The following is a 72,089-nucleotide window of genomic DNA, read 5'->3' as shown; positions in this document are numbered from 1 at the left end:
GGAAGCCCTGTGGTTAGGCTACTGATGCACAATTCTGTCCTGGTTGCTGTTTTGATCTGTTTTTAACAGCATGAGTCTCTCAGATTGCTGAGGGCAACTCAGTGTTATAGGAACCCAAGAGTCATCACATTCCATTCCCTTTTTAAAAAATGATGGAAATATTACATTAAAATCAGCATTATTTATTTACAATTTATTTGAAACTAATTTGCTTTGGACCATTTCCTTATAGCTTTTGTAATAGATCATGATATATTATGAAGATTACAGACAAAGATGGAGACAGGCCTTATAACTAGGCCTAAGAATCTGTCCTGGATTAAGGGATGATTTGTAGATTGAACGTTTAAAGGGAAAAAAGAGACGATAGCATCTTATTCCTTTTATCTACAGGGGAAAGGAGTAATATCTGAACTGAAATCCAAGAACAAGGCCAAATATGATTTAGGTCATAACTTGGGGTAGATAGGGACAAAGTTTCCATTGGGAAGAGCCAGAAGGAGCTTACTTATGCAAGATACTCTCCAACTTAAGACCATAAGGTATCTGGGAGGTCAACTAATTTCTTCCCTCACTCCCTGCCCACCTTTCCCACAGAGGAGACACCCATGTTACTTAAATATTAGAGGCAGGATTGGAACAAGGCCTGATTCCCCTTGGTTCTCACCAAGAGCTCTTTTCAGGTAGTGTATTATCTCTCCTAGCAGACGCTTGTCCCCATATCCATTAGTGTTATCCAACCCACATTATGGTGACAGCCTGCTGAAACAAGCATCTAAACTGATAATGATAGTTCATTTCGTATGGGCCACAAAGTAGCAATAACTGTCTTTAGCTTCTTGGTTGAAACCAGACCTATAATCTCAAGATAAATAGCTTTGCGTGCTTTTACCAATCTCCAGAGCAAATCCATCTCCCTTGTTCCTCCACTCAGGAACAACATATGCTTAATTTTCAGACTAATGAAATGATTTCAAGGAGCTAAATACATATGATGCATTTAGCAGACTGTTATTAAGTGGATTCTTACAATGCTGATATTGTTATGTATCTGCCTGCTTGTGTTCCCATTTCCTAATTATACATCCTCTTTGAAACACACATGGCCAGTGTGTTTATCTCAGGTTCCATTGCATTCCCCCTTGAATACTGCAACTGCCAAACAAATTATTTTATCAATCTCTGAAACACTTTTAAAAAGTAATTGATATAGAGTTGTACACACCCAATGTTCCTATAGTCACAGGCAGGAAAACCCCAGGAATACTCAGAGTGTTTAAGTAAATCTAATTTTGGATCTATTGTGAAGTACATGTTCATGGGACAATTTTTATCCAATTATTTTTAGATGTAGATTAAAGTTATTTAGTTATGGTTTCTTCAGACATTGTAATCTTCAACCTTATTTTCTCAGTCATTGTTTAGGTAGCTTTGTATTTTTACAAATCCTATGTTGTCTTGAAAATTTCTATATTTGTCCTAATACTTAACTTTTCTACATCATGTTAAACATATTTTTGATCTTTGATGTGAGTTTTGTGATAATATATTTAACATGGTTTTCCTGTGTGTTATAAAAGTAAGCTTTAAAGTATGTACAGAGTTTTAAAGTATGTACAGAGGGTAAGGTACTGTTTTCGCTTACCTTGATCAAAATCCAGCACATGCATAGAATTACTTATTTTTGAAGCCAATCAGCATGAAATACTTAAGAGTAGTAGAACTTCTACAGTTTTCAACTCTGAGTTCTGTGAATTATGTGTTTAAGGAAGAAATTTGAAACAGTTCCTGCTTCAAGAGAATTGACTGTTGAGTTGAAAAGACAAGAGTGACAAAAAATGAAGTTGTTTTTAAAAATATTGCAAGATAATAAATTACAGATGCATGCTTATGTGTGTAGTATATGTAGATCCTTCTGAAGAACATTATAAGTGTTGGTGAGAATTAAAATGGGAAAATTTGATAGCGGGCCTTGAGCTGAGAGTTTCTGGATGAGTAAGATTGGTACAGAGTAGAAGATTGTATTCTGGTTCTCAAATAGTCTCTGCTTACCCCAAGAGGAAGATTGTCTTTTGCTGGGCTTTTTGTGTAGGACTTGAGCATGTGACTTTCTCTGGTCATTTACAAAAAGACACTTTAAGGATCAGTGTATGCATTGATATGATGTCTTATCTTTGCTTGCTACACAAGTGGCAATGGTTCTAAAAGCTTCTTAGTGGAATAGAATCACAGCCAACCTCTAACGGGCTCATCACAAAAAGAGAAATCACCTTTGTTATTGTAAGACATTGAGATCATGCAGGCATTGTTTACTACAATACAAACTAGTCTATCCTGAATGATGCAAACCAGTTGAAGTAGGCTTTCAAAATAAAAGGGAAAATGAGATTTAAGCAGTTAGCATTGTGGGTTTTTTTTTTTTTTTTTGGATATGCCAATTGGTTGTTTTCTTCAAATGGATTTATTTATATTGATTTCTTTGCAGCATTGCCTGTATGCAAGGCAGATTCTTAACCACTGGACACCAAGGAAGTCCAAGCCTTGTGTTCTTTGAGTGAAAGGAAGAGTCCAGGCTAGCTTTAGAGAATTTGTTTCTGCCACACAAAAAAAATGCTTAATAAAATGTAATTCCTAGAGTAGGATTAGAGATAGACTAACTTTGATCTTGAAACCAAGAGTTTAAGTTGCTTAAAGATCGAGTGTACCTTTTTTTTTTCTTTATATTCTCATTTCCTATATATGGTAGCTATTTCTTGTTGAATATACAGACACAACTAAGTTGAAACAGTAAACTGCAATGAAAATTTAGTTTGTAAAGGACCATGAGGGGGAAAAAAAGACAAAGCTATGATCTCTAACTGTGTCCTAAGGAGAAAAGTGGTAACACTTTGTAGAAAGGCAATCATGGGTTATAAATGACAAAATTTTGTAAGTGAATATGCTATTCCCATCTGGAAGACAGTATTTACGTCTTATGGTACTTTGACCATAAATGGTAAAATGTCTAGTGGCAATAAATAAAATAAAATGCTTCTATTTCTGTTAAGTGACTTATTCTGTTATTAATGGAAAAATGGCAAATGTAAGTATAATATAAAGATTTGTCTCTATTACAGAATTTAAATATTATCAAGGGTATTAAGAGATAATCCTAATCAAAATATGACATGTGTTTGAATGACGGTCCCCATCTGGCCAATCTGTCAGTTTTCAGTGCCAAGCCTATTGCCTCTCAGCTGTCATTCCTACTTCCTGTGGTTTATAGGGCTTCCCAGGTGGCGCTAGTGGTAAAGAACCTGCCTGCCAATGCAGGAGACATAAGAGATCTGGATTCAACCCCTGGGTTGGGCATATCCCCTGGAGGAGGGCATAGTAACCTGCTCCAGCATTCATGCCTGGAGAATCTCATGGACAGAGGTGCCTGGCAGGCTGTTGTCCATAGGATCGTACAGAGCTGGGCATGACTGAAGTGATTTGGCTTGCACACACATGGTCACCTCTGCTGGTTGTGAGCATGTGTAGGCATGAGGCAGCCCTTCTTCTAATCTTTTCAGATCTGTAGTCATTTGAACTTACAAATGTGGTTAAAAAAAAAAATTCCTGCCTAATATTTGTATAATCCTAACTCTGTCTCCCTTCAGTCCATCATTGGACTTAATAAACTCTGAAGCTCTAGTTCTGCCCTGCATAAGTTCCAAGCACATACAAATATAATTTTGTTTATGTCCACAGCAACATTCCTGATTATGAAGATATTAGACCCAGGGACTCATAATGTTACACCTAAATTAGCATCTGCTTCATCTTACACTGTGCCGTATTGGCTGTGTCAAGAGTAAATTAATTCAATTCTGAGTTCAATTTGGTAGCCAAGAGCTAAGTTACACTGAATTCCATAAGGAGCAGGAGGAAATGCCCTTTCTAGCTTGCACACTGCTTTGCCACAGGGCCTAATATCATACAGTAGAGCAGATTTCTACTTTTATGCATCTATGTGCTGTTTCTGCACTTGATCCCTTTCTTCCCTGCATCAGTTTTCCTTTCAAAAACAAAGGGGAAACAAATACACTGAGTTCTTCAGAGAAGGGTCCTTTCTTATTAACACTGGATGCTGTACAGATTCAGTATTCTATGTGTACCTACAAGGATGGGGGTGGGGAACACAGACTAGGGTACACAGTGGCCTCAAGCACCAGAAGTGAAATGCAAGCCACTGCTTTCAGCCTGCACCCTGAACATCTGCAGGTTGACTGCTGAGTGTCCCAGTAAAAAGGTCACATGTTTGAGAGTGGAAACCCTGATACTGATTGGCTGGAGAGTGGAGAGAGATGTAGAAATCTTGACTTGGAATTCTCTCTTTAGACTTGAGATGTTATGTGGCCACGTGCTTTCTCAGATTTCTGGCAGCTTGCCTTTTAATAGCAGATTTTTAGCTCTATATGCTTTTCTTTGTGATGACCAGCCCCATGAATGAAATGAGTATAGTATTCATGATTTTCAGGGATGTGCATCTGGGATACCAAAAAGCCCTCCGAAGGCCGGGGTGGTGTGCATTAGCCAGCCTTGGGCTGTGTGCAGGGCTGTGATGGGGGCACCTAAAGAACCCCACCTCCTCCCCTCCTGAATTCACACTCTGTCCCTCTCCTGCCTCTGTTCCAGCAGTAAAATCGTAGCCCCACATGAAAGACTGAGGGCCTGTGACAAGAGAGAGGAGTGGGAGGCATATCTGAGCTGTGCATCCTAGATCTGATACTTGATCCTTCTGTGTTCTGCAGTCATGGATTTATTTGTTTATATGTAGAGACTTAGGTGTAATGTCCAATAGGAAAGGAAAACAAAAAAGCATACTCTTTAGTGGCCTTAATCCTTTGGGAAAAACAGGAGACCTAGACTCAGACAAACCTAAGTGTTATAGTCTCAACATTACCACTCAATAGTAACGTGACCTGGGGTTAGTGGTCTCTGTTGGATTGCTTATTTACTATTAAATAAAAGGTTATTGTGAAGAGTTACTGGCATACTGTGCAGGTCAGACGTGTTGCATGGGTACAGTTCATAAACATGGGAATTTATACCTGTGTGGGAAGACTGTGATGGAAACTCTCCTTTAGCACTAAATGGGACCATTGGTACACTGTTGGTGGAAATGTAAACTGGTGTAGCCACTATGAGGAATAGTATGAAATTCCCTCAAAAAATTGAAGCTAAAAATAGAACTATCAGATAATCCAGCAGTTCCTCTTTGGGGATATGCCTTCAGGCATATGAAAAATGAAAATGAAAACACTAATTTGGAAAGATGTTGCTGTTGTTTAGCCACTAAGTCGTGTCCTACTCTTTTGTGACCCCATGGATTGTAGCCTGCCAAGCTTCTCTGTCCATGGGATTTCCCAGGTAAGAATACTGGAGTGGGTTACCATTTCCTTCTCTGGGGGGGTCTGTCTGAACCAGGCGTGGAATCTGCGTCTCTTGCACTGCAGGCAGATTCTTTACCACTGAGCCACCTGGGAAGCCCCAGTTTGAAAAGATACATGCCCTAATGTTCATAACAGCATTGTTTGCAATGGCCAAGCCATGGAAGCAACCTGTGTCCATCAACAGGTGAATGGATAAAGAAGAGGTGTTAAACATACATATGCACAGGAATATTATTTAGCCATAAAATATTGAAATTTTGCCATTTGCAACAACATGGATGAACCTGGAAAGTATTATGTTTAGGGAGAAAGTCAGAGAAAGGCAATATCATGTATTGTCACTTATATGTGGAATGGCATATTGTCTTTTATATGTGGAATCTAAAAAATAAAAGAATGAATATAGCAAAAAAAAAAAAAAGAAAGAAACAAAGAGAAAAATGAAAGAAAAATGCAGACAGCTGCACCCACAATATAGCAGGCTGGATATTCATGTGAAACCATTTGAAAGTGACTCTTTGCTGTTGGGCACATGATAGCTGCTCAAAAATGTTATTTTTTTTCCCTTTCTTTTTCTTTGATTTTTTTGTAATCTCTCACTACAGCCTTTTTACTTCTTAAAAGCCACTTTGTTTAATCAACATTTTCCTTTCATTCACCCTAAGGAAAATATAGGGCAGTTCACAGTATGATTTTTAACCAAGCAGTATTGCCTTTTTGTATTAAAAAGCTTCTTCCTTTAAAGAGGCCAGTGATGACTGTCCCTTTAATTTTATCTGTCACCAAGCATGATCTTGAAAATCCAATATGGAGCTAAGAACATGCTGGTAAATACATAAAAGATAGGATTTTATTATTAAGATCATGACAAGAGAGTAGGTGGAGAAAGGGGAGATGATAAAACAGTAGATAATTCACTTTTTCAAAAATCCTTCTCCTCTAAGAAGTGAAAACTACAGTATTTGATATCAGTACTTTAAATATTATCTAGTGAGCACTCCATAAAGTCTCTGCATGGTTGAGAGGCAGTATGAGTTTTCACAGTGTGGTCCCCATGCTTGCAGCATCACCTGGAAAGTTGTAAATTCTCTGACATCTCTCCAGATCAACTGAATCAGAAACCTTGGGTGTAAGGTTCAGAATTCTGTGTTTTTACGAGACAGTTTTTTCTTCATGTTTTGCTAGTGTAACCTAACATTTGAGAATCTCTGATATAGAAAAATATGGATTTGGCCCTAACTTATCTTGGTTCAGTCATTTCAAAGGTTTCTTTCCTGAATGGAAAAATAAGAACTTTTGACTCAGTATTTAAGCCATTATCATGTCAGTCCTCTGTGATTCTTTGCATGTGATTGGTTCATAGGCAATAAAGAAGAGATTCTCCTGGGCTCTGGAATGGTTCTTTGAATCTGAAGCTCCACTCCTAGAAAACGTCTGGATTCTTAAAGATCATTACAAGAATCTGTGTGATAGATTAAATTCTATAAATGCCAATGAAATGGATTCAAGTCTTTTCCCCAACTGTATGTTTGACCCCAACAGATGGTCTCTAAATAAAAACCAGTTCAATTATGAATGAATTAGGAACTTTTTGTTTGTTTACCAGCAAGGACATGCATGCATGATTCTAGCTACCAGGAGTGCTAGAGATATATCAGGCAGGGACTTGATCCAGACTCATCCCTTGAGTCAAAAGTCTTTATCAGTTCTTCCAGGGAAGCTCTTTCCATGACCTCTGGAGAGCTGAGAATGGAAATAAAGCTCTATATGTCCTGCAGTTTATGGAACGTTTATGAGGCTGCAACTCGGGAGTATTTTCTCCTCTTTTCAGGAGGAAGAATATTTTTCTGAGTAGGTTGGGTTGAAAGGACAAGTGATGAGGAGAACTCATATGCTTGTAATTTAAAGAAGAGTTAAGTTTAGAAGGGAAGGAATAAAAGGGAAGAACAGCAGAGAACAGCCAGAAAACTGGATGGTTAAAGGTACATAGAACCACAGGATAGGACCTAACCTGAAAATAAGAGGAGTCAAGGAGAGGGGGCCTGGGGTTCACAGCCTCCTCCATGTCTGAGTTTGCACATCAGTCACTGAGTGCACTTCCATGTTTGCAGAGCACTTTCACGTTTGTTCAGCTGAAATGAAGCACTTGCCTTCTCTTATTTGCTTTTGTTTCCTTAATTAGAAAGGCCTCTGGACTTCTCTGGTGGCTCAGACGGTAAAGCCTCTGCCTACAACACTGGAGACCCAGGTTCAGTCCCTGGGTCGGGAAGATCCCCTGGAGAAGGAAATGGCAACCCACTCCAGTGTTCTTTCCTGGAGAATCCCATGGATGGAGGAGCCTGGTGGGCTATAGTCCATGGGGTGCAAAGAGTCGGACACGACTGAGCGACTTCACTTTCACTTTCTGGCTTAAATATAGAATCACTATGAAGAAGCTTGGTTTGATGTAAAAGCAGAACCATATTCTTTTTTTAAATTAATTTTTATTGGAGTATAATTGATTTACATTGTTGTGTTAGTTTCGGGTGTATGGCATAGTGAATTAGTTATATATATGTATATTCACTATTTTTTAGACTCTTTTCCCATATAGATCATTATACAGTATTGAAAAGAGTTCCATGTGCTCTACAGTAGATTCTTATTAGTTGTCTATTTTGTGTATAGTAGTTATTTATGTCAGTCCCAAACTCCTGGTTTATTCCTTTCCTCCTTTTCCTCTTGAGATAAGTTTCATTTCTACATCTGTGAGTCTGTTTCTGTTTTGTAAATAAGTTTATTTGTACCATTTTTTAGGATTTCACATATAAGCAAGTCATATGATACCTGTTTTTCCGTGTCTGACATACTTCACACAGTATGAGAATCTCTAGGTCCATCCATGTTGCCACAAATGGCATTATTTCATTCTTTTTTATGGCTGAGTAATATTTCATTGTATATTGTACCACATCTTCTTTATCTGCTCATCTGTTGATGGACACTAAGGTTGCTTCCATGTCCTGGCTATTGTAAATAGTGCTTCAGTGAACAGTAGGGTGCATGTATCTTTTTAAATTATGATTTCCTCTGGATATATGCCCAAGAGTGGGATTGCTGGATCATAACCTTAAGAAGGATAAGGTAATATGTCTGCCTTTGGTTTGATCCTGTCATCAAGTTGATGATGTTGAGGAGGAGGAAGGAAAGAAGGAGTATGATGATGTGTGTGGTGGTAATCAAGATGTAAATAACACTTATTTGGGGCCCCGATTATGTGGCAGGCCTTGTGCCAACAGTTTTGTGAAGTGGATCATAGTTTCTTCTATCCTTAGATATATAAACTAAGGGTCAAGGAAGTGAAGCCACTGGCCAGTGTCACACAGTGCTAGTGTCTGGACAGGATGTGCCATGGCTAGGTTTCAAACCTGTGTGACTCCATGGCTAAAGATCTGGCTGCTCTAGCAGGCTGCTTCCCTTCAAAAAAAGGTACTTCCTGGATAAAAGTGCCCTAGTGTATACTTGTGTTGTTTTGGTTACAACAGAACATGGGAATAAAAGCAAAGGTAACAAGCATGTGGGTTTCAGCAGAATGAAAGGAACAAAAGTGCAATAGTGCCATTTAGTAACATTTCTAGAAACTTTGTTTCAATGAAAGAGCTCCTTAGTTGGGGCAAATTCAAATCAGCATAGTCATTGTGATACAGTGGTGAGACTATATTAGTCTCTTACATGTAATTACTGCTTTCAGTACTTTTGCCTATCTTTTGCTAAGCAGATACTATTGAAGGAATCTGATCCCACACCAAAGATGTTTATAGCCTCTCCCCTCCCAGCTTTTCCCCTGCAATTCACTCTGCCCTCCATGGAGCCAGAGAAATCCCTCCTGAACATACCATTTAAATAACTAAGTTTCACCAATGCTTAGCATTTATTATGTGCAGGAGACTGGGTCTACTCCTGTGACTTCTTAGTCTACATTGTTCAGAGATGGCGTATATTCCCTCGCAAATGAAAAGTCAACTCTGCTTGGCTAGTAAAACTGCACCCCAACACCCTCCGCCACCCACTTTCCATTGAGTCTGGTTTTCTACAATCCCCAGCGTGTATCCTTCACTCTAGTGACACAGGGTATTTTTTCTGTTTATATTTAAGATGACTGGTGTCTATAGTTCTGTCCTATTTTTGCATAAAAATCATCCTTACACTCCAAAGTGGCAGCATGCTTCTCTCCTTCATCTCTTCTGGATGGAGTTGTAGACACAGTTCCTGTCCTACTTCCTCCCTGATTTTTGGAGGTCATTCTCTTGCCTAAACTCATATCACACTGTTTATACTAATGATACCCCCTTGTTGTCAACTTCATGATTTCAGTGTCAGTGTTATTGCCAAACTGGGCTGTTGTTTGAAGAGTCTCTGTCTCTCTTAAAATGGAGCTCCCCAGTCTTTCGTGTGTGTATGAATCACCTTCAAAAATGCAGACTCTCATTCACTCAGTCTGGATTGGAGCCTGAGATTATACATTCTGAAGAGCTCCCGGGTAGTACCAGGGCAGCTCGCCTACAAACCACACTTTGAGTATCAGCACACTGCTTTGTATCCTTAACACAGCTAACACAAATGGTTTTGAGAATAGTGTTAGTGAAAGTAAAAGTGTTAGTCACTCAGTCATGTCCGACTCTTTGTGATTCCATAGACTATAACCTGTCCTACCGGGCTCCTCATCCATGGAATTTTCCAGGCAAGAGTTCGGGAGCAGGTTGCCATTTCCTTCTCCAGGGGATCTTCCTGACCCAGGGATTTAACCCTGGTCTTCCACTTTGCAGACAGATTCTTTACCATCTGAGTCACCAGGGAAGCCCCTGGTTGAGAATAATAGGTGCTCAATAAATGTTATCAATTAAACAAATGTGAGGGATTTCATCTTAAAAAGTCAAATTGTCAGTAGATGAAAACTAGTAATTTGAATTCTTATTATTATGGTAATTAATGATAAAGAGCTCCATAAAGTTTACTTCTTAGAGTAAATTTGATCACATATGTCAAAAAATGGCAAGGTGATACAGAGATGAAACATCTTAAGTCGATCTTGTGTTTCCTTTCCCCTCCTAATGGTAGCAAGAAGACATTTAAAAACTGACCTTTGGGAACAGCTTGTGACAAACTGGGCTTCCCTGGTGTATCAGATGGTAAAGAATCTGCCTACATTGCAGGAGACCAGAGTTTGATCCCTGGGTTGGGAAAATCTCCTGGAGAAAGAAATGGCAACCCCTTCCAGTATTCTTGCCTGGAGAATTCCAAGGACGGAGGAGCCTGGTGGACTACTGTCCATGGGGTCACAAAGAGTCAGACACAACTGAGCACTAGCACTTTCAATTCCCTACTTTTCTTGTGGCAAACTCAAGGCTGCTCACCATATTGAAATCAGCCTAGTGAGAATTGATGAGGGATGCTTTACCATCTTCACTCCACTCCTTATTCATTCTCTGGTATCACTACTTTTCTGCTGGTCTTTTCCTGCCACTTGCCCTGTGCTTCCCTGGGGTCATTTTCAGCCCTCTGGAGTCATTATGTATAAGGATTAGACATTTCCTCTCTCATCTTTCCACTCACAGTTTCTATGAAACAATGTTTCCTATGATCATATCACCAGTGTAGTGTTTGATGTAGAAATGGAACCCACTATGTGTACAGAGAGCTAACAGCTAGGCAGCAATGTCTTTTCTTCCTTTTCACACCCTCACAGCAACAGAAATGTGTCAAATCAGCGCTACTCTTTTATGGTATCTGCTGTATTCACCTGCTTATTGTAAGGTCAAATTTTTCTTTAAAGATTATCTTTTACTTAATGTATTTTTAATACACATTTTATTACTACCATGAGTAGAAAAACCAGTATAATGTGCTGTAAATAAGAGGAGAATGTTAAAAATAATCAATTTGATGAAAACAAATATTACTGACGTTTGGCTAGACAAAATTTGTCTCAGAAGACTCAGAGCATGAGGGCTGATTTATTTGTTAAAATTGGAGATCGGTGAGTGGAAGTAGTATTAAATACATAAGGGGCTAGAAGGGACTTTCTCTTTGATCAAAACACTGCAAGAAAATATGGTACCCATTATAAGATTCAGTGATATACAAGGCTGTGATACTGTACCATCACCAGTATCTCTCTTCCATGTAGGAATGTATGGTAGGAAACATACTTCTGGATCACAGGGATTGAGGTAATCTGTGAAAATGTTGACTTCACAAGAAAAGAAGGAAAGGTGTTTTTGCTCAAGCCTGACATTAATCATTAAATTCAGAGTGTGCTTCATGTCTCTCTTTGTGTCTTGCAGACAAGCACAGGAAACAGTCTGAATGAATTTTCTTTCTTTCCTTTCTCTTTCCTTTCTTGGGCCTCAAAATTACAAGCATCATGATGAAAAATTTAGTATAAAGTAGAATGAGCAATGAATATACTTATTCAGAATGTATGATCTAGGAAAACGCTTTCTGGTCAACTCAGGTTAAGCCAGGCTGGTGGCTTACCTGGTCCAATAACACAGTAGGTTCAACTACAGTCTATAATTCTATAATTTGAGGCAAAATATCCATTAAAAGTAACATGGTCTAAGTACTACTATAACGTGGAAAAGTGATCCACCTCAGTTACTTTGGGAAATACAATTCAGTCAAAGTAAATAAAGGAGAAAGGTAGCTAGGAGATCAGATCAGTCAGTCCTAATGAAAATAACCATGAATATTCATTGGAAAGACTGAAGCTGAAGCTCCAGCACTTTGGCCACATGATTGAAAGAGCTAACTCATTGGAAAACACCCTGATGCTGGGAAAGATTGAGGGCAGAAGGAGAAGGGGGTGACAGAGCAGAGGCTGAGATGTTTGGATGGCATCATCGACTCTATGGACATAAGTTTGGGCAAACTCTGGGAGGTGGTGAAGGACAGGGAAGCCTGGCATGATGCAGTCTACTGGGTCGCAGAGTCAGACATGACTGAGTAGCTGAACAACAACAAATAAAGGAGAAAAATAGAAAACTAGTTCTGCAGCAAGTTTGTTTTACAATCAGAGTCATAAACTAATATTTTCACAGGGAAAGGAAATCAGAGGCGAGGGGATGAATGGGATTCCAGGCTTCCTTTCCTCATATTCTTGAGGATGATTTCTGTATTTTATTATTGCCCAGTAGAGATAGATAGATTTAGATGTAGGGCATCCCAGGTGGCTCAGTGATAAAGAATCTGTCTGCCAGTACAGGGGATGTGGGTTCAATCCCTGGGTCGGGAAGATCCCCTGGAGGAGGGAACTGCAGCCTATGCCAGTGTTGTTGCCCAAAAAATCCCATAGATAAAGGAGCCTGGCAGACTGTAGTCCATGGGGTTACAGACAGTAGGACATGACTGAGCACTGAGCACGTGTGTAGTTATAGATGGGTGTTTAGCCCTATCAATGTAGATATATTGAATATATGTTTATAGATAGACTTTCAAGGCCCCCCTTCTGCCTCTCCAGCTCTTATCTGTGTCCATGACTTGGTGATTGAGTAAAACAGTTAGGACTGTGTTTCTGTTTGTTTGACCAACTATTTATGGATGACGTTTTTAATGAGTTGGACTTCTTTCATCTTTCTTCTCTTCTCTTCCTTCTCTTTCCCCCTTATAGGCATAGCCAGACAGGTTTTTAAGTACTAATGATGATTAGTTCATTTAAACCAGCACAGACCAACAATGGGTTTGAAATGTTAATCAGATGAAGGCCTTATTGCTAAACAGCCCACAGAATAGCAAATGAACCAGGAAAAGAGAGCAAGGAGAAAAAGAGGCTGAGTAGAGATTTGACAAGCATTTTCAGCTGCTGGGCCTCTTTGATGTGTGAGGGGGACAGATGCACTGCTCTTCTCCTGAGAGAACCCTCCTTGTATACAATAGTGTGCTGATTAACATCACTTCACTCTTCCCCTGAGAGGAGCAAGGCTGGCTCTTCGTCATTCTCGCATTGGGCATCATGGGGCCCCCTTCTCTTTCCTGCTGGTAGGAAACTGTCATTCAGTGTCTCTCGCCTTCATTAAAGCTCAGGTTCACAGAAAACCCATCTTCTTTCTGTCATCACAGCCCTAAGTGTATGTCTTAGGATGAGGTCATTTACATCCTTTATGTAAAGGATAGAGTAGATTAAACCACGAATGCCAAGTGTACACATGAGGATGCTACTTTAGAGGCAGTGGACAAACTGGCTAGGTCAAGGAAACCCCCTTCTGCCCCACCCCCCAGCCTGCCAACCCAACACACACAGTATTGGAGCTATGTTCTAGAGCAGACCTGTCCTGCAATGATGGAAATGTTCTGTTTGTGCTGTCCAGTGTAGTAGCCACTAGCCACATGCTGATGAACACCCAAAATGTGATTAGTGCTACAGGAAAAAAAAAGAATTTTAATTAATTTCAATGTAAATCACTCCATATACGTGACATTGGCTGTCATATTGGAGAATGTGTCCCTATGAGGGCCCAGAGCCTTGCTCCTAAAGAGTGGCCTGAAGACTAGCTGCATTAACACCACCTGGGGACTGGTTAGTAATGAAATATCTCAGACTCTACCCTAGACTTTCTGTATTGAGTTAGGATATTCCTCTCAGGTAATTTGTGAGCATATTCAATTTTGAGAAGGCTTGTTCTGGAACATGTGTTGAACTGTCGATGTACTAAATCTGACAGTTTTCATCAAATGACAAAATAATGATTCTTAACCATCTAGTTGTTTCCCTTTCAAAAGTACTTTGTGTTTTGGGGAACCTCTTAGATGGAATTGGGATCTGATGTCTGATGAAGCAATGGTGTTGGCCTTTCAAAGAAAATGGAAATCTGTGGGAAAATATTAGGCATTTATTAGGTTTTCAAGTTACAAGGTTGACTAACTAGCATTTCTACAGTCCTTCACCATTTACAGAGCACTTTTATGTATGTTATGTTAGATGGGTATTTTATCCCAATTTGAAGTGTGAGGAAATGGTCTTGGAGGGCTTATCCCTTGGGCATAGTGACTGAATGCAGTTATACAACCAGTGAGTGACATATTTATGGTCCAATTCCAGACCTTCTGCTTCTTGGGGCTTTCTGTTCTATAGCAAAATGGAAGGAGATCACATCTCTGAGAATCTCACAGTGAAAGAATTTGGGAACTAGTTGGATGAGACAATTTTAAGCCTATGCCCAAGCCATAAAAAGAAAATAAGACTATTGGTCCTTCTTTCTTCTTTCTCTCAGTATAAAATGTCTTCGATGTTATAGCTGCTATAGACATTTGGGTTTTATATCTCATTTACGTATAATCAATTACATGTCACTTTTCTAACTCTTATGAAGAGTGATATATTGTGATTTTTTAAACAATGTTGAGAGTTATTTCAAAAGTCAATTGCATTTTATTCAACAGGTATTTCAAGTAGTTTCCAGATGAGAAAAACTCAGAAAGCTGTAACTCTAGTTTACCAAGTCACTAAAGGTCATTGTTGTCACATTCAATTTCAGGAAAATGAGAGCTGGGCAAGTTTTTTAAGTCTGAAAGAGGAAATTTATGGGTCTATAAATAAAAGACGTACCCATGCCAAAATCAATAAACTTACAGAATTTGTTACCTCAAGAGTTGTATATGTGGGTATGATAGTAACAATTAAACATATGTATATAAATTCATTGATGACAAATCAAGATTGGACTATTAGATAAGTATAGCACTATTTGGATATGTGCCTCATATATAAATGCTGATGTGACAGGACAAGGATTTTTTTCCCCTATAAATCATCCTGAATTGCCTCTGTCAAATTTAATTACTTGGATAAATATACCATGAATCTGACTTTGTGGTACTTCTTATGGTCCCAGTAAAGGTTCTAATACAAATTAAATATTTTGTTATTTTAATATATGCCGGAGAATTATACTTATTAAGCTTGCAGAAAGGTTTCTGATTTTGGTTCCCACCATCAAAACTTAAATTGGCAAATTCCTCAGTATTTTTTCATATCCTTCTCACATCACACATAGAAATTGATCAGAATTATTTCCGTATTATTTATAGTAGTAGAGTTAGTCTCTCAGTTGTATCTGACTCTTTGTGACTCCATGGACTGTAACCCACCAAGTTTTTCTGTCCATGGGATTCTCCAGGCAAGAATACTGGAGTGGGTTGCCATTCCCTTCTCCAGAGAGTCTTCCGAATCTATGGATCTAACCCAGGTCTCCTGCATTGCAGGCAGGTTCTTTACCACCTGAGCTACAGGAAAGTCCCTTATTATTTGTGGTTCTTCCTAAATCTCTTACCAATCTTGCTTTATTGCCACACAATCCTTTGATTAACACATCACTCTGACATTTGTAGGGTTCCCTCACTCCAGTACAGAGAGGGTATCCCCCACCAACACAGCAGGACTTCAGTGAAACAAGATGAAACCTTAATGACAGGTTTAATGAGGAGAAGGCCCAGTCTTCATTTCTTGCTGATTCTCCAGCTGTAGGATGATGTCTGGTGATTTGCAATACACCAATGCTTTACTTTCCATCTGCTGCTGTCACCAGCACTACTTTTGTTAGGCAGCTCTCTGCCGGTTGCCTTGTTCTTCTGTGACATACTGGCTCTGAGAAAATGCAGATGTCAAACTCAGGTATCCCCTCTGCTTCTGCTAGAAAGAAATATCTTAAGAAGGGTATGGTACTAGCTTTACTGAATAATTGGGGTTAAAAAGGTAATCTATTTCTGATTTTCTAAAATAACACACTGTACATATTACTCATTTCTCTTAAAATGTTGGCAAAGATTACATTCTGCTTCTCATTATATCCCTCTGTGTTCATCTATAAATTTTGTAAAGGTGTCCAGGGGATGAAAATTAGCATTCCCTCTTTCTTTCCCTAGAATACAAAATTTGCAGCCAAGCACTTATTTTTTAAGGTTTGATATTGGGTAGAAAGAAGCAGTATAGTTGTGTAGCCTCATCATCTCCTTAACCTCTCTGTGCCTCAGTTTCTTAATCTGTAAAATGGAGATAATATTTACCTCATCAGATCTGTGGCAAAAATAAATGATGTTATTACATGAAAATGATTAAGACACTGTTTCTATCATATAGCAAGTAAAAATAAATTTTATTTATCACTTTTAAGAGTATTTACAAATATTCTCTAATGATCAAGTGTTTGTTCAATTTTAGAGAAGATGAATTTTATGGCTAAGACCTCTTCAGCCATGTTTTATTACAAAATTATAATCCCTCAGTGACTGGAAAGAAACTCATAACTCAGCAAATTCAGCTGGCATATTATAAAACCTTGAAAACCTTAGGGAAACCATTTCTCACCAATAAGCTGGTTAAATAGCAGAAACAGGAGCTGCTATTTCAGGCTATACGTGGAAGATACACCGACCTTCAAGCCAATAAATGATGTTTTCCTGAGACAATCATTTTACACTAGTTATCTTATGTTAGTAAATATCCATTATAGATTAATGAGAAATAAAATCTTATCTTGAGTATGGTTATCATTTCATGGCATAAAAGTCTTATATGGATTCTTTGAAAAGCCAATATGCTCTGTTGTTCTTTGGCTTATTTAGTAAAGTGATAAATGTTGAATAGTCATGGCTTGTATGGGTTTTCAAATGACATATATATGAACTATTATTATTCTTGATTTCTAGACACTTGAAGTCCAAGCCTGAAGTCTTGATCATCTTCATAGCCAAGTCTCACCAAATACACACATAGAGACACACATATACAATATAACTCTGCATATTAGATTCTGAATATTTATTGAATGTCAGGATAATCCTTTAAATTTTGAATGTGTTTCTTAATCACCTTTTTCCTTTCTGTGTCATTGTTCACTTAGTAAATATTCACACAGCACCTACCATGCAATGCAGATGGTTAGACCTTTTTTTCTTGTTCTTTTTTCTTTCTTTCTTCTTCTTAATGAATGATGAAACTGGACCCTACTATACAGAGTGAAGTAAATCAGAAAGAAAAACACCAATACAGTATATTAATGCATATATATGGAATTTAGAAAGATGGTAACGATGACCCTATATGTGAGACAGCAAAAGAGACACAGATGTAAAGAACAGACTTTTGGATTTGGTGGGAGAAGGCGAGGCTGGGATGGTTTAAGAGAATAGCATTGAAACATGTGTATTATCATATGTGAAATAGATCGCCAGTCCAGGGTCAATGCATGAGACAGGGTGCTCAGGACTGGTGCACTGGGATGACCCAGAGGGATGGGATGGGGAGGGAGGTGGGAAGGGGCTTCAGGATGGGGGACACATGTACACCCATGGCAGATTCATGTCAATGTATGGCAAAAACCACAATATTGTAAAGTAATTAGCCACCAATTAAAATAAATTAATTTAAAAAAGAGTATTAGTAGAATAGACCATACTTCACTTCTGCCTTTAGTCATGACCCTTTTTGAATCTGCTATACTTTTTACCTCTCTCGCTTTGTCACCACCATCTAGCCACAAGCTCATGGTGCTGGTAAGAACGAAATCTGCCTGCACATGACTTTTATGTCCTCTCCTTTTCTCACTCCCAGCACTGTTTCCTGCTATCCAAGAGTTTTAAAACTCGTTTCCACTATCCTACTATGTTAGAATCACATCTTCAGTGAGGCCTTTCCTGGATCCATGGGGGCCCAGGTACTCTCTACTTCTGCTTTTTCTTTTTTCTAAACAGAGTCTAATGCATCATAGGCACCCAACTGTTATTAACAGCAGTGATAATGAAATTGTCAAAGCAAACAAAAATTCATCCCTTCACTCTGTGTAGTTCATCTTTTCCACTTTATTTGATCAAATAATCTTACTAGTCTGTTTCACTTTATTTTCAAAGAAACTTTCTATTTGGTTTTCAGTTCCCAAGTGCCATGTAGTATTGTTTGGATTCCCAAACAAGAAAGTATAAGTAGGACCAGTTATTATTTGATTTAAAGATATAAAAATAAAAGAAATTCATTATTGATACATATAAAATACTTCAAGTTCTTGTGCTTTTTTAATAAACTAGATACTTTTTGTTGTTGTCATTTAGTCTCTCAGTCGTGTCTGACTCTTTGCGACCCCACGCACCTTAGCCCACCAGGCTTCTCTGTCCCTGGAATTTTCCAGGCAAGAATACTGGAGTGGGTTGCCATTTCCTTCTTTGGCAAGTCTTCTCAACCCAGGGATCAAACCTGAGTTTTGTGCCACCTGGGAAGCCACAGGTACTTTTAGGAAGGTTCAGTTCAGTTCAGTTCAGTCACTCAGTCATGTCTAACTCTTTGCGACCCCATGAATCACAGCACGCCAGGCCTCCCTGTCCATCACCAACTCCCGGAGTTTACTCAGACTCATGCCCATCGAGTCGGTGATGCCATCTAGCCATCTCATCCTCTGTCATCCCCTTCTCCTCCTGCCCCCAATCCCTCCCAGCATCAGGGTCTTTTTCAATGAGTCAACTCTTCGCATGAGGTGGCCAAAGTATTGGAATTTCAGCTTCAGCATTTAGGAAGGTACATTATCTCCTTTAGGCCTAATTATTAAACCTACCTTACAAATAAGGAAACCAAAGTTCACTGAAGGGAATTGTGTAGACCTGGCCTCTTAACCAAGGTCTCCTGACTTCAAAGCTTGCCCCAGTGATTCTCAAAGTGTAGTTCCTGAGTCTCCTAAAGTATGTTTAAATATTCCAACTCTCAGATACTACCTGCAGGAGACTCTTATTCAAATAAGCTTGACATACAATCTCAGGACTTCAGTTTGAGAAATTAACTCTCCCATTTATATTTTGAGTTTGAAGTTAAAACCAACAAATTTTACTGTAAGACAATTTGAGAATGTTCAGCCCCTAACCTGATGAGCCCTGTAACATTTTGGTTAAATATTAACTTCAAAGACATCATGCTATTGGAGGAGAATGTGTTATTGCCACTTTCCAAGCCTGAGATAGTCATAGTGCCTGCAGTCATTATAGCTCTATTGCATTTTAAAAATAATATAGTATAATTACAAAATACATGCCTGTTTTTTCTACTGACATTTTAATATGCACTAAAAAGGGCCTAGAATAACCCAAATATATAATATGATACTTTCATCTGTGGACTTAGGTAAGTCAAGAGTAGCTACTGTTAAGATTAGGGTTATTGCATAAGAGGAGAGCTGAAAGAACATGGGAGGTTGTAAAACCACTCCTAAAGAAGCATTTTTGCCATTAGAGAAAGAGGGACCAAGAAAGTAATTATGTGGGAGGCCAATGATGAATGAATGAGCCTGAGGACAGGAGAGACAGAAAAGAACATGCAATGTTAATCTGTGTCTTCTGGCTCATATTAAAGGCTCAATAATTGGAAGTTGAATGAATAAATGAACAAATGAATCATGGCAAATTTTAAAATGAAAAGTCAAAGAAAATGAAAGAAAGCAAAAAGATTGAGTAACTAAAAGGATGAGAAGTAGGAATCATGGAGAGGGTGAAGAAAATTGATGATCATGGACAAAGGAGTTAACCCTGAATAGACACAAAGAAGGAAGAAGAAGAAAAGTCCTGGCAGGAATGCTTCCATTTGGGTTCTCCATGGACAGAAGGTATTTCTGTCCTCTAGCAGTTCTTTGTAATAGTGCTTTGCATATGAAAATCTTTTTAAGCTAACGAGGTCCTTAATTAGGGCTTTTATTATCCTTTAATTCCATGCTTAAAGAAAAATGATTGCAAAACTCATCTTTATGATTTAGGAAACTAATATTTCATTTTTGAGGTGTTTCTTTCCCTTTTCACTGATATTACAAGAAGAGAAACAAAACCCACAGAATAATGCAAAACTTTTCAGTAGTAATGAACCCACATATTAGAATTGTCATGAACTACAGAAGTGTTCTGTATTGGTTTTGACCTGTTCTGTGGTTCTTAATTCAACAAGGACCTATGGGGGCCAAGTATAAGATTCTACTATCTCCTGCAAGCCTAGATTCTTATGCATGTGTCCTTAAATTTTTAATTACAGGGATGTGTGTGCACCGGGCTCTCATTCTAGTAAGAAGAGCCTTGTTCTTCTATACCCACACTAGAGCATCTGCTTTCGTCTGATGGAGGATCATTTTCCACTCGTCCTTTGGGGTCATAAATCAGAACATGTTACCCTTTGGCCCCCCTGTAATCTAGCAGTATTTTCTAGATAAAATCAAGTTGAAATAAAAATTGAAGAGTAGTCTGTCAAAAAAGAAAGTAATCCAAAGCACAATCTTTACTTAATTAGTCAAAAAAAAAAAAAAACAATGTTTTGAATATTGCCAACTTGCCTTTTGTTCCGTAAAAACATAATTATCATCTACAAGATGTCAGCTGGGCTTCTGTAGTGGCTCAGTAGTAAAGAATCTGCCCTCAATACAGGAGACCTGGGTTTGATCCCTGGGTTGGGAAGATCCCCTGAAGGAGGGCATGGCACCCACTCCAGTATTCTTGGAGAATTCCCCAAAGACAGAGGAGCCAGGTGGGCTGCAGTCAGTGAAGTCGCAAAGAGTCAGACATGACTGAAGCAACTAAGCACAGATGTCAGCTGTTCTTCTAAACTTGGTGGTCACAACTATGGGTAAAAATTATTTGAGAAAACAGACATTTAACAAAAGAAATTCCCAAACAACATGGAAATTTAGCAATGGGGATATGATAGTTCGAAGACAGCAGAGTTCAACCTGAGGGTTCAAAGAAGGCTTCTTGGATATGACATACAAGTAGATAATAATGCACACGATAATTTTGAGAGGAGCAAGACCAGGGAACAGGAGCATCCTCAGGAAGAAGAGAGCTGTTCCCTAGTTTGTTTGTGAACAAAGAATTGAAATTTGAAAGGTGGATGCCAGAGACTAGAACATATGCTTTAATTTTCTCCATCAGGTTCCTGACAATGCTTTCTAGGTAAGAGATGACCTACACAATGGAATTAATGAAAATGAGCTCAAGGTCTCACCACTTACAATGTTTCCCCCCTCCCCAAAAAAAGATAGTTTTACCTTAAAGTAATAGACATTAGATTTGATGTCAGATGAGATGAATTAACAAGTTAAAATGTGCTGCAACTTGCAGTTTATGAGGCATTGTTGGTGCACATTATTACTTTTAAGTTACACTTAGACAGTTTTGATTTCTCCTCAGTAATTATCAGTTCTTTCTCAATTTAATCTAAACCTCATATTCCTTCCTAGGACTAAATTACAATTTACTTTTCTCTTTTTGTGAAAGCCAGGAGCCCCTGGACGATGCCATTGACAGTGGGACATCTAAGCTAGTTCAGCTTTTGCTTAGAAAATCCCCACCAGCTGCTCTGCCTGATGCTGAGTTAATTGCCTTCATTAGCTTTCTTACAATACCCTTCTTAATCAGTCCTTGTGAAGAGATCTGAAACTCACATTGTGGTTCCTTTCTGACCTTTAAAAAAAAAATCCATTCATTCTTTTTGCACGATGGTTCTTGAAGTCTAAAATGAAAGATATAAAAAGTAAGGGGCAAAAACTGTTTTTTTTTTTTTTTTTTCTGTATTCCTCCCCAAACTGTGACCCTTAACTTCAAGATAGGTTATTCTGACTTCCTAAATTACCAACAGCTAGAGCTTACTTTCTCTTTCTTTTCCCATGGCTCCCTTAGCCTTCTTTTCTAATGAATGGTTAATTAACATCAATACATATCCTTTCTGATGAAGCTTGCAGTTTTCACAGTTTGCAACCTGCTGCAATCTTCCTCATAAAGAGGCTAAAAGCTAAAAGTTTTTAGTTATAAAACTTTAAAACTTGTAGACTGGTGAAAGCGTAAAGACAATGTTATTTCAGTTTATTTTGTAGTATTTCATGTAGATCCAACTCTTGATGATATCTGGCAAGGCCATCTCTCTCATTCCCTTACAACCTGTGACAATAACCTGTCATTCATGAAAAGTGATTAAATTGATTCAGAAGACTTGATTTTTATAAACCTGTCATCTTTGGTATTGACCAATAATGCTTTTTTTGTTCTGTGAGATTTATGTTAGTTGATTAAAAAAAATTATGTATTTCTGATTGTTCTGGGTCTTTGTTGTGCAGGCTGTTCTCTAGTTGCGGCAATCAGGGACTACTTTCTGGTTGTGGTGCGCACATGGGCTTCTCATTGGGGTGGCTTCTCGGTATGAGGCACGGACAGAGCACACGGGCTTCAGTAGTTGCATCTCCTAGGCTTGAGCAGAGGCTCAGTTGTGGCACATGGCAGGCTTAGTTGCTCAGGGGCATGTGGAATCTTCCAGATCAAGGATGGAACCTGTGCCTCCTGCATTGGCAGGGGGATTCCTTACTGCTGAGCCTCCAGTGAAGCCTGTTAGTTGGTATTTTTAAATTTATTTAAAATTTTCCTTACTCTGCTTCAACAATACTTAAATAATTATGTATAAATATTAATGTGTGTATGTTCTGAGTATGTATGTGTGTGCACAGTTTTCTAAATTTATTTTAGGTTGTACTGAAGTTATCAACTTCTGCTACCATCAAATGAGTATAAGGGGGAAAAAAACAGCAACAACAACTAGATGATGCTGTTTCCAACTAATAGAGGGAGAAAGAGAGGAAGAGTGAAATGAAGGAGAGATACCTGGAAGCATGCACTATTATTTTATCCATGAATAATTGTACTAGTGTTAATTTCATGTGATGGTTTGGCTTTATTGAAACATATCACCTTTTATTCCTCATTCTGTCACTTTCTAGACATGATGGAACTATTCACCGATATAGCTCGTTAGAATCAGGTCTTCTTCCCCCTACTCGCAACCTGTCCCAGTGATCTTTAAAGAAAAAGTGTTATTTGATACAAATGCATTAACCTTCTGAAAGTTCTCTAGGGCAGAGGAGCTGAGGCTGTAGCAGAGGTATAGGAAAGATAAGGTGTAGGATATCTCTTGTGGATCAGGTGGTGATGAATAAGTGTAGCATTCTGTGGGAAAAAAAGAGATATGAATTGTTATAAACATATAATGAAAAATAGAGTAACAATCTGGGTTTTATGGCTCTGATGTTTCACTATATACTGAGCCTACAACAAGTGTTAAATTCTCTGTACAGTTAAAAGCCATGATATTTATTCAGAGAGCTGATATATTTAAATAAAAAGTGATTATTTAAACTTTCAAATTTAAATCAGTATGCACCATTCACACATTTCTTCCAACATTTGCTTGGCATTCTAAAAGGACAAGTCAACTTAATTATGGACCCATGTAAGTAGGGGAAGAAACAAAGCAACAAAGAAGTCAAAGTCATTGAGGAAACAGCAGCTTCTGAGAGTTCGCATCATTATTATTATGGCATGTTATTCATCATTTATTGTGCATCAGGTTGGCCTACTCTGAATTGCAAATTAAATTTTCAAAACTAAGGACATGTACTTGGGAGCAGAGGGTTTTTTATGTAAAATAATATTGCTGTCATCCAAAAAATCACTTGTCCCTAAAGGAAACAAAAGTAAAATCTCTCTAAGAAAAATAATTAATTGTACTACTTAGCAGACTGAAATGAACATGCTATGTTAGCTTGTGTTTACTCTAAGCAGTGATTACACTCTTACCCTCTTTGCATGCCAGAACCTTAACTGCAATTGTCATTTAGGGTCCCCCTGGTTCAGTCATTAATAACTGTATTACAATAATACTTGGTAGAAACCTTCAATTTAGGGACTTAAAAATACTATATGCACCCTATGGATTGACGTTTCAGTATAGCTCGTTATACTATTATAGGGTAATATAATACAATAAGCAATATATAATATGAAATGTGTTTCTGATATTCTAATTTCTTGCTCAGTCTGAAATAGCTATAGGGCCTTGTATCTTGATTTCCCTTGTCTTTTCATCATGTTGGTTCTATTCAGTTTTTCCGTGTCTCCTACATTGTGCCCAGGCTGATTGCTAGTTTTATTCAGGATCCTTGTTATTAATTACAGAGAAACCTAAGCCTTGGCTTCAGCAATTGCTCAAAGTTCTGATCTCTTAAAAAAAATAATAATAATCCTTACCAGTTATTGATGAAAAGCATATTATTGTGCCTTCCATTGATTAGAGATTAGGGGTGATTTCTTTTTCTTTTTGTGAAACAGAAATTGTCTGGCTGTTTTAGAACATTTTTTGCTGTTGTATGTATGCAGCTGCTACCCTGCATACTTTATTCGACATCGCTTCTTTTTCATCTGCCTTCACACTCTTCCCCATGCTTGGCCCACGAGAGAGAGATGGTGTGGGATTTATCCACCTTGGGATTTATCCACTTTGCCTATTACAAGAAAAGTCAATTCCCAACTGAGTATGGACTAAACAAGATTTGTCACGAGCAGAGATATTGCATAGTATTTGAGGAACAACATGGAACAATTGCTTAATCTGTCCCTACAAGGATCTGTTTTCACACCCGCAGTTGTATAGGCTATGCATGCATCAAAGCTTAAGGAATTTTCCCTGCCAACTATCCTTCAGAGCCTGTTACTCTTATATGGGATGATTTATTTAGACTTGGTATCAGGTTTTTCAGCCCATGGTTTTTTTCTGGCTGTCAGATTACTTACTGTCAGAGCACCAACAGGAGCTTAAAGTTCATTGTTGTAGTTGGCACCTACTTAGAGTTAGACTAGTCACCTTTACCTACTGCTGTAAATAGACTCTTACAATGTCTGTGTTTAATTATGCAGAAAACTTTACTTATGTATAAATACCTCCTTCTTTGGTGATGTCCAGTAAGTGAGTTTCCTGTAATTAGTGTCAAATAATAAATCTTTTAAGTTATGTAGGATTTTGGTAAGAGTAACCTTTAGCAGATAAACTATACCCATTGTTGAAAATTAATATTAGCAACCAGATTTGCCCATATAGAAATACACCCAAGGAACTCCATGGCTGGTTTTAACAGTTGTTGTTTAAGTGAGATCCTGTAAGACCTGAAGTGGTGTTGCAATTATTTGAATACCAGGGAAAGCTGAGACTTACATTTGCTTCTCTACTTCCAGCTTCTGTGTGTCTTATTTCCCCTGGTTTGTTGCTGTTCAACATAACTATGAAGTCTTAACCATTCCAAGCATCTTTACTTGTTCTTCTGCTACCGAGGATCTACTCTGCCAAAAATATTTCCTTTGTTTTAAGGACTTTAATTAAATGGAATCTGGGTAGCTGGGGGATTATAGTAGGATCCCCTACAAGTCTAGTTCTATGGTTCACATCTTAAAATAATGAAATGTCCTGTCCTTGGAGAAACAGATAATTCTACAAATCAGATAGCTTAGCTCCATGAGGATATCTTTTAAGAAGTGTATGAATTACTCTGTGCCTCGTTCAGAGTTGTAGCCTGGGTTGTCCCACATTCCCAGCTATTGTTTCTGCCGTGACATGCATGACAGATGACATTCAGATGCTCAACACACTCCCATGGGCATACCCGGATTTTGACAGAACACAACAACATTTATAGTGAAGTCAGGTACAGAAATAATTTATAGTCAGCACAATTATTAAAGTGGTGTCAGTATATGTTGCTCCCTGTGGGCCCTTCAAAAGCCTGGATGTTAAGTATAAATAATTGATTTCACAGTAGCTGTGCCTTTACCCCCTTTTTATATCACACAGGAAAGAGAATAACATTTCAATGTGTAAGAATGACATAAAGATACAATTTTGAACTGTTCTAAATGCTTTATATTATTAGCTTTATTTCACAGACTTTGACATTCTATGATAAATAGCAAATTACTTGCTACCACATACTTCACAACCTGTGAAGTTGAATTACTATTGATTTGAAACCTGTGCTGGGGCTGAGAATTCAGTTTTGGCATTTATTCTAGAGGGTAACAAACTCTTGGCACCTCATTGAAGCTGTTAAAATTGAGATAATGATCTGACCTCACTGTGGATTAGATACTTTTTATTTATATATATTTACTTTTACTAAATATGTTAATAATTATACCTTATTCTTTGCTTCACATTGATATGCACATACACACATATACCTTTCGTTTTTCTTCTTAGAACCTCTGAAAGATATGCATAGTATGTATTCATCTGATTGATAGATAATGAAACATAAGACTACCGTGCTTCACATTAAATGACTTGCCTAAGCTCTGTCAATTCCCATTCCAATTTGAATACTCCCCAGAAGACACACTGCTAGCATGTGTGCTGTTGTCATTTACATTGCTGAAAAGTTTAGGAGAATTTTTAGATCGAAGTCATTAATACCTTTGCTTAATAATAATAAATAAAAAACTATTGAATTACTATGGTATTAAAAAAATAATTCATAATAGGTGATTGGACTAGAAGAAAGAAGCAAGCAAGAAGAAAAGAGATAGGAATGTTTCTATATGTAAAGAAAGTTAATAATTAAGAATCACAGGAATTACTCCTGGGGCCAGTTTTGACATTGTTATTAATGGTCTAGATGAGGGCATTCACACTGAAATATCTCCTAAAAGCAGACTCTGATAAATTATTGACCTGACTCGCTTTGCTGACAGTTTCATCTTTCTTAAGGTAGAAGATGTTATAGCAGGGAATTGCTACTTTGGGCTTAATTTTAATCTCAAGGGAGAACTGGCTGAAGATGTGGTAAGGAAATCCACACCGAGGCTTTTTTTTTTTTTTCTTTTTTGTCAAGACAAGTCTCGTGGACAAGATGAAGGTAGAAGTTGGGTGATAGTACAGGAGATACATCAATCGCTTGTTAAATTCAGAATGTTAACTTATAAATTATCATCAATTTAGACATCTCAGAGGCCCAACCTTAACAAGGTATGGCCTTATTCAAGATTTTTATCAATGTTATTACTATGTCATAGAAGTAACTTATCAGTTGTAGATGATAATGTATCAGGAGGTGAATATAAATAATGCATAAATGAAAGAATTAAGACTTAAAACAATCCTGACAGGCTAAACTGCTGGGCCAAAACCACCATGATAAAGATTCATGTCTTGAAGATTTTTTTGTTGTTGCTGATGGAATTATAAATTTGTTCAGTCTTCCTGGAGGAAAATGTAGAGATATACAACCAAAGCTATAAAGTGTTTATGACTTTTAAACTGACTATTCAACCTGAGAGACTTGGTCTAAGGAAGTAATCAGGAAAACACTTAATGGCAGACAAGCAAAACCAACAAAAACATTAATAGTCAATTCATTAAACAAATGTTAATGAATTAGCACTACCATGTTGAAGTGCTAAGCAGTCATTAAAAATCATTAAGATTATGTGGTAAATACTGCTTATTGACATGTAAATATGTTAATGATCAGTAGATAAAAAGGCCAGAGATGAAAATTATATAGTTAATTTTTATAAGATGAAGTTTATGTGTGTATAGACATAGAAATATGTGAAAACAAAAGTGTGTGGTGGGATATCTAGGAATATGTTATTGGTTTTTGTAGCTGATAATTTTAGAAATGAGATTTTCTTCTTTATGCTTACCTGTGTCTTCTAATTTTGCATACCATATATGTATTTATTGTGTGATTGAAATATTATCCTAAAAATTTAAGATAGAGGTGACTTCCATTTCAAACAAACATTTTTCTGAGTTATTTGGAGAATAAATGTTACTACCAGAGTGATACAGCAACTAATATAAAGAGTATAATTAAATCATATAAATAACAATGAAGTTTTAATGGGGTTTGGTGGGAGACAAGTGTCACAGAGCTGTAAACCCACATGGTCCTGTGGTATTCCATTACAGAAGTCACATTTAAATGAGAACTGTAACAATGCACATAAGTCAAAGGAAGGGAACTTTTCATATAAAGAAAAAAAAATTAACTCAAAATGTTTAGCCATGGAATTGATAAACTGGGATCTGAAGAGGACAAGCCAGGCTAACTGTGCTTAGATACTTGAAGGATAACAGAATGAAAGAAATTCAAATCATCTGTGTGGAGCTTTGAATCGAAGACTTGAACAAATGAGCATAAGACTCAAGGAAGATATTCAGAAGAATTTCCTAATACCCAAAAAGCTGTGTAGCAGGCAACAGTAGAAATAAATGATTTCCCCATCATAGGTCTATCATTTTGGATCATCTCTGATGCAAATGATTGAAAACACTGCTCAGAATTATGTTAATCTAAAGGAAAATTTATTGTCTGAGAAATAGCCAACTTCTTGTATGCTCAGTCATGCAGAGGCTAGACACTCGGATCTGATGATCCCCACAGGAACCACTTCTGCTCCTTTCCTGTGGTTTCATTCTGAAAGCTCATGATGGCAAGATGGTGACAGTCCTTTAGAACGCTCATTCTCTACTTTACATTCAGGGGAAAGATCTTTATCATCAACAGTAGAGTGAAAAGTCCAGATTGGATCCTCCTTAGCCCTGGTTTGCTCCTCTTCCTACTCCTGGACCAATTACTGTGGCCAGGGTGGTGGGGTGGAGGAGAGTTGTTTTACAATGTAAGCCAATCAGGGCCTACCACCCCCACCCCCCAACTGAGGAGGAAGTCAAATTCTGGCATGCAACCCAGGTTGAGGATTTGCAGGAGTAGTTTCTGAAAAGTAATTTAGGTTAATCTTTTATCAGGAAAATGGATGAGTAGACAATGAACTGCAAAAATGACAGATGTCTATTAGAACTAGGGTGACAAGTGTAACTTGATGATTTCTTAGGTTCTTTCCAATGCCAAGTTTCAATGGGGCTGAGATGCAATTTGCAGTTGGCAGTGAGAATTTCAGGGAGAGAAATATGAAAGGATACACAGAAGGAATTGGTGATGAACTCCAGGAAGGTATTACCAGACTGCAAGAGAATATGGAAAAGCAATACTGTCGACAGGCAAGGGTATTAAAGGGGGAAATAACTTAAAATGTAGAAACTTCTCCATAGTTATGAGATTTGGAATCTTGAAAAATTGAGATTCTGTCAGTTAAAGCATTCTCTGTTTACTCATGTATTTTGTACAGTCACAATGTGGGATCTGTGTTTCTCTCCTTATATACTATCCAACCACACACACACACACACACACACACTCACACCCCTGCCTAAGAGTGTGCAAAATAGAAAAAATGCTCATAGATTATTTAGGTTTGACAAATGCCTTTCAAAATTCATATGACCTCTGGAAGGTCATATGACTCATTCACACAGAGTAAATGGTTTTAATCAGATAATCAGATCACCAGCTCCTTGGGGCTGCTAGCTCAGCAAAATTTCTTGTCTGAATTCTTACTTTTCCTTTGCAAGTGGGAGATGAGTAGAGGGGGACAGGGTTTGTGAGCAGATGGCAATTTGGAATGCACCTTGGGCAGCCAATAGACAGCTTAGATGTAGGAGAATTCAAATGGAGGATGGAGACCCATAAGTAGAGGCTCTAGAAAGATGATAACCAAGGCAATTTTGCTGAGAACCTGCTCAAGTTTCTATGGCCCAGCTAGAAATTATGAACATTTCTGTTACCCACGTCACTGAGCTTCTTCAATATCTTATCATCAAGTCCCTACCTTTTTCCTCATAAAATATTAAGACACAAGGAAGAAGGGAAGAATACATAGATTCAGCCTGAACTGGAAGAGAGGAAGAGATTTTAATCATATGCCTGTTTCCTCTCCCTTTCTATTTTCCATATTATTTCATGTTGTAGGTTGTAAACCCTGTGATTTGCCTTTTTTTGGATAACTACATGGCATCCCCCAGGAGTACCAGGGGCAGAGCCCTTGTACAAAACCTTAGTTTATCTGAACTATGTGTAAGTCTGATTCCTGAGCCTTAAAACAGAGGAAATGGAGCTTAAAAGGTCTAGAAAAGAGCAGATAAAATGATCAGAGGGATAAAAAAGGGTACTGCATAAGAGCAGATTAAATCAATGAGTTTCCCCCAGACTGACCTCTGTGAGTGTGAAGGGCACAGCCAAGGTCAACAGAGACTAGATGACCTGCCCCAGCAATACCGTAGACATGGGGAAGCCTCAGGAGTTGAGAGTAGCTATATTCATAGCAAGAATACATTTCTGCAATGCCCCACCCTTGGACGATAGTATAAACTAAGTCAATTCACATAGGTTTTGATAAAGTTGTAGTTGGGAAAACCCACAATGAATTGTCCAAGCAAGCCATGTGATATTTATGAGTGCTTATTTCATTTTGGTTGTGGCTACCTTAAAATAGTGCTCTTCAAGTATGATTAATCATCAGACTCAACTAGGGGTACTTTTAAACTACCTATAAATTCCATAGCCCCATTTGAGACTTCAAACATTAAAAAAAAATTCTAATAAGACCCCATAATTTATATCAATATTTTAAAGATGTTTCCAACTGATTCTGATGTTCATAGGATGTTCATAGAATTTAACCTCTAGGAACTCTGGCCTAGAGGCTGACCCTGATGCCCTGAAGGTAGCACTGTGTGATGGGGAGGTAGCTTGGTCTGTGGGATCAGGCAGACCTGGATTTAAATTCTGACTGCTGTATTTCACAATGTGACTCGGTCAGTTGCCTCCCCTCTCTGAGCCTGAACCTTTCTCAGAAAGTTGAATATTAAGGATCATGCATAGTGATGCTGAGTAAATGTTAGCCTGTGTATTCCCACCCCAACCTCCACAGAACCCTGGGCCAGTGGGAGTGGGGATTGAAGCACGTTGATAGTTTTCATACATTCACACGTTTGAGAGTAGCAGAAGACAGTCTTATATAGAAAGGTGTGAATGTAGACTTTTGATCTTTCCCCCTGTGCTCTAGCCCTTCTGTATTTCCAGTTACAGGAAGAAGAAAGAAAAAAAGAAGCAGTCTGTGTTTCAGAACTGTCAGGTTCCACTTACTGGCTTCATGTTACTGGTGTTTTCAGATCATTTGTTGATACTTTGAGTTTTTGGTTCCTGTTGGGGTCTGTGCCTTTTAAGATTAGTTTATTGATACTTCTGTGAAATTAGAACCAAAGGGAAGAAATCAATGGGGATCTTAAAATGCATGTGCATGCCTGTCGGGTCCACATGCACTGATGCAGCTGGTGAGGAAACAGCAGATTCCACACCAAGTTGTAGTCAGGATCACAGGAAATGAGCAGAGGGGAAATCCAAGGAATGGGAGGGAACAGAAGGGGCTTCCACCAAGAGTTGTGTGCCCAATGAGGCCAATGCAAGTGTCCTGAGAAAAGAAAGAACAAACAATGCTAGGCTTTTACTGAGCAGGCTGGAGAGGAATGTGTGTTCATCTTACATGGGGGTGGGGGGTCCCTGCACACCAGTGATCTGACTGAGCTCTGGGACCCTTGGGCCCTGCAGCCAGACTCTGAAACCAGGTCTGCTTGCTAATAGTCAAGCACTAACCCCAGAATCTGGCTTCACCTTCCAGCAGGTAGGAGACAGTCCCAGAGGCTTTGAGACCCTAACTGCCCACCAGTGGGTCAGCACTAGCCCTGGGGCCCCCTAGGTTTCCACAAGCCACCTTGTGATCAGGCCCTGGTGAACAGCGGCCAGCAGCACCTGTACAAGGCAGGATTTGGCAGCCAACCAAGCTAGAGGCCAGCCAGGCTTCCAGACCACACACACAGTGAGCCCACCACAACAGAAGGACCCATGCAGTTCTCTTAGTTATTGCAGCTCAATCAGGGGAAATCCTAGAACATATAGCTTGGGTGATGAGAGGGGAGTGTAGCTCTAGGAAGCATAGGGCACCTCCTATAGGAGGAAACTTCTAAAAGGTTGAGAAACTTAACTAACCTCTCACAAACATAGAAATACAAATGGTCTGGCTTTCATCAAAGGTTCTAAAACCACAAAAATTCTGAGATGGAAATTCTCCATTCTAGTGCTCCACTGGTCATGGGCCTTCTGCTAGGTCCTGGGAATGCACAGATGTTTTCAAACCCCATTTCCTCGAATAGAAACAAAGACTTGCAAGGAGAAAGCTGCTTTGGGGCTGAGCAGGAGGAATGGTGGAAGCAGTGAACTTGTAACACTGAATCTTCCCCAGGGCCACTCCAGAGGATGACGTGTCTATGGTCCTGACCCTCTCTTTTCATCAACTCTTTTGGAGCCTCTGTTCTGCTGTTTCGATGGGGAATCTGTTTCTGTCTTAAGCCCATAACTAGTTGCTGAGGAAGACTCGTGCTTAAGAGAATAGAGAACAGGGATGTTCCTGTTCTATTGTAATTGGGGTCAACACCCAGAGCACAGGTTGGAAGGTACCAAATAGCTGTATTCCAAGAGCTGCCAGCTGGTGTAACTAGATACCTCCCAAACATCTTCCCCAGGAGAGGCTTTCTGAGAACCCAGGTGGAAACCTAGAGTTAGGAAATCAGCACATGTTTGAGAAACAGTTTCCAGTTTGAGCGGAAGGGGATGAGGTGGGCGAAAAGGTCTAAAGGAAAGTGGAGGGGTGCTTAAGTCGTTCATGCTTAATGTGGAAGAGAAGTAAGGAGTGTGTTGTCATCTGTCCTCTGTTTTGAGCAAAGGAGTCTAGGCTTGTTTTAGGTTCCTTTTAATTTTTCTTAATTATACCAGAGGTACATACATGTATTCTTATTTTAGAAGTTAGACTATTAAAGGGAAAGATAAAATCTCTTTATCAGAATCCTAGACTAAATACATTGTATTTACCAAAAAGTTCATTTGGATTTCTCCATAATATCTCACGGAAAAACCTGAAAGAACCTTTTGGCCAACTCAATATATGCATAAACATAGATATACATCATACTATACACATAGATATATGGATGTATATATGCACATAAATATGCAAATATAAAAGTATGCCTAGACATGTGTGGGTGTGTCTGTATGTGTGTATACACATGTGTGTGTATATACATACATTCATACATATTTACACACACACACACACATGTCACTTCCAATAAATATCTATAGTGGAGCATGATATAGTAAGATATTTTAATATTTTTTTCCTAATGTGGCTTTCAGTTTGTCTTTCATATAGCAAATTATTGTTTTTTAAAGTCTACATGTTTTTGAGATAGAACAGAGAAAATAAAGCACATTGTTAAGAGCCTGGATTGTGGAGCCATACTGCCTGGGTGTGGCCTTGCACAGACTGTTAATGTTTCTATATTACCCAGTTCTTCATTTGTAAAACTGGGATGTAATAGAATCTACCTCACAGATTTTTTGTGATAATTAAGTGAATTAACATGAGTAAACCACTTAGAACAGAACCTGACAGACTATAGGAGCTATGTGATATTGCAAATAGATGAGGTTCATTCTTTATTACAGTAAGTTCTAACATGAAAATAACATATTTTATTTAGCAAATCTACTGATTGACATGTTTAATCTTCTAATTTGCTTTATTATAAACAATCCTGCCATAAATGTTTGATTAACTTATAATGCATGTTTTTGGAACATGTATTCCAAGTAGTCTGGCAAATGCTACTACTGCAGTGCACGCTTTTGAAATCACACTGATGCTAGGAATTTAATGTAACTTCTTCCTGATTTTCACTTGAGATCATTTTTCCTATCTCTGAAATGACTTGAGAGAAGCTGTATCCCAAAGATTTAATGAGGTGATGTTCCTTTTAGCTGTCGAGAGCTCCCCATTCTTACACTGATATTCTTTTGATTTGTTGATAATTAATCAGGAACATCAGTGGTGAAATGTCACCTAGATATCATTCCAACCCTTCGATCTGTAGCTTTAAAGGGAGGATTTTCTCCCTCTCCGCTGGCCCTGTCATTGCCAAGCTTTCCTCTTATTAACCTTGAAGTCACACAGAACAGTCTCTCCTGTGATTTCATCATATCTCCCATCTAAAGAGATGCTATCGCACTCTAAAAAAATAAATTAAAAGGACCACATCACCCCCACACAGAGGCAGGTCACAGGTTTAATTTTTTTTTTTTTTTGGCCCCAGCTATCACAGACAAGTCTTCACAGACTTCGCCATGGGCTTTATATCACATCAGTTTGCATTGATCATTTTCATTTTAAAAATTGTTTATGAAATTCTTTCTTCTCATGAGGCCTGTCATATTTGAGCTTTATGGGTAAGGAGTTACCTGTATCTTTTAAAATATTTCTTCAGCTTCACAATGGTGATAACTTTATTAATCAAAATGGTGAAACAAATATTTTTATAAAATCTTTCCACTACCTCTGCCAACTACACAAAGGGAAAAACCATCTTTGTCAGATGTATATGGGGGAAAAAAAAAAAACAATCCCTGGGTGCAGCTTTTTCTGAGGTTAACAAGTTTGCTGGCATGCAGGGCTGATACCAGGCAAAATGAGTTTGATGTCAGCATTCTGGCCTTTCTCTTCCATGGCCCCAAACCCCTTGATTCTTTTGGTTTACAAATACTCTCCTGTATCTCTAATTCTTTTCAGCCAAATGTCTGTGCTCTTTCTATTGCTACTCTAATATTAGAGTAATGAGGCAGTGGAAGAATTTCCAGGGGAGGGCAACAAAAGTAAAAGATTATTGAGGGAGACACAGGGGCCAGAGCATGATCTTGGCATGGGATCAAGGAGAGTTCAACTGCATTGATTAAACAGAACAGTTGTCAGCAGGAGACATTTGAGTAAATGCAGAGTTCTGTGTTACTTCCAGAGCATCAGACACTAGGTTTGTGCAAAGCTGAAGATCAAAGCAGACCAAGGAATAGTTTTTGGAGTAAGTTTGCAGATGAGAAGCATTCATGTTTGGATTGGACTTTAATATAGGTCTATAGTACCAGGATCAAGCAGGTATCAAGTCTGCAAAAGGTAAAACTCAGGATAAAAGGTAAAAATATAAGGGTCATGAGTGTCAAGGGTCAATTCTCAGGAGAAGGTAGATTTTTTCTGTCATAGCAAATTGTAATGACAGGTTCTTTATTTCTTCAATCAGTCGTGGAAGAAGGTTCCCTTTCATCCATTTTTATACAATTCCTGTGTTTTAAGGAATTCTAGAGAATTTGGGATGGATTTTAATCTTTCTAGCCCTTCTTGGTCACTTCTGTAGCTGGTGGAACCCCTTCTGAAATACTTTGTTCTTGACAGCTCTGGCACTTTCTGTATACTGAATATCGGAAGCCTGGAACCTCCCCCCGCGCCCCCCACCCCCGAGAGAAATCCTTCAATTTTGCAGACAGTTGTCACTGCCCTTCTCCCCACTCTGAAGCTTCTAACATTACTGGAATGCTTATCTTTTCTACTTCTTCCCACCTCAGGGCCTTTGGGTTAGAGTCAGGCCTCCTCATTCGTTAATCATAGCCCTTTTCCAGTCTGAGTAGCCTCCTCCGTCCATCCCCCTCTTAGAGGGAGCCCTCCTTGGTTATCCTTTTCAGAGTCCCACAGCCAGGGTTTGCACCTTTGATATTGAAAAAGCTGTCAACACCTACCTAAAAGAAAATTCCTTTTCATTATTTTAATTGCTCAGAAATATATCAAATAATCTGTCAAGAACTCTCCTTTTATATATATATTTGCCTCTTCAACTTTTTTCTGTTTGTAAGGTAAGAGGGTTCTACTATTTACCTATACAGGTTTGTAATCAGGTAAAGGATGAGGTAATTCCATGGGGTTTTATTTATTTTTGTGTCTCTTTTTTATTTGACATAACACTGCACCTTCTAGCATAGCACGAAGAATAAATGTGATTGAGTTACTAGGATTCCAGGAAAAAAGTCATGAATGATGGCACATGGCAGGATGGGACTTATTTAAGATTCCTAGAGGTCTAGTCTTGTGACTTTCTGAGACTGGAAGGTTTTTAATCCCAGTATCCAGAGTCTCTTCTATCCTGTGATGATTTTATCCAGAAGATCCTTCTGTCATTTCCTCTCTCAACTCTGTTTCCATGTTCCCCTCACTTTCCTCATCCTCCCTTCACTTTAAGACAAACCTTCATCTTCCAGCTCTCTCCCATCACTTGTAGGTCTTTATTTTGCTTCTTCTGGTACATTTTAATTATTTTTTTGGATAAGATTCATGAATTTTTAAACAACAGACGCCATTTCTGACATCCCAGGGCATTTGCTTTTTATATTATTCCTGCTTCTGTTTATGAAGCTCCTGACAAAAAGATGAATTAGAATGCTTTTTCCATATTAATGGAGATGTCTAAACCAACTTTGATCCAAATTAAAACAAAAAGGGTACTGGCTTATTTGAAAACTGAAAAGACAAGCCACGAGTATGCCATGGACAAATTTTAAAAATAAGTCTGTACTAAAACACCTGCTGAATAGGGCTTGGCCTAGGAATCAGAATTACATCATCATCCCAGGTAATTTTGCTGTGGGTGGTATTTGGATCATACTTTATGAAGCATCATGGTGTTTGCTGTTCTCATATAGATATTGTCATCTAGCTCAGTGAGCCTTTAAGCTAATCTACTCTGTTGTAGTGAATAGGAAGTTACACTATTAGATGAAGCATCCATAGTTCTATAGAATGTTCTTTTTAGTAAACTTAGAAAAGATTGTTTACAGTGTATTGAGCTAAGTGTGGAAGACACCAAACATTGATGTTTGAAAGAACTGATCTCACTAGAAATTTTATGTGTTGTTTGGCAAGTCATTTAACGTCTTCCAGTATCCTCTTCCTTATCAGTAAAAATAATACATATTTAGAAGGTTGCTGAGAAGATAAAATGCATCAACATGCATAAATAAATCATTTATGCTTTCTGGCACATAGTGGGATTTCTGCAGATAACATCTATAATTAACTTTGTTGCTTATTTTGTAACTTCCATTTCTATAGAAGACTATAACTTTGGCTGCATATGTGGAAACTTGCACGCACATTCACATACAGAAGGAGGGGTAAGAGAAGAGGTAGAGACAGGGAGGGAGGAAGTAAGAGGGAAGGAGGAGGAGGAGAGGGGCTACTTTTGGAAACTTGTCTCAGGGGTTACATATCTTAACAGGCAAAAATTCTATGTGACTATTTTAGGTACATAAATAATATAAATGTATATGAGTGTAATTTGAGAGTGAGGGGGAAAAAAGCTAGAAGTACCTGTGAATTATATGTATGTAATGAGTACTTTCATCTTTTGATTTACTCCTCCATCTAGTAAGAGATTCTTTCCCATTGCTTCTTTCTTTAGAGAGTCCTATACTTCTTTTAGTCCATCATGGAGGTGCTCACATATGTGTATTTAAAATAATTTTACAAAAATTTGAAAAATACTTTCACACAGCCCTAAAACTACAACTTTAGGATCATCCAAGAATGAGTTTTATTTCTCTGTCTGTACTATTGGGAAACCTCTGTTTGCATCAGTGCCCTACAATATTATTTGACTTTTATGAACTTAAAAAAGGTTTTATATATATATATATATATATATATATACATATATATATGTAATATGTATATATACATACATACATATATATATGTAATATATATATATAATATATATTTTATATATATATATATATATATAGGCCTGAAAAAGCATTAACAAAATTGAGGTATAAAGTGGTCATTGAAGTGACTCGAAATAGGTTTATGTGGATTCCTTTTCACTTGGTTTCATTTCTTTCAATCAACAAAAGCAAATATAAAAATTATGATAGAAGCTGGAGACTGTCAGAGTCCATGAGAGAAACACAACCATAAATTGAAGACTGTGAGACTGCCCTGGGGAGATCATTCTGAAACACAATGGAATTGAGTATGCCACCTCATTAGTTAATACTGTTTTTATGTTGGGAAGAGTAAAGGCAGAACATATCCAAAGCAGCCCCGTGACAGCTCAGAGGTGATGAGAACAAAGATTTCACATTTCCCAACAGAGTAAAACTCTCTGAGCCCCTGAGTTCCAGTTGCTCAGCTCTCTTAACCAAGAGAGCGTCCCCTCAGTCCTGTCGCCTCTCCTCATGTCCTCTTTGTTGTGATTCTCATTTAATCAGTTCAGGTTAGTTCAGTGAGGATGCTGAATTGAAAGTCCTGGGCTGGCGTCTCGTTTATCCATAAGCCAGGTGGTGCTACCAGGGCCCAGGCTTGGGCTCCATTCCCCCGGGTGCTTGGGCTCCGACCCACAGAGGCTGAGCTATTAATGAGCAGGACTCAGTCCCCCTGGCTCACTCAGCCTTGTCTTCTCTCCTGAGACTGCCAACAAGAGAAGCAATTAGGGCCAATCTGGTGGTGGTTGGCTGCATTTTAAAATAGAAACCATCTCAAAATCCATCTACGAGCTTGCCTTACTTTTAGCTTCCTTACAGACTGCAGAACCATTCGTTGACAGTGCTTAGAATTACCCAGATTATCCTTGGAAGCCTGTAATAGTCCAATTACCAACACTGTTTGCAGTCTTATTGTGAACTTCCTCTGAAGTCAGGAAGGGATACGCCACGGTAGGAATGCTACGGGTCCGGGGAGAAGCAGGGAGAGAGAAAGCTGTTTTGAGGATGAAATTGTTTTCATCAGTGACTCAAGACTGCAGCAGATTCAGTGACTACCAGAGGCTCTGATGTGTTTTAATAACCTTTATCATTGTGGGGAAATGGCTTTTCCATAGGCTGTGGAATCTCCCACCGACCCCGTGTTCATTATATGTTTGCTGTATTGACTTGATGGAAACTCAGCAGGTTTTTTTTTTTTTTTTTTTCTGAAGGTCTTATATTTCCCCATTCTGAATTGGATAATACTAGGACTTCTAGGAAACTCTAAACAGTAACTGACAGCTAATGTGCTTATCTGTCACCTGTTTCAACACTTTGAATAGCATTTCCTTGCTTTCCATTTAGAGGAATGATGGCCTGATTCAGAATATACTAGACAGTAGGCTAAAATGTTACGATTATTAAAAGTTCCATACTTCAGGGGAAAAGAAAAGAAACCAAAATGTATTTTTCTTCTGAGCACATTTCCCTTCATTAATTCAAAAAAGGATTATGTAGATATCTTCTAAACCTCCCTTGTGGTAAAGAATCCACCTGCATTACTGGAGACCTGGGTTTAATCCCTGGGTTGGGAAGATCCTCTGGAAAAGGGAAAGGCTACCCACTCCAGTATTCTGGCCTGGAGAATTCCATGGACTGTATAGTCTATGGGGTCGCAAAGAGTTAGACATGACTGAGTGACTTTCACTTTCAGTAATCTATAACTGCTTCATTTCCACAGTGAAATAAGTGATATTCTCCCTTTTCTTCTTTTTTTAAGTAGAGCTATTAATATACTATTATTTGGAGTCTATGATCTTCTTACTTACCTCTAGCTGTCTGATAATAAATCAGGTGACATTGTTCATAGAGACAGAAGATGCCTTCTCAGCTTCACTCAGAATTCTTCTGAACTGTTAGTCTTATCCATCAATTTCTGTGAAGATAAAGGAACCATATGGGAAAATCTTTTCATTTTTTTTCCTCTGCTAAGCCCATGTTTACATTCAAACTTCACCTTTTAAAACTGTGTCTAAATATTTCTCTTATAGTCAGTATCTTTTAAATTACAGTATGAACATATAGGCAGACCATCATAACTATATTTCTAGAATACTGGAAATTGTGCAATTATGCTTGTAAACCATTTGCTCATCTCTTCCTTTTAAGAGCATCTGTGTTTCTCTGTGATGGCTCCTTCAGTAGTTTATAATTTTCATTTCAGAGCATTCTGTACCCTAGACCATTTATACATTGGGCAGTGGCAGCTGCGTCTCCACAGGATTATATTGAAAGATCTTGGGTTCTGCCAAGAAATAAGTTGAAAGGAAGGTGCATGTGTGTGTTTATGGAGGTGTTTTTGTGTTAATTAGGATATCAATTTACATCACTCTTATTGTTCCATCAGTCATCATGCTGCTTACAGTTCCCTGGTGGCTGAGGATCCCTCTAGTTACTCTGACACCACACTTTAGAAACAGAAATGCTGGTGGTCCTGAATTTGTTTGCATTTGAATGCCTCTTGAGAAAACTGTATGCAGGTCAAGAAACAACAGTTAGAACTGAACATGGAACAACAGACTGGTTCCAAATAGGGAAAGGAGTATGTCAAGGCTATATATTGTCACCCTGCTTATTTAACTTATATGCAGAGTACATCATGAGAAATGCCAGGCTGGATGAAGCACAAGCTGGAATCAAGATTGCGGGGAGAAATATCAATAACCCATATGCAGATGACACCACCCTTATGGCAGAAAGCAAGAACTAAAGAACCTCTTGATAAAAGTGAAAGAGGAGAGTGAAAAAGTTGACTTAAAACTCAACATTCAGCAAACTAAGATCATGGCATCCGGTCCCATCACTTCATGGCAAAGAGATGGGGAAACAATGGAAACTGAGAGAGACTTTATTTTCTTGGACTCCAAAATCTCTGCAGATGGTGACTGCAGTCATGAAATTAAAAGACACTTGCTCCTTGGAAGAAAAGCTGTGACCAACCTAGACAGCATATTAAAAAGTGGAGACATTACTTTGGCAACAAAGGTCCGTCTAGGCAAAGCTATGGTTTTACTAGTAGTCATATATGGATGTGAGAGTTGGACTATAAAGAAAGCTGAGCACAGAAGAATTGATGCTTTTGAGCTGTGGTGTTGGAGAAGACTCTTGAGAGCCCCTCGGACTGCAAGGAGATCCAACCAGTCCATCCTAAAGGAGATAAGTCCTGAGTGTTCATTGGAAGGACTGATGTTGAAGCTGAAACTCCAATACATTGGCCTACCTGATGCGAAGTACTGACTCATTTGAAAAGACCTGATGCTGGGAAAGATTGAAGGTGGGAGGAGAAGGGGACAACAGAGGATGAGATGGTTGAATGGCATCACTGACTCAATGGACATGAATTTGAGTAAGCTTGGGGAGTTGGTGATGGACAGGGAAGCCTGGCATGCTGTAGTCCATGGAGTCGTGATGAGTTGGACACAACTGAGTGACTGATCTGAACTGAATGAATTTGTTGTTCATATAGAAGGAGATTCCTCTGCCAAAGTTACAAATCTTCATGTTATAAGACTCAGGGAAAATAGAATTTTACACATTTTAGTGTAAAAGACAGCAAGTTCTAATTCCTGAAATTGATACATCTTCTTGTATTAATATTTGGAAAAAAAGTCTTTGAAGATGTAATGAAGTTAAGGATCTTGAAATGAGGGAATTGCTCTGGTTTATTCTGGTGGGTCCTAAATGCCATCACAAGCACCAGCAGCTACTTACAAGTGTCCTTGTAAGACAAAGACAAAGAGCTGTAACAGACACATGCAGAGAAGGCAGTGTGAAGACAGAGACAGAGGAGGAGTGCTGGGGCCACAAGCCCAGGAATGCCAGCCTCCTCCACCAGAAGCTGGAAAAGGCAGGGAAGAATTCTTCCCTGGAGTCCCAGACAGGGTGCCCTGCTCAACCTGGGCTTCTCAATCAGTTTTGGAGGCCAGAATACGTTTCTAGCGTTTATAGTCACCAAGTCTGTGATAATTTGTTACAGCAGCATCAGGAAACTAGTATGTAGGTTAGGGAAAGGAAAACACCAGATATAATATCTTGTAAATAATATGCCTCACAGACATTAAATTATCAACATTCTCTAGGATTTTTATCCGCACCACTCTTTGACATTACCACCCATCTCTTTATTCTATAGATGCATTTTCAATACTGTAGCCTCTAGTTACATGTGACTATTAAATAATTGAAATGTTGCCACTAGGATTGAGGAATTGGATTCTTAATTTAGTTTAATTTTAATTAAGTTAAATTTTTAAAGCTTGCAGTTGATTCTGTTATTGGAAAACTTGAAATTATGCTTGGAATGTTTTAGATATGTGAATGTACTTTTTCAACTGTAAATTTTATCAACTGTAAAATACACCAGGTATTCTCAATAAACAGTTAATATCCAAGTTGAGATGTGCTATAAGTATAAAATATATACCACATTTCAAAGACTTGTTATGAAATAAATAAAAATATACTACTGATAATTTTTTAAATTGATGATATGTTGAAATGGTAGTACTTCAGATAAGTTGTGTTAAATGCAATATATTATTAAAATTCCCTTTCTTTTACTTTTTTAGGTTTCAACTAGAAAATCTAAAACCATATACATAAAGCACATTATATTTCTTTTGGACCATGTTGCCTTATTGTCACTCTTCTGAGTGACCCAGTCAACTAGTCCTAGCAATATATCTCATTTCCTATAGCTTATGGACCAAAGTAGGGCTTCCCAGGTGGCTCAGTGGTAAAGAATCCACCTGCCAATGCAGGAGACGCAGGAGACATGGGTTTTGTCCCTGGGTCAGGAAGATCCCCTGGAGGAGGAAATGGCAACCCACTCCAGTATTCTTGTCTGGATGATCCAGTGGATAGAGGAGCCTGGCAGGCTGTAGCCACGTGGTCACAAAGAGTCAGACACGAAAGACACTCATGCACGCACCATGGACCAAAATATTTACCAATTTTCCATTATATTGAAGGACTATGATCATATCTCCATTCTCATGGATTGTCAACTTATTTGCCTTTTTGAATTAAAGCAATCATGTTTGGAACTAGAATTTAAAAATAAGCATTAAAAAAAATAAGCATTTAACATACCTTTACTCATTACATAGCATGTGAAAGGAAAATAATTCAAGATCACAAGATGGTGTTCTTGATAGTTTTCCTCTGAGGATGTTTACTGGGTTTGTTAAGTAGATATTCTGTCTTGAAGCAATTGAGCTTCCAGATCTTTGGGGGAAAAAAAAAAATTCTAGTCCCATTTCACATATCTCTTAATAGTTCTGTGTGAAACAGCAACAGTAATATTTTTATTCTTTTGTGCTTCATGGATCTTTTTAATTACTTAAAAGATAGCACTGGGTACTTGTGTAAATAAATTTATTTAAATTAATTTAAATGTCATTCACTTAAGAAATGCAATCATATTTCTGATTACTGTTACACAGGGTATATGTTTTAAAAATTACTGCTTTTATACAGTTTTCATAGTGAAAAATAACTTGGTGTAATTGTAATGGAAAGTTGTTTTTTTTTTAATCTTCTCTATCCTGTATTTTTGCATAGTTGAAAACTATAAGCAATAAACAATACTTGAAAAGAGAAAGCCCCTCGTACTTAGTATTTGAGAGCAGTTCAGTTTTGCTTTGCTTCTTTCTCCTCTTTACTTTTTCAATTAATGCATGCTCTCCCATGAGTCCCTCCCACAGCACCACCACACCCATCCAGATTCTGCTGGTTTCAGAAGAGACCTAAAAATTGAACTGACAAATGTATCATTCACATCACAAAAGCTATAGGAGCTAGATATGAGTTAATGATTCCCTTATTTCAGAGATGATGAACAGTTCAGAGTCAGACTAGGACTAGAACAAAGGGTCTTTTGATATCACATCTAATTTTCTTTCTGCTAAATCATATTTTTCTAATACGAATGACCTGACAATGCCCTGAATGTCCTGTCCTTACATGATCTCCTAACTTCCAAAAGAATCTGATAAAAAATGAAAGGCCAGTCATTGTGAAAATCATAAATTGGTGGGGGTTGCTCTGACATTAGGTTAGCTGAGGACATCTGCTGAATTTTCAGTGTACTCTCTGTTCACTCACCCCTTATACTTTACCCAGAATGTTTGCTGTTAAAATAAGGTCATGATTGTAAGGCAGATGCCCTAGAACACAGTTCCCACAGTTGTAGTTGCTGTGTCCAGTGGTATTTATTAAGTCCCATGTAATATTTCTAAGAGGGTAGGTAAACTCTTAGTCATATACAAGTGTTCTGGCCTAGGAGACTAGTATGTATGTATCAGGTTTCAAAATTTAAACTTATTATTTAACAGCATCACAGCTTTCAAAGCTAAATGATCATTACTTGATTTTATGCATTCTGATAATATAGCAGTATTTAAGGTGCAATTTGAAGGAAAAAATAATACCTAATTTTGTATTAGTATACTTTAATCACTTTCAAAGTATTGCATATTCCATATCTTAGTTTCCAGTGTTTGTACTTGTAAACTTCAAAGCTATATATTGTCCTTCTCTACATGTTTTCTTCTTTCCACTTTTTTCCTAGATTATATTTGATGTCTTGTTTGTTCTAATGACCCAATTGTTGGTCCACATGCAGAGATCTTACCACAATGGGTATATAACTAAAGTAGTGTAGTATGTGTATGGTCAAGATGACTTAATCAGGACAAGCACACATCACCAAAGGTGTTTGAATGGCTCCAGATACTTACTGGTGTGCACTTGTTGTGTCTACATCCTTGGGCTAGTTACCATTCTGAGCTTTATATGTCTAGTTCATAAAGCTAGGATCATTCTAGGACTGTCTGCCTCATGAAGTTCTGAGGATAATATGGGGTAGGGTATTCATACACATTGTAAAATAAACTATGAAACACTAATAATTGCATTAAGGACTCTCTTCTAATAAGATATTAAAAGCAAATGGGAAGAGAAGTAGGGGGGAATGAGGGAATGAGAAGAACTAAAGAAATAAGTGATGGGGAGGACCAATGACTTAGGGAGAGTCAGGATTGTGGGGGCAGCATGGATTCTTTCCTTTAAAACTTGGAGTTTCAGCCCACGTGTGGCTGTGGAAAATGTACTGAAAGTTTTCTCACATATTGCAGAAGCAGGCTTTCATAGAGATGTTGGACAGTGACATTAATTTTATTCTTGGCATTATTAAAAAGATTATGCATGCATGCACATGCATTACAATCATCTGGATTATCACTATTGTTGTCAAATGATGTGTATGGAAGTTTAGGTTGAATGCAACATGTATTCACTGGGCAAGGGGAGTCTTTTAGATTAAAATGGAGGGCTGCCTGTGACAGGTGATTCTGGAAAGCAGCTGTTCCAATTGTTTAGATATCTTGATATTCCATAAAAGTCCTTTATTTTTATGTGTAAGTTTCAGGTAAAGGATAGGAGAAGCATAAAAAATTACTTACTTTAGTTGCAGGGTTGATATCCTGTGATAAACATTTGTGGGGATTTTTGAATTTGGTGTTTTGAATCCTAATAATTTAGTGGTTTCCACATATAATTTTACATTTCTGTTGCTGTTATCATTAATCCTTTGTTTTATCTTTCTCTTATTCTCTTTATAAAGTGTATTTCCATTTATTCTCCATTCTAGTTGGTTCCCTCTTTAGTCATTATGCCAGATGACCTCTGAAAGTAGCCATAAATGAACCTGTAAACATGACATGTGAATAGAAGTAGTTCTGTCTAATATTTCCTTTCCCACAAAGTTTTCTGCAAACCAATAACTAAAGCTTTTTGCCCTTTTCAAACCCTCCAGTCCTCAGGAGGTTATTTTCAGTGAAGTGGTGAGAAGGAAGAGTTCAAATAGGATTGATTTAATAGAGCTATGATGTGAAAAATCTCACAACACACTGTCTGCCTGAAATGGCCAATCATGGAAGCATTAAAATCAGAGTGGAGAAGGAAGCTGAGGCATCCCAAAAGGCATCCGAATTAAAGAATGACAGCAGCTTGACATTCCCGTATAGAGAAATGAAAGTATTACAGGACAAGAAATAACCAGACACATTTGAAGAAATCATCATCTGTGAGCTACAAACAATCTCAGCCATAAATTTAAGGCAGGAAAATGTCCCCACTATTCTCCAGCAACCAATGACCCAAGAAATTAAAAGAAAACCTTCGTATTTATTTTGTTTATCTATTTCCTCCATGGGATCTATTTTCTCTTCCTTACCCGTATTCTATTCCTATCCTCACAAAATTCTATTCTCTTTAATATTTTAATGATGCATTTGGTTTCTTTCTTTTGTGCTATTATGGGCTTCTCCAGTGACGTAGACAGTAAAGAATCTGCCTGCAATGATGGATACCTGGGTTCGATCCCCAGGTTGGGAAGATCCCCTGGAGAAGGGAATGGCTACCCACTCCAGTATTCTTGCCTGGGAAATCCCATGGACAGAGGACCCTGGCAGGCTACAGTCCATGGTGTTGCAAAGAGTTGGACACAACTGAGCAACTGACACTTTTTTATGTCATTAACTACTCTCAAAGAGTATTGTTTATATATGTACTCCTTAAACCTGCTTATCAGGGCATGACAAATCACGGTATGACAAATCTTAGAAAGAGACTTTCTAAAAGACTGTAGAAGTCATCCAGTATTCACAGGGGATTGACTCCAGGACCCTACCCCCATATCAAAATCCTTGGATGCTCAAAATGGCATAGTATTTGCATATAACCTACACACATCTTTCTAGATATTTTAAAATCATCTCTAGATTACTTATAATACCTAATACAATGTAAGCACTATGTAAATAGTGGCCAGTATCAGCAAATTTGTTTGCTTTTCAAAACTTTCTAGAATTTATATATATATATTAAATTATATATATGTATTAAATAATCTATATAAACTATATATTAAATTAAACTATATATTAAGTATATATTAAATTAAACTATATATTAAATCTAATATATATTAAACTATATATTAAATTATATATATAATTAAACTACATATATATATATATATATAGTTTGTTTGCGTGTTTTTGTTTTTTGATCTATAGTTGGTTGGTTGAATTCAAGAATGTAGAAACCTCTGAGTAGAGAGGGCCAGCTGTACTGCCTCACAAGTATGGCAGTAATGAAAACTAGCATGCAGGATTGTAGCTCGCTGAAATACAATATGAAATAACTAAATAAAATGCTGCAGTGCATCCTGCTAGAATTGTGGGAATAGACAGTATTGGTGCTTACCTCTGTACCAAGATCTCTTACCCCAATAAGGCAAATCTGGAAACTTGGGTATCACTGGCATGACATGAATTCATGAGATGTTCAAGAAATTGCTTTGCAAATATGAATTCCAGCTTCAGCAATATCTTTATTATTAAATATTTATGTGTGTATATGTACACAAATATAGGAAATGACTTCAAGCATAAAGAAAACAATAAATAGGTATAATCTCATCACTTGGAGAGAACTACAGCTTTTCTGATGTTTAGCTTTACAATCTATATATACATCAGAATGTCTTCTTTAAAAAGAAGGTGGTATAATATGCACTTTGATTTATAATGTACTTTGTTTAGAGTACATTGAGACATTAAGGAAGGAGTTAGAGGAAATGTGTATACAGATCTTTGAGGTGTGTCTGTGACTGAAGCTGGGAAGTAGGTTGGAGGGAGAGGGAAGAGCTGAAGGATGGTTGTCTGTGAGATGGTGGGAATGCACAGGATCCACGGAAACTATGGGCGCTGGGAAGTAGGTTGGAGGGAGAGGGAAGAGCTGAAGGACGGTTGTCTGTGAGATGGCGAGAATGAACAGGATCCACGGAAACTGCAGGCCTCGGTGGAATGAGGACCACCTCCTCTGTAATGGCAATGGCAAGAAGCATAGCTGCAGTGGGTTTATAAACAAATGAATGACAAGAAAGTGAATAAAGTTTGTTTCAGTGATTTATCCTTGTCTTCTCTAATGAAATCCAAGGGCAAATCTTCAAGTAATTGAAAATGGAGAAGAGAATGTAGGGGTTTTGAGGGAAGAAGAGAATATATGGAAGTTTTTTTGTGTGTGTGTTAAGAAAAAAGGGTGAATTTTCTAGTATACTATGCTGCGGTTGCCAGACAGTATTGAGCTCCTATTTGAAGTTCACGATCACACAGTTCAAAGGAAACCAGTCAGCTTAGCTTTTTAGATGCAAGTACAGAAAAGGTGAATTGTATACGATTGACCCTCAAATAGCACGAGTTTGAACTATGCATGTCCACTTAAACATGGATAGATTTTTTCTTTCAGTAAATTCTTCATCACGTACTACATCATCCATGGTTAGTTGAATCCTCAGGTGCAAAACCATGGATATGGAGAGCTGACTATGGGACTTGAGCATGAGTGGGTTTGGGGCTTTGGTATCCACAGTGGCTCCTAGAACCAATCTGCGGATACCAAGGAATGAGTGTACTTCTGTCAGAGCTGGAGTTTTGCCAAGTGACTATAACAGAGGAAGCTAAGGGCATTTATGAGATAATATAAGTAATCATAGAAAAACAGTAAAGCAGAGACAGAGGAGGATAAATGGGAAATCTTGGAAATCAAAGATTTGTGGCAGCTGGAGTGACAGAGCAAATTGGCGGGGGAAGAGTTTAGCAGTCAAATATCAGAATGCTGAAAATTGAGTTTCTCATGAGCGCAAAGTGCACAGGGTGTCTTTGACCGTGTACTTGAATTGATGGGAGGCCATAGAGGAAAATGAAGACTTGAAGGAAAGGAGAAGCAAACTGAATGATTCATGAATGTGGACATGGAACTCACTGTGAATAATGGCAACCATTGTGGTGAAGAGGAGCTGTATGGTCAAGTTTTTTGAGGAAATAAAGGAAGTGAAAAGAGATAAGGAGACAACAGCAGCACATAGGGTAAGACTGTAATTTATTGAGATGTTGTGCATTTTAAAGGAGCAGTGGTTTTTGTGAGGGGAGGGGTGGTAATAGTCTGGAAGCCACAAGGGGAAGCAAGGAGGGACGCTAACCTCAGTTTCTGACCCTAACGTAATGGAGTGTATAAGAAAACACAGTCACTACTTGAGAAGGTTAGAAATAAATTTTGTTCTCAGAGGAGAATTTAGGTTAGGGTCAACTAATGTAAAGTGGTAAAGGGAATGTTCTGAGAAATGAACAGGAGAAAGATTGTTAGGGGAATGAAGAGGTGGGAATTGATTATGAATTGGAGATGAGCAGAGAAATAGGGAGATGGGTCTGGGTGAAAACAAATGTCCAGACAGATCTAGGTTACTGGTGGTGACTGAGGCAAGCAAGGGTAAGAGGCGTTGAATCTGAGACAGTCTTCACAGGACTGTCACTCTTTGAGCACAATGGGACTCAGGCTGTAGGGCCCCTAACAAAGGGGAAGGGCTGAGCCAGCGCAGACTCACTCCATCTTTTTTTGTGAGTGGGCTTCCTCGTAAAGTTTTGCTTAAAGGGCATGTCATATGGCTTTAAACAATTTTAAAGACTACTGTCCCAGCCATCCCTCATCAAGCCTAATCTAGACAAATCTCTACATATTCAAGAAAGGAACAGGTAAATGTTTTTTCTCCCATTTGCCCTTTCACGCTGAAATGGTAGGTGTGATTGGGTCCTAGTTGGGTCTACAAGTGAGAGTTGAGGCAGAGAAGTCAGAGTTATCAGGAGACAGGGAGTCAGGCTGAAGAGGCAGAGACTTCTGATTTTGTTTTTCTTGTCAGACAAGATGTTGGATCTCTTGTCATGGAATAGCATGGCAAACTGTGGAGACAGCCCTATCCATTAGGGAAGATTTATACACATCAACTTTCATTCCAGGCTGAAAAGAGGGCTGAGAGCCAGGACAGACACGTCTTAATGGTACTGATTCACAAGTAAGTTGAAATATGCCCCATCCCCTCCCTCTCCACTCTGCACAGCAGATGACAGCAGCTTCTATTAGCTAACATTTCATTCAGTGGACAAAGGTTAGGCAGTAAGACAGGCCATTTTATTCTTCCCTAGTCTAGTTATTTTCCATCACAGAGGCTGTGCTGTCAGTGACATCAGGGCTTTTAGTAGCTCCCAACCTCCTCCTTCTCATTCTTTTTTTTTTCCAAATCCAAAGTAACAACATCTGGATAATTAGAATGATTAGCATTCCTTTTATAGCTAGAATTCGTGAACATTTGTGTTGGCTGAGATCATGGAATTTCCCCTCACATAATCTCCTATCTTCAGCAATGCTCAGAATCATAATTTTCATATTATGAGAACTCAGTTCTCCCTTTTGGGGCAAAAATCCAAGTTATCTCTCAGCATAGATGAGAAGTAATATCCTAAACCAACACTCTTCAGATAAGTTTCTTTGTTAAGAGATCTTTTTTAATATATTACTCTGATTATTTTCACTGTGATTACCTGATCATACCATTTAATCTATAATATTAGATATAATTTTTATGCTCCCTTCCTGTTATTTTATTGGACTGACTTCCTCCTCCCTATCCTTCAGTTCTTTCCAAGGAAATATTTCCATGCTAGCCCTTAGACTAGATTATGTGCTGTTGTCATTTGTACCCAGAACACTGCATTTTTCCCCTATCTTATCACTTATGTAATTTCTTGTTATTGCTTATTTTTGTTTTCTGTGTGTCTAAGAGGGAGGAACATATATCTTGTTCATTTTATATCCCCGATGTTGTCTCAAATATATCATTAATGAATATTTATTGGATGAATAAATGACACATTTTTGAATTTGTAAAATTAGTAAGAATTCGTCTTGAAATGGCTCATTAAATTACTTAAAACTAAATTCTCTCACCTTCGGTGTATTTATTTTACTTTCTGATACTAGGCTAATTTCAGTACCGGAATCCCGAAGGCACTCACTATTAGCTGACGAAGCAGTAGAAGCATTTACCCATTTACAGTGGGTATCCCAAGTTGGGAAAGGTGAACTTTGGAAATGAAACCAATGGTATAGTTCTTTTGGAGGCTCCAAATTGTTCCATGTTTATGAGAAACTGCTTCAGGATTTCACTTCTATTCCCTTTAGTTCCATCCTCTTTCTTCCTCCATTGTGTGTAAAGAAACTAGATTTTTACTCTCAGAGTATTTTTATTATTTTTCTCCATTCAGACAGTGTGGAGTGAATATTTGTGAACAGATCGATTTTGATCAAGAAAGGTTACATTTATTCAGGAAATAGACCTCTTACCTACCTTTCATAAACTTCCCATTGAACTTCAAGTCAGGATATAGTACTTAGGCTCAGAAAGTGAAATTGCTACTGCTGTGCCAAAGGACAAATAAAAAACTGGGTTCCTTGTGGGTGTGAGGCAGTTGTTTCACATAAGGGACAGGATTATGAATAACATTTGTAAGTCGTGGCAGTTGAGGTTTTAAATTAAAAGGGTAACATCAAATATATAATCAATATAAATCAATATAAAATCAGAATTCTGTGCAAATGTCCCTGTGGAAATGTAATTATCAGGTAAGGAACAGGCCTATGTAAGCAGGTCAGATTTTTTAAAATGAAAAAAAAAAGCACAAAGAACTTACTGTCAAATGAATGAGAGCCTTCACCTGCCTTCCTCTGTCAGCTGGAATCTGTAGTATGACTGAGTCAGGTATGATTTGGCAACAGATGATGTTTACCATACACTGGTCCTTGCCACAGAGTGTGTTGTCTTGTAGAATCTAGTCAGGGAAGAATATACCTGATGTGATGAACTGTTTGATGTTTAAGTTCAGGATACATTTTGATAATTTTGAAATATCAGTGAGTATTTTAAATTTATGCTGACCAATAAGCCTATATTTCAGACTTTATATGTTCTTAGAAGCTATGCTATCCTCATTGTATTGAGGGCCCACTGTCTACAAGAGTACTGTATGCTTAAACTAAGGGTACAGTTTAACTAAGATCTTATTCTTGTGAGAACAGGTATGTAATCAGAAACTCAGTATCGTGTATAAAGAAAACATGGAGGAAAAGCACTAAAACTCAGTCTACAGCTTCAGAATAGGCTGCTTGAGCATGCTTCAGTTCAGTTCAGTTTGGTTGCTCAGTCGTGTCTGACTCTGCAGTGCCAAGGACTGCAGCACACCAGGTATGGTAGCTAACCTAACTGTTTAAGAATCAATGTACTTTGGCCTTATAAAGAGGAAGAGAAAGCTATTCTAAGTAGTGAGAACTTATGAACTGGGTATGGAGATACGTGCGTGTGGCGGTGTGTATAGGGTAATTAAACACCTCTTCAAAGTTTTGATTATGAAGGTCTTTTATGCTGTATTAATGAACTTGGAATTTATTCCAAGACAATGATTTAAACATGAAGAGTATAATATCAAATGTTTGTTCAGGAGACTCTGAGAGGTAGATATTTTGAAGAATATAAGACAGTGTAGAATAGTAATCTAATGTAGTAATCTAGGTCAGAACTATAAACACTCCAAGTAGAGTTTTTGAAAAAGGGGTCAGTAGAAATGGTTGTGCCTCCAATAATACAATTCTTTTGTCATTACTAACTAGTAAACTAATTATAAGAGATTTTTAAGACATAAAGTACTAAAAATGTATTTAGATAAATTGGATGAAAGGTACATATTGGGTTCTTAAAACAGCTAAGGGATTTGAGGGATCAGCCATTGGGATGTACATGAGAATCAAGCCAAGAATAAGTTATAACCTAAACTGAGATAGATGAGTTTGAATCTATATGCCAGGAAGTAGATGATGGTGGTTTATTTATTTATTTGTTTTCATGAATTCAGTCTATAGGTAGTTGCAGTTGACAGTTACTTATCTGCATAAAAACTACTGTAAAACACCCTCTAATATTCCTATGGTACCCATTTATACCTATTCTAGTATAAAATTAACATTTTCAGTTTAGATACATAAATTTCCAGAAGAAAGTAAGTTTACTTTTACTGTAGTACCTTAAGACATTCATCCTATCTTCCATAATCTTTGTTAAAACCCCAGTAGTCATTTTTATAGTTATTCATTCAAATGCAGTCTATCTTTTTAATCCCCTCTTTGGGCTTCTTTAAACTCTTCTCTTTGCCTTTTGTTTTAGGTAGTGTTGCTGTTCTCTCATCAAGGTGTTGTTTTCTTTATATTTATCCTACCTGGGATTTGTATAGCTTCTTAAATAAGAGGCTTGATGTTTTGATCTGATTTGAAATGTTCTTTGCCAGTATCTCTTCAAATATTGCTTCTGTTTCTATTTTCTATCCATTACTCACATGCTAGAGTTTCATCTACTGTTAGCGATATATGTTGAGTTCATAATTTCAGTTACTGAATCTTTTTTAGTTCTAGAATTCCTGTTTCATTGTTCTTTAAAAATTCTGTTTCACAGGTGAAATTCCATTTTGTTCTGTCATCTATGTACTGATTTCTAGTCATAGTTATTTAAATCCATGCCTGACAGCTCTAGCTTTTGTTTTTCATCTATGAGTCTGTTTCTATTGTCTGTTCTTTTTATCTTTTTTATTTCTATATTATCTTTCCATTTCCTGACATAGTTGGTGATATTTTATTAAGTGCCAGACATTGTGAGTGGTGACTTTTGGAGGCTTTGGATGATGTGAAGTAAAAAATTGTCTTTCTTCAGGGAAAATTTAATTTTCCTCTGCAAGACAAACTAGTGTTTCTTAAACACCTTAAACTAGTTCCTTAATAAGAGACAGTTTGTCTCCTAATTATTCACCCATAAGATTGTAATAACTTAGGTATACTGTATATATATATATATTTATGAATGTCTGTATGTCTATGTTTTATACAAAAAAGTAAATATATATCTTAATTTTATTATATACAGAACTAAAAATGACAATAAAAATTAAAAGCTAACATTTAAAAAGTTATTGATTTAACATTAACACTTGCAACTTTTAATATATTAAATTACAAATGCAAATTAGATGTTTAGGTAAATGCATATTAACAGTAATATAATCATATTTAAAAATCATTTAAAGCTAGTGTTTCTTCACTAAAAAAATTGAAAGCATTCATTTCTTAAAACTATTTTAGTAAATTTGATTTTTAGTTTTTGTATGATATGGGAAAATAGGTTTTAATAGATATCATCTGATATTCTTCACATTTGTTCTTTCAAGCCCTTGACATAATTAATGATGGTTGGATAACTTTTATAGAAATAAATAATAAAATATAAACAATTTTTATTTCATTTTCAAAGTGCATGTCACATAAAAATATGCTGAGGATCAAACATAAAATAACCTATATAAGGTAATCATATTTTAGACACATACCATCTTCTTCTTAAAATGACTTCAGTATTGAAAAATAAAGAGAAAGTCCTCGAATTATAACCATCTAGTCCCCATAATTTTATACTACTGATCTTGCATTCACTTTATGTATCTTTTGTGAACTCAGTGTTGATATTATTTGTGTGATATTCAAGAAAACCAAATGACAGAAAATAAATATTAAAGAATAATATTTTATTGCATAGAGTTGGGTTTTGGAGGAAAGTGAACTAATATTTAAGATTTTCTCTTACCACCAAAAGGGTCAATCTTACCTCCCTTCTGTTCAGTTTAGTTCAGTCAGTCAGTTGTGTCTGACTCTTTGCAACCCCATGGACTGCAGCCAGGATTCCCTGTCCATCACCAACTCCCAGAGCTTGCTCAAACTCATGTCCATCGAGTCAATGATGCCGTCCAACCTTCTCATCCTCTGTCGTCCCCTTCTCCTCCTGCCTTCAATCTATCAGGGTCTTCAAGGAGTCAGTTCTTTGCATCAGATAGCCTAAGTATTGGAGTTTCAGCTTCAGCATCAGTCCTTTCAGTGAATATTCAGGACTGATTTCCTTTAGGATTGACTGGTTTTACAGTATTAGCCTTGTTGAGAATGCATGGATTAGAGAGATTTCTTAATCCAGTAAGGCACTAAGATGGCTTGAGGCTAATTTTCAGCCTTTGTGACTAAACTGTATACTTTGAGAACTCCTGAAAATAAAAAACATAGGGTATTGATTAATGATCCCTCTTTGACTGGTACTGAACTTCAGTTGTTGTCTCCACATTACCTCGAGACTGTTGAAAGCTCTCCTTAACTTTGTAGACTCTTAACATGCATGCATGCTAACTCACTTCAGTCATGTCTGACTCTTTGTGACCCAATGGACTGTAGCCCACCCGGCTCCTCTGTCCAGCAAGATTTTCCAGGCAAGAAGATTGGAGTGGGTTGCCATGGGGATCTTCCTGGCCCAGGGATTGAACCCACATTTCTTATGTCTCCTGCATTGATAAGACGATTCTTTACCACTAGTATCACCTTGGAAGCCTGTTGTGGACTCTTAGTTGCATTTATTTATATATGGATTCTCAGTCACTTGCCTAGTATAATTTTGAATATTCAAATAACTCAAAGGAAAAAGTGGTACATAGAGAAGGCTTCCCTTCTCTGTGGTTCCCTTTTTCCTTCAATCTCAGCCCCTAGTGCTCTGACTACCTTGGTAATTTTGAACTTTGTCTTCCATCTCCTTGATATTATAAGCCTGTCAAAAGTTTTGAACTACTTTCAGTTTTTCACTCTCAATCCTGCACAGTTTACAATTTGGCCAATGCCTTGCAGGGAAGAGCAGTGGAGAAAGTTGAATTTTCCTCGATATGTTTTTCTTCTCAGGATCTTTGATCATTACATTATGGCTGCCTTGGTTGCTCTCTGATCCATTTACTTAACTTTTTGTATTTTATCCAGGTTTTATAGTTGTTCACAGTGGGGATAGTTAGTCTGTTACAAGATACTTTATCACAGCTGGAAGTAGACAGCTCAATCCAATGATGTAAATTAGTGACAGGATTGATTAGCTTCTGACAGAGGAGAATGGGAAGATCTCAAGGCTGGATAGACAGATATTAACAAAGGTTCAATGTCAAAATAACTATTATATTTTATGTTTATTTTTTCTCTTCCTATGAGTCTCACATACTTTTCATGGTGTTATTTATATGCTGCATTTTAATAGAAATCAATGGAGAAGTGGAATTAATGTTAAAAAATTTGCTTTCTATGAACCTTTAAAATATATTGAATATGTGAAATGAAACCTTTGTCTTGTTGAAGTGATGCCTCTATTTTCATAACCAGCCCTGGAAAGCTAAAGCTTTCTTGAATTATTTGGAGTGGTACACTAAGAAATAGCGTGTTTATATCTGTTACCTTTTTTTCTAGTAATTTGGGATTGGATCTACACTAAGACCTTTTCAGTTCTACCGTTTATTACTTTTTTCTTTTCCTTTATGTCTCTGGTCTAATTCTCTGTCAGCAGTCATAAATGCAAGGTTCATTTTATTTTAGTTTTATCCCATCTCCATCCATAGCTGAACTACAATATTAAACTGTTCTCAAGTCACTCACAGATGCTATTATAAAACTGTTTTATCTCTTCAGTTCCTAATATTGCCTCTTTTTTTATTATTTTAAAGAAGATGGTACTGTGTGTGCTCCTGGTCAGTCATAAAGGTCTAATGCTGTTGTCTTCTCTTTGAGGCCTGGTTATAGCACCTAATTCCGCTGATAAAATGTGACCTCATGTGTTGTTATGAAAGGCATTGTGAATATAGCTTTTACTATTTTTTTTTCTTTGCAGTTTCCTGTGAAATAAGACAAGGGTCCAACTTATTTTGTCAGTGCTTTGCCACTTTCGGAGAAGGAAATGGCAGCCCACTCTAGTATTCTTACCTGGAGAATTCCATGGACAGAGGAGCCGGGAAGGCTACAGTCCATGGTGTAGCAAAGAGTTGGACATGACTGAGAGGCTATCACTCATTCAGTCACTTGCCACTTTTAAAGTTGTTAGTATCTATGTGTATATCTAATTAAAATATTTAATAGTTTTGTTATTTAAATAAACCAGAGTTGCTCGCCTTTTCTCTAAGTTCTTTGTTAAATAATTTTAGGTTTTTCTTCATCCCTTCAACATTATAAATTAAGCAAGTTAAGGAGTTGCTCTGTTTTAAAGGTGGCTACCTTGGTAGCTCAGATGGTAAGGAATCTGCCTGCAATTCAGAAGACCTAGGTTTGATCCTTAGGTCAGGAAGATCCCCTGGAGGAGGAAATGGCAACCCACTGCAGTATTCTTGTCTAGAGAATCCCATGGACAGAGGGGCCTGGCAGACTACAGTCCAGGGGATCACAAAGAGTTGGATTCGACTGAGCGACCAATAGTTTCACTTTGTGTTTTAATAGCTTCTGCTTTAGTGGTAAACACAACAAATATAGATGCTGCTCTTGGAGAGAGGAGACCAAAGACCCTGACTGCCTGGACAGCCTAGCCTGCAGAAAGGAGGCAGGACATCTCCCTCTTTGATTATTTTCTTTTAAGAGAAATGGATTAAGAAAAAAATGTGTGAAGTCAGGACAGGAGGTGATTTGAACACATGCCGATGGCCTGGAGCCATTTTAAAGACAATTATCTCCTAGTTCTTGGAGAAAATGAACCAGCTCCTGTTCCTGCTGCCTGTGCCTGCTTGATCTCGGAGTACAGACTGTGGTGGGAAAGTGAGGGATGCTGTGGACTGGGTGTTTGAGTCCCCACTCAAATTGGATATTGAAACCCTCATCACCAGTGTGATGGTATTTGGAGGTGGCCTTTGGGAGATAATAAGGCATGAGGGGAGCAAGGACTAGTATCACTATCCTCAGGAGAGACATCAGAGAGATGCTCTATTCCTTGGCCGTGTGAGGAAGCAGCAGGAAGATGGCCATCTGCAAAGTCAGAAGTGGGTTCTCATTCACTACCAGATCCCCCAGCACTCAGCTTTGGGCTTCCCAGCCTCCAGACTCAGAGAGAAATGTCTGTTTTTTAGGTCACCTATTCTTTGTTTTGCTATAGCAGCCTGAAAAGCTTAAGATAGCGAGAGAGAGCAAAGGACATCCACACAAAAGGAGAAAGAGCAAAGAGAGGAAGGAACCATTTCTCAAGAAGCATGTTGTTTCAGGATCCTTTTGAGGTGTCGGAATAAAATAGACTGGCCTACGGAATGGAGTTTCCCTTTTTGAGAAATATCTGTTCCACTAATAGATTGTGTGTTCCACACACAATCTCATTAACAGAATGTGTGTTTGTTTATGGAGGATATGTGTGTGTGCTGAAGAGATACTGGTACAAATTGGATCTAATTCTTTGTTTTCACAGAGATTTTATAGCTCTCACCATTAGCACTCCCTTAGCTGTATCTATTCCATCATCCACTTAGATGGTGAAACACAAATGTTGAGTTTGAACTTCAAAGTTCAGTTTCAGTATATAAAACACAATCCTTTGCAGAATTACATGACAATGTGAGGGAAAAAAATGAAAGAAAAGTTGCTTATTCATCTTTTCTATACTTTAATCACAGAAGTGACTTTAGTTTCTATACATGCAAAAAATAACTATAAAATTTTTTAAAATATGTATGCTTATAGCCATTGAAATTTGTAGAGATACATAAAACACTGTTTCTAGAAAACCAGAAAAAATAATAATTTCTAATTATAAATAAAAACTTCTTTTTTAAATTATTTATTTTAATTGGAGGATAATTATTTTATAATATTGTGATGGTTTTTGCCATACATAAATTTGTGTTCACCATTTATAGATCACAAGGATGCTCCACTGTTAATGTCATCCCTTTTAAGATAGTAGAAAACATCAGAAACTTATCTTCTATTTACTTTATTCAGTGTATTTCTAAGATGAACTTTAATATTTGTCCATAGGATTTATTCCAGATTTTAAAAATCTAGTGAGAAACATACATTCTGCTATTTGCAACTTAATTATCCAGCTCTCTGACATTGGCTGAAATTTCAATACCAAATGTCTCATTAACAGTATCTGTTTTTCTTCAAGGCAGAATTATTTTTGAAAAGCATTGGTCCTTTTAATAGCATCTGCTAATACACCATAAGTAAACCAAAGCCTCCAAAATGTTTTTCCTCTAGAACTGTTGTCTCAAATATAAGTTCTGTGTTAAATTGTCCCATTCTTTGCCCTTGTCCCTCCAAATCCCCCCTTCAGTTCCACTTCATTTAAATAATGGAAGTAATGCTTTCTCATGTGTCTCTGTAGTAGCTTTCATGAACTTCTAACGTAGAACTCTAATAATATACTGCCCTTTCTTGTTTGGGGGGTCTGTTTACCACCTGTTCCAAGAGTATATATTTTTTGAAAGCAGGGGCTATGTTGCATTTATCACAGTGATGTACAGTGAGTAGTGTGGTTGGAACTTGATTAGTTCCTCTGTACTGGTCCTTTCCTGTTTCCTTGTCTGAAAATCTTTCTTGAGCCAAGGTTTGAAGCAAACCAAACAATACAACTTCAGGCAAAGTAATGAGAATATACATTTCTAGGTCAAAAGGCAATGTGTAAAACATTTTTAAGGACAGTGTTCTGTTTTTGCCCTTCCATTTTGTACCTTTATTTCCCTTTCCAACTATTGAATTAATTCTCCCCTGTGAGTCTTCTCTAACATGACCAATCTTAGGATTGCATTATAATTTGTGAACAAAGAAATCCCCAGCCACTCCTTTTTTCATAAATCGGATGAGTAGCAGGACCCAGTGGAAAGAAATCTATTGGGCTTGTTCCGCCCTTACTCCCGATGGCTCTTGGGCCGCTTCTTCACCTCCCTGGGGAGTGTCCTCTGCCCTGAAGCACTGGCTCAGAGAGAACAAGACCAAACCCCCTCCTATCCCAGTTACACTCCTTTAAAGGAGACGTGGAATATGCATCAGTGGCTTTTTCAGAACCTCTAAAATTGCGTCTTGTTTCAGCTGTTTAAATATCAGCTTGGAAATGCCAGGCCTTTCCTAAGGACACAGTGGTGAGTGATTCCAAAGCAGAACAAGATGGCCATACATCTTCGGTCATGCTGCTTGACAAAAGTAAATCTTGCTTTATGGATCTAAACTTCGCCTTTCCAAATACACGCGTCTGCAGACACTGGTGATTAATAGATGACAGTGAAGCCTGGCACCACAGGGCCCGATTAATGGTGGTGACATCATGACTCAAATATGCTATTAACGCTGGCTCCTGTGACAAATGCAGATGTGATACGTGGATTTTCATGACATTTGCATAGATGCAGAAAAAAATTTTCTGATGACCTTTCCCCTTAGATTAATCAGTGATATGTGCAGCAGCACCAGAGGACAGTGAACTCTGCCTCTCTGGCTTCCTTGGAGGAGATCTTAAGTTGTTCTCATGGTGTCGGAGTGTCTTCTTTTCACACCCTGAAGCTGACTAGGACACGAATTTATCTATAGGATTCCCAGCGGGTGGATGCGCTCCCTGAAATTTAGTGTCCTTGGAATGTGAGTGCTTGTACTGAGCAAATTATGTCAAATATATTAGGTGTTGTCTAATTTATTGTCTTTCTCTATCCTTACTTGCTTGAAAGAGGAAAGAGGGAATAGCAGGAAATTGTTACTCCCATATTACCAACTGAAAGATAAGTGCCCCAGTCTGTTCTTACTGAGGTGTAGGGTGTGGATTGTTAACACTGAACAGCTTACAGGATGTGGACTTAGCTCTTCCTTGGAATCCTTACAGGGAACCTAGGTCAAGTTCAAGGGTTCCTTCCTCACTCAGATACATAACCATATAGTACATCTGCAGATCACATGCATATGCTCACCCACAGCAGTCAGATTCCTGCAAACTTGTACCTTATTCTATAGTGGGGTACAGCTGCCAAGAAGGTCCACTGTATGTTAAGTGAGTTCTTAGACGTGGCCGAGGGCAGTGGTGGCAGTTGACAAAGGATGCCTGAGAGCTTTTGAATTCCCAGCCTGACCTCTTGGGAGAAAAAGAATGTCTAAGGATTTGGGGTCTCCCTCAGGTTGAGGAAGATATATTAACTGTTTAAGAAAGCTTGAGGTGGTTGGAGGACAGAACTATAGAAAGCATTATAAGTGGGAACAAATTGGAGGAATGCTTTAAACATAACTACACACAGCAACTGTAAAGGATACTATTCAAGTGTCTTCTCAGTACCAGATGATTACCTCCATCAGCAATAAACCTCATAGCTCCCTCAAGGTAGGTATGGTCATCCTTATTTTTCTATGGAAAATGTGGGATCCTGAGAAGGTATTTAAATTCCTGTAGATTCCAGATCTAAGAAATGGTGAACCTGGGCTTCGTCTCTAGATTTGTCTGACTTTCCCAACATCCTTTATTATTTTTGCTTTTCCATTACATTCTTGCTTGCAGAATATATGTAAAATTGAAATGGTATTATATGATCCATATAAATTCCTGAGTCATCAGCTGGCCAGGGGGGTACATCCTGTTTCCAATGCCTAGGTGAGGGTCAAAGATATTATTTCTGACACCATGACCTCTAAGATCTTGTTTAACTCTAGCATTCTATAGTTCTATGACCGTTTCTCTTAGTGAATACTATATCCTGACCTTTCTCTCACCCTGCTGACAATATCTTTCACCTCCTGCTCAACCTTTAACTGGCTGCTTCCATTACCTAGCTGCACTCTTCAGTTAGACTACAGGACACGCGTTATTTTAAGAAAAAAATAATTGGCTTCTAACTGCAAGTGTAGTAATTGGCATTCACTACGGCCTTTGACAGTTGGGATAGTTGTAACCTTATAAGCTTAGGAACCTGACCTCTGATTCTAGAGAAGAACAAAAGACCTGACAAAGAGGGTTTCTATGCAAAAAGTCTACATTGTAGGGACAGAAACAGGAGGCCAGGGTTGGGAGGCCTATATATAGCCTAAAATGCAAGAAATTGAATTTTGCCTCAAAGGATTTAGCTTTTCACATCCTCTTGCCTAAACTTCTTGAATAGTAGCAGACCCCCAATGGTATTCACAAACACAAAATGCTAAAAATAAAAAGGACCTTGGAGATAGTTTAATCCACCTATGTCACTTTTGATGAAGAGACTGATGCCCAGCAAAGTTGTGGAAACAAACAACAAAAAAATCAGAGCCCTAATGATGACTGTACATCTCAGATTCTTTTAAAATCATAGGTGAAATATTATAAATTAAGTCATAAATTTAACACTAAAACATAGTTCTAATAAGCTCTTTTGACAACTTCAGTAAAACCTTATGTCTGCTCTTTGGCAAAAATGGATGAAATATCAGTTATTTTGTATTCTTAGACTATTGTTTAAAAATACTGTTACTTGTTTAGAAAAATATTTTTTGATGTTTTGTTCTAGAAAACTAGCTCGTCAATTTAGGCATCTGTTTCTGGGATGTCTCTTACAAAGACAAATAAAAGTTGCTCATTGCCAGAGTTGCTGAGGAACCACTGCTTCTAAGTAAATATTGACTGGAAAGAGAAAGGACGATCTTAGAACTCCCTTTGAATATCTTCTGTCTTGCTTTCATTTTGTTTTTCTCCCCACTTTCTGCTCTGTAAACAGATACAGAAATTAAGAGATAAAGATATAGCCTTGATCTGGGAGGAAAATTGACAAGCAATGTCAAGAGACTTCTCCTCGTGGAAGACATTGATGAAACTGAGAACCCAGAGACAAGTTTAAAGGCACATTAAAAAGAAATAATAACGCATCTGTGAAACACCTGAATGAGTGGTACTGAGGTTTGCAGGCTTGGAGTCAGGACTGGGGTACTGCAACTTGGAATTTTCCTGACCTCTCTTTCTCCTGCACTCTGCTTGCCTTCTGTTAACAAAGGGACTTGGCTTAACTTCCAAATGTATTCTAGACCTGACGGTTTCTCACCACCACCACCAGCACTGATTACCTGGTCCCAGCTACCATCATCTTTTACTTTGATTGTTATGGCACTTCATGGCTGCTTTCTGGTTCTGTATTTGCCTCACAGAGTCTAGCCCAGGGGTGGCAAATTTGTCTGTAGAGGGCCTGAAAGTAAATATTTTAGATTTGGGGGGCCATGTGATCTTTGTCACAACTACTCCTCTCTATCATGATTGTATGAAAATAGCAATAACAATATATAAATGAATAAGTATGGCTGCATTCCAAAAAACCTTGACTAAAATACTGGAATTTGAGTTTCATACTACTTCCACATGCATGGAATATTATTCTTCATTTTATTTCTTTTTGGTCAACCACTTAGAAACGTGGAAAACATTCTTAGCCTGCAGATGATACAAAACAGGGAGAAGGCCAGAATGATCTTGTGAAATTATGAGTAAGTTCATATACTTCTATTCCAGATAATCCATGTTTTAATATCTCATCTAAAAGCCAACATTTATGATAACTTATGGTTTTTCCAGTGGTCACGTATGGATGTGAGAGTTGGACTATAAAGAAAGCTGAGTGCCAATGAATTGATGTTTTGAACTGTGTTATTGGAGAAGACTCTTGAGAGTCCCTTGGACTACAAGGAGATCCAACCAGTCCATCCTAAAGGAGATCAGTCCTGAATGTTCATTGGAAGAACTGATGCTAAAGATGAAACTCCAATACTTTGGCCACCTCATGCGAAGACTTGACTCATTTGAAAAGACCCTGATGCTGGGAAAGATTGAGGGCAGGAGGAGAAAGGGACGACAGAGGATGAGATGGTTGGATGGCATCACTGGCTCGATGGACATGGGTTTGGGTGGGCTCCGGGAGCTGGTGATGGACGGGGAAACCTGGCGTGCTGTGGTTCATGGAGTTGCAGAGAGTAGGACACAACTGAGCAACTGAGCTGAACAAGGTTCTACTTAGGTAACTGGGAAAAAAAATGTCCCTATAAACAAATGATGCATATCTCACCATCATGAGATTCACCTCACCTGTAGCCCCAGCTCTCCTATCCATGTTACTGATAGGATGGATTTTAGAAGGTTTTCTTCTGATCTAGTAGATCATCACCTCATAACAGCCTTATGGGGGCTGACGCCAAGCAGAACTATGATGTAGGTGAATGGCCTGAACACCGTGCTCCTCTGATGTTCTATTGCCCTAGAAATTCTCACTGTGACACTTTGCTTTCCATGTCTTCACAGTCTTGCACTCTGAAGCTCTTTCTTGTAGCTAATCTCTTCTTTTCAAATGGTTGAAAGCTTCCTTCTCAATGAACAGTGACCCAATCCACCTAATATTTGTGGACTCTGAAGGATATGAGACCACTGGGGATAACATCTTTGATTGGTGATGGTTTGGTTTCTCCATGAGTAGGTCTGTTGTTAGCCTCATCTAACTCATATTCTGTATACACTGAGTAAATAACATAATAATTCAATGCAGAACTCAATTTGCCAAGTTTCTATTAAAGTCCTTGTGTGGAGTTTCTCCCTGAATTCTCACCAACATTGGGAAGGTACTGTTAGTATCACCATCATACAAGAAACGGGATTGATGAGATTAAGAAAATTCAAAGACTCAATAAGGAATAAAGCCTGGACTGAGGTGAGAAACACATGTCTAAAGAAGGAAATCAATGTGTGACAAATAAATTGAAGTAATTGAAGCAGAGGTACATTTGCTCATGTTATTTCTTTTGCCCAGAATTCTTTTCTTTGCCTTATCATTTCCTTGTATCCACCTGCAGTTACCAGCTCTCATGGCCTGGTTTCTAGCTATCACTCTTCCTCCTTACTGTATATTCCCACAGGGATTCTATCTTCATCGATTTTAAACCACTCACTACCTGTATGCAGAAAGATTACTTAGACATCCATGAGCAACAGAACTTGAGTTCCCTTGACAGATAGAAATAGACGCCCTTATTTTTACCCCCCACTCCATCTTTACAGCACTTTTTACATAGCAAGTGTTCTTTAAAACTTTTAATAAGTGAAAGAAATCCTAGAAATGAATTTTAAAGTACAGACAATGACATAATGAAAATGCCCACTAATATTTAAGCCAAAATGCCAGGATTAAAGAGGGTCAGATGTCATGTGACCTTAAGTGTCTAGCAATGATTAGCAAAAGGCATTTTAGCAGAGAAAAGACTTGTGATATATAGGATTGCAAGTTTTTTCTTCTGCTGTGTCATTATTGATAAAATTGTATCATTCTTTATAGAAGCAATCAATTCCATTTCTCTTGCTGCCCAGTGGGCTGCCTCAGTTCTTCAACTGACCTCTCACTCGATGCAAAAGGTTCTACTTTGCATTAGGACCTCTTCAGATAAACTTGCAAAGTGTCTGATGATTAGATCTGCAGGCTGATTTCAAGTGTTCTATTTTTATCTCCCTTGCTTCTTTTATTGTGTCACCTTGGACAAAACACTTAGTCCAGGTTTATATGTAAGGTTTTTTACTTTAAAACAATGCCTCATGATAAATTCACATCCAGACAGTAGAAAGCAATTTTCCTAAGTGCATTACTCATTTGTTTTCCATCTACACGTGACGTTCCAAGACTCTACTTACATATCCCATCATGCAATGTTGCCTCCATAATTCTCTGCCTCTCAGGAAGGTGCATGTCTCTTGTCATTTGTTTGTGGCTGCCAAGATCATTCACTGATGCTTATGCATTATTCCCTACGCTCCATCCCTGTTAGGCAGACAGCAGTGCATTGCTTACTAGGAATATGGGTTGGCCCTTAAAGTGTATTGAATACATATATAGCACTCTAGCAGTGCTATAACTGGTCAGTTACCTAAAATTAAAACCCAATCTAAAATTCTGACTGATGAAATGTTCTCTTGAAGTGGAAAATAAGATCACTTTCTGAAGAAGTTGCAGGCCTTCAGGGTTGTAGACTAAGCAGAGAATTGTGATGGGGAAATAGCCTTGCTTTTATTGTTAAGTCATATATTGAATGTAAACTATTTTCTGGGAGAAAGAAATATGGAACCAGTAGTGTGTTATTTCTGTTGCTTATGCATGACTTAAGTGCTAACTTGGCTGAATATGTCTATGGAGGGTAGGGACCTGGGAAGAGAGACATCCTCAAGGAGGTGATGACCATTTGAAATGAAGAGACTTTCTAATTTTTGTTAACCTTGCAGTTTTTTGGATCTATTTGCCTTGAGTATAAACCTTAAATGGTTTTTCCATTTATCTGAAGGGGTTTCTTTGTAGGGGTTTGTCATCCAGCTGCCTGAGTTAAGAATTCAGTCCATAGTCAAAGAACAAAACAAAGATGCACAGCCCTGCCTATTGCTATATTTACTCCAGTTCTCATAGTCAAGTGAAAGAAGTTTGTTGGTAAAAGCAGTGAATAGTGAGGGCTTCTTGAGGCCTACAAAGAAGGAGTTGTTATCAGAGACATAGCTAGGTTGTCAGAGTTGGTATCAGAGATATAGCTCATTTTGTCCATGTGATTAGGTAACGTACAAATTGAAACAGAGCAAATGGAAATATATTTCCTTTTGTTTATTAAGCTAAGACTGTATGGAAATGGATGTTCTTAGGAATAGTCAGAAAAACTATTTTTGGTTTCCAAAAAAAGTTTCTAGAAAGACTGATAAAACTCCTTATACATGGCAAAAAAGACTGTGACCCAAATTTACATTGCTATGTTGTAGTTTTCTTTTAAAAAAATAGAAAAAGCAAGGGGAATCCTGACTATATTTATAATAATAGTTAATGTATATACTGTTCTCTGCTCTGATATTTTTTAATTACCTTTAGGTAGCACATTTTGTGAAAGTGTTCAATATTTATCTTCCACTCACCAGTTTCACCTGTATAGGTCAGCTGACCGTATCAAAAAAGTACATTCTGGTTCTGAGTTCATCCTCTGACCTTGACTGGAGCAGCTGGAATCTTTTGCCCCATTTTATTTGGTGGTCCCCTTGATAGCACCTTGGTTAATTCTTTTGAGGTCCTCATTTCTGGAAGGTGATATTTGAAAGCACTCTTTGCCACTTGTCAAATGTTTGACCTCAGAGGCTGATTGATGAGTCTATTCTTGTGACTAATGGAGTTATTTACTTCTGATATATATTTAATCCTGTTCTTCCACCTGATGGATGGGAAAGTATATTTATTTGAAAACTAAAGAAACTCTTGTGACTTTTACTGAGTTGGAAAGGATAGACATTATCTTGTGCATGCTTCAAAAAACAAAAAGAGATAAACTCCATAGCAAAGCCAATGAGTTATGGTTAGAATTGAACTTGGAACTATAGCTACTTGGTCTTCCCAGGTGGCACTAGTCGTAAAGAACCTGCCTACCAGTGCAGAAGGCATAAGAGTTGCAGGTTTGATCCCTGAGTTGGGACGATCCCCTGGAGAAGGGCATGGCAATCCACTCCAGTATCCTTGCCTGGAGAATCCCATTGGACAGAGTAGCCTGGCAGGCTACAGTCCATAGAGTCAGACATGACTAAAGGGACTTAGCACTCACTATCACTACTTAGAAAAGTACTGAAACACGTATATGAAATAAATAAGTAAAACACATTTTTTGAAACTGAACTGCCTTTCTTAAAGAATATTTTTCTCTCTGAGGAAACGGCTGATGAAACTTAACTTGCATGGGGTTTTAAAAGGAGTCATCTAAATGAAACATACCTTGTAATTTTAATGTTTCAGTTAAAATATGAACTATAAAAATAATTATGTCTCTATTTTCACTTCAGAGGAAATATATTTCCACTTTACCTTAAGGACGAGACAGACCATCTATTCATTCTAAATTCATATAATGATCACTCAATAAGTGATAAAAGAAACTATATTACTGAAGGAGGAAACAATCCCTGCATTTAAAGAAGGAGTAGTCTAGTGAATATGTAAGAAACTGTAATTTGTACGAGAAAGGCATGAGTGCTATGACAGAGTCACTTGAGGGTTCAGAGGATTTCTGTAATGCCTAAGGGGTGTTTTAAGAAAACATTGACTTGAAACTAGGCTTTGAAAGAATATAATTTGAAGCAGCAGGTAGAAAAATAATCTAGAGAGATAACTGAGATTGGATCTCAGGATACTTTTTTTTAATAGACCAAGTGATTGAAAACATATTTGGTACACATTAGAAAGCCAATGCATGTGCTTGAGAGAAAATGATCACAGCTCTAGTTAAGGAAATTTAAGTGAATATCTTATTTTGGTTAAATTTAAAAACAGGAGGACCTTGAAAGCATAAAGAATAACTATTAAATGATCAAAATAATCTAGTGATAGTTGAAAAGGCCTGACTTTAGGTAACTGGCTTGGGATTGATGGATTAGTGAAGGACTCCAGGTAGGTAGGAACATGGCAGTTCATTGAATGGAGGAAGCAAAGGGCACAGGTCAAGGATGACCCAGACTGTGATCCTGTGTGATGAGTGGTTAGTAGTAGAACAATTTTAACAGCAAACCTATGAGAAGTAATTGCTTTGCTTTGACCTGTGCCACCCATTTGGGCATCAAAACATACAGTATTGCCAAAGAGCTGATAGATGTTAGATATCACTGAAATAAGAACATTATGTATTTTTTTTAACTTCTGTAAAGCCTTTGGCAGTTAGAGCCCATCTCTGATTTTATACAAATAGCCTCTGATGTAAAATTTTCAAGAATTGTTTTCCAAAATCTCTTATGTTTTTCCTTTGAACAGTTTAAACAATATAATTTTAAAGTTGTTTTTGTTTTTTTTAAAGACAGGTTTGAATAAGCTTCATGACATGTATATATAGATTTTGAAAAGCCTGGAGGGAAAGTGAGAAATCACCTAATTTAAAGCTTTATTTTGAAGTTGTGGGAACTGAGTCCTGGAGAGGTAAAGAAAAATAAATGCATACAATCACTCAATGACAGAAATTAGCTCATGGCTCCTAACTTCCAGTGTTGTGCTCTTTCAGGAAGGCATATGTGAGATTTAACCATACAATGTAACTGTAATTTTTAAGGATCAAAATCTTTAGAATATCAGAAACTATAGTAACAAAACAATTGATAAAGAGTAAAATACGTGACTACTTATTTATCAGGCTGCGATTTCACTAATAAAGAACTGGTTCATCAGTATATTTATTTAGGGGGTAATTTCTGTGACAAATGGTAGGCACAGATTAAAATCTTTATTAGAAACCTGGAAAAGTGATAAGCAACCATGGTGGCACATTTATTTGAAGGACACTGACCAAGAAGGTATTGCAAACACATTGAAGCTTGAGAAAGCAAAAATTATTTAGGATCCTAGACCAAATAGAATAAGATTTTTTAAAAAGCAAGCCAATGCATTTGGGAAACGTTTTACTTTTTGGTCTGTGCACAACAGGGAGATAAATGCCTGTTCTAAGAAAAAGACAAAATAAATAGTTTTTATAAATGTCCTAATAGCGGTGTTCAGTAGGCAATGGGGTAGGCCCCCAAGTCACTTTTGGGTGGTTCGTATCTGACTCTTTGCATCCACATGGACGGTAGCACACGAGGCTTCCTGGTCCTTCACCAACTTCCGGAGCTGCTCAAACACATGTCCATCGAGTCGGTGATGCCATCCAACCATCTGAGCCTCTGTTATCCTCTTCTCCTCCAGCCTTCTGTCTTTCCCAGCATCAAGGTCTTTTCCAATGAGTCAGTACTTTACATCAGGTGGCCAAAGTATTGGAGCTTCAGCTTCAGCATTAGAGCTTCTAATGAATATTCAGGACTGATTTCCTTTAGGATGGACTGGTTCGATCTCCTCGAAGTCCAAGGGACTCTCAAGAGTCTTCCCCAACACCACAGTTCGGAAGCACCATTCTGCAGCACTCAGTTTTTTACTTTCCTTACATATGTGTATAAATACATGTAGAAAGAAAACACTCATTGTTCATTCATTCATTCAATGAAAATTTATTATGCACCTAATTTGTACATTTTTGTTTCATTTAATCCTAAAAGAAACAAAGGCAAATTAACCAAACTAAGAAACTGAGAAATGTGTGCTTATATTACAGATCAGGAGAGTGAGTCCCACAGTGAAGATAAGGGTACAACTCCACATGCCTGCGAAGGACAGAGCCTTTCTTTCATAATTACTTTACACTGAGTCACGTCCCAAATGGAGTTCTCTGATTTTTCAAAGAGAATAGAATATGTTGTAGTCACACACGGTGTAAACTCCTGGGAAGTCCTGGGGTCAAAGGAGCATAGCCTGGGGCTAGTTAAAGGGGCTAATCATGTAGTGCTTTGTTACAAGAGCCTTAGAACAATCCTGTCCAGTTATGACTTTGCATCTCAATGGAAAAAGAAGGCTCCCTGAAGCAGGGGGAAGATAAGAGGCTGCCTTCATTCTTCCAAGAAGTAAGGCTCTCTCAGAATTGCACTTGTTGCAGGGGTACAAGGACTACACCGGCTGTGGATTAAGAGACCAACGTTAGTGCTGGCTGCACTTCCTAGATGGCTCAGTGGGTAAAGAATCTGCCCGAAATGCAGAGGTCTCGGGAGCCATGGTTTCAATTCCTAGGTCAGGAAGATCCCCTGAAGGAGGTCATGGCAACCTACTCCAGTATTCTTGTCTGGAGAATCCCCCAGAGGATGCTGGCAGGCTACAGTCCATGAGGTCCCAAAGAGTTGGACATGACTGAGTATGCACACCGGCAATCAGCTATGTGACCCTGAATGTATCTTTTCATCTCTTTGAGCCTTGGGTTTTTCCTCAAGGAGATTGGATTGAAGGAGTTTTAAGGTTCCCCATAGCTCTGAGATACCTCCACCATAGTCTGGCCTCAGGTCAAGCAACAGAGAGGGAACACAACCCCGCCTAGCAATAAAAAATTGGATTAAAGATTTACTGAGCATGGCCCTGCCCATCAGAATAAGACCCAGTTTCCCCCTCAGTCTCTTCCATCAGGAGGCTTCCATAAGCCTCTTATCCTTGTCCATTAGAGGGAAGACAAAATGAAAACCACAATCACAGAAAATTTACCAAATTGATCATGTGGACCGCAGCCTTATCTAACTCAATGAAACTATGAGCCATGCCATATAGGGCCACTCAAGACATCTGGGTCATTGTGGAGAGTTCTGACAAAACATGGTCCACTAGAGAAGGAAATGGCAAATCACTTCAGTATTCTTGGCTTGAGGACCCCATGAAGTATGAAAAGGCAAAAAGATAGGACACTGAAAGATGAACTTTCCAGGTTGGTAGGTGCCCAATATACTAATGGAGATTAATGGAGAAATAACTCCAGAATGAAGAGATTGAGCCAAAGTAAAAACAATGCTCAGTTGTGGATATGACTGGTAATGGAGTAAAGTCCTATGCTGTAAAGAGAAATATTGCATAGGAACCTGGAATGTTAGGTCCATGAATCAAAGCAAATTAGAAGTGGTCAAAAGGAGATGGCAAGAGTGAACATTGACATTTTAGGAATCAGCAAACTAAGATGGACTGGCATGGGTAAATTTAACTCAGATAACCATTATATCTACTACTGCAGGCAAGAATCCCTTAGAAGAACTGGAGTAGCCATAATAGAAACAAAAGAGTCTGAAATGCAGTACTTGGATGCAGTCTTAAAAACAACAGAATGCTCTTTGTTCATTTCCAAGGCAACCCATTCAGTATCATAGTAATCCCAGTCTATGCCCCAACCAGTAATGCTGAAGAAGCTGAAGTTTAACAGTTCTATGAAGACCTACAAGACCTTCTTGAACTAACACCCCCAAAAGATGTCCTTTTAGCTATAAGGGACTGGAATGCAATAGTAGGAAGTGAAGGGCTACCTGGAGAAACAGGCAAATTTGGCCTTGGAATACAAAACAAAGCAGGTCAAAGGCTAACAGAGTTTTGCAAAGAGAACTCACAGCTCATAGCAAACACCATCTTCCAACAACACAAGAGAAGACTCTATATGTGGACATCACCAGATGGTCAATACTGAAATCAGATTGATTATATTCTTTGCAGCCAAAGATGGAGAAGCTCTGTACAGTTAGCAAAAATAAGACCAGCAGCTGACTGTGGCTCAGATGATGAACTCCTTATTGCCAAATTCACTTAAATTGAAGAAAGTATGGAAACCCACTAGACCATTCAGGTATGGCCTAAATCAAATTCCTTGTGATTATACAGTGGAAGTGACAAGAAGATTCAAGGGATTAGGTCTGACAGAAAGAGTGCCTGAAGAACTATGGACAGAAGTTCCTGACACTATACAGGAGGCAGTGATCAAGACCATCCCCAAGAAAAAGAAATGCAAAAAGGCAAGGGAGAAAAGGAAAGATACACTCATTTGAATGCAGAGTTCCAAAGAATAGTAAGGAGAGATAAGAAAGCCTTCCTTAGGGATCAATGCAGAGAAATAGAGGAAGGCAATAGAATGGGAG

The 72,089-nt window shown here is 38.0% G+C and overlaps 1 long non-coding RNA gene across 2 annotated transcripts; it reads right to left on the bottom strand.

Annotated features, from left to right (window-relative positions):
• Positions 1-23,107: 23,107 nt before the first annotated feature.
• LOC110135032 (uncharacterized) lies at positions 23,108-53,193 on the bottom strand. Of its 2 annotated transcripts, XR_011487132.1 has the most exons (5): positions 53,017-53,193; positions 51,442-51,579; positions 39,622-39,728; positions 24,480-24,733; positions 23,108-23,399 (listed from the first exon to the last, which is right to left on the bottom strand). It is a non-coding gene; the product is annotated as an uncharacterized lncRNA (long non-coding RNA). The 2 variants fall into 2 exon arrangements; XR_002313224.2 differs by lacking the exon at positions 24,480-24,733.
• Between the last annotated feature and the right edge of the window lie 18,896 nt (positions 53,194-72,089).

The sequence above is a fragment of the Odocoileus virginianus genome, chromosome 4 (assembly GCF_023699985.2).
Source record: "Odocoileus virginianus isolate 20LAN1187 ecotype Illinois chromosome 4, Ovbor_1.2, whole genome shotgun sequence".
Taxonomy (NCBI): Eukaryota; Metazoa; Chordata; class Mammalia; order Artiodactyla; family Cervidae; genus Odocoileus; species Odocoileus virginianus.
Note: the sequence above shows the minus strand (reverse complement) of the source record. Positions and strands in the feature narration are given on the sequence as shown.